Below are 72,089 nucleotides of genomic sequence, written 5' to 3' on the forward strand. Positions count from 1 at the left end.
AAAAGGTTGACCCTATATTATGAATACTGAACAGTTCTCTCATACATTGATAGCTTTGGAAGCCTGAAATAATCAAATTGTGAGATTGCAACTTAAAACTTGCAAGCACACAGTAGAAATGCTTTGCAACTTTAAAAATGGTGTTTTATTCTTGAATACACTTCTGGTATGTAGGAAAGGCAGTAGGACATGAGCCAACATATAAACTTTTTAGGTTAGATAAACTTTTTAGATTAGATTTGATAAACCATGAAACCATTTTATTTTGAAAGTTATTGCCCTCTGCCTCCTCAATAGGTATCGACTGTATTGAAGTTCAGGAGTAACAAGGCTTTGGCACAATGACCTCTCAGACTTTCCTAGTCCTGACTTCAAGTTGTAGCCCATAATTTTGGCCAGTCTTGGCTGGAATGGTTTCAAATACTTTTCTTTGATGTCATTTGCATTCACACGATCTTGTATACAGATCTCTGACTTTCTAGCCCTCCTCCTCCGTAGTTCCTCTACCTCTTGCTGCATCCTCTCTTGTCCAAACTTCTCCACCTTTTTCCAAAACGTTTTATTGAAGTAAACATACAGTTGCCAGTCCAGCTGGTTCCAAATTTTAATCCCTTCTTGAGTTTCCACAGAAAGTATTTCTTGGTTGTTTTCCTCCCTACTATTTAAGGGAAAAGACAGGACATCGTCATAACTCCAGCAAAGAGCCTCTTTCAGAAGCACTAAGGATTCATCAAAATATTCTGTGATTAGTACTAAGTCAAACATTGTCTTTAGAACTTTATGGATAACCTTGAAGTATTTAGTTGGCTCTGGGCCATTGTGGTCAAAACCCAAATCAAAGGTCATAAAATTTCTTCCTAAATGGCTGTATTTGCTTGTTTTGTTATATAATTTGTAGGGGTTTTTTATAAACTCTTCAAGACTCTCAGCTTTGATGAAGATGTGGGAACCCTTGAAGTACATGAATGAGGATTCCATAAGAGACACAGGATTCCGCAGTATGGTGAAATAAAAAGTGTCCTTAGGCATCACCTTTTCCACCTGTGAATAAAATCCCCGAAGGTTAATGTATTCCATTAATAGAAAAAATCCATTTCTACTGATTACCATTAACTGCTGTCATGTTACTGATATCTAATAGTCATATACCCAACAGTTTTAAATGCACTTGGTTATACAGAAAATTAATTGTAATACTGTTTGTGATGCACACTTATAGCACTTATATATTGGAACAGGGAGCGATCCCTCTTTATTCTTAAAACATGCAATAAATTGCACTTACAGACTTAGAAGAAATTTGCTTGTGTAGAAGCCGCCAGCGAGCCCTCTCAGTCACAGCCCCTGAGCTTGGCCAGAGCTAACAGGAGCGATGGTACTCTAGGAGAGACGATTGGCGGGCGGATCCTCGTCACGGCAAGCCATCTGATGTCACTACACGTTTCGCTGCATAACCACGCCCGAAGAAGGCATGGTTATGTGCAAAATGCTTAGTGACATAGGAAGTGTAAAAGAGATTGGCTCACCAAGAAATTGCACCAAGAGAGGGACAGGGAGACAGCCGGATGTGCTCGCAGTTCCGGGTGCATCTGAAGGAGGCTGATACACAACAGCAAAGTCTGCCTATGAAAAGCCCATCCCTGTCGCCTAATTCCTATGTCCAAATGGTATGTGCACAATATGCTTGGCGAATGTGTGCTCCAAATGGTACACATCGTTGGCATGTGACGTCAAGATGTGACGCGTCCACCATGACGAATGCCGGCGAGTACATGTACAGATGCTGCAGATCCCATCCTGCGCATGCACCGCCAGGCCTATGTTTCAGATGGTCGGCAGTGCACTGCATGCACAGGACAGGTGCTGTGATCTGCAGCATCTGTACGTGTCTACGGAGGTGATGCATCATGGTGGATGCATCACATTTTAATGTCACATGCCAATGACGTGCACCATTTAGAGCGCACATCCGCAGAACATATTGTGCGCGGCCGCGCACATACCATTTGGATATAGGAATTAGGTGACAGGGATGGGCTTTTTATAGGTGGACTTTGCTGTTGTGTATCAGCCTCCCTCAGAAGCAGATGGCCGGCAGTGCATGCACAGGATGGGTGCTGTGATCTGCAGCATCTGTACGCGTTCAGAAGCAGCCGGCCAATGTACCAGATGGCCGGCAGCGCATGCGCAGGACAAGTGCTGTGATCTGCAGCATCTGTACGTGTGTGCGCCAGCGATGCGTCATGGCTGACGCGTCACAACTTGACATCACATGCTGACAACGTGCACCATTTGGAGCGCATGTTTGCAGAGCATATTGTGCGTGGCCTGCACATACCATTTGAACATAGGAATTAGGCGACAGGGATGGGATTTTTATTGGTGGACTTTGCTTTAGTGTATCAGCCTCCTTTAGAAGCAGCTGGAGCTGCAAGCACGTCAGGCTGTCTCCCTGTCCCTCTCTTGGTGCAATTTCTTGGTGAGCCAATCTCTTTTACACTTCCTAAAAGAGATGCTGGGTTACTCAGTGTGTACATATTTTGCCTCCTAGATACTCTCTATTTGTCTGATGAAGCAAGCTACGTCCCGCGAAATGCGTTACATAGTTACATAGTTATTGGGGTTGAAAAAAGACATACGTCCATCGAGTTCAACCAGAGAACAAAGTACAACACCAGCCTGCTCTCTCACATATCCCTGTTGATCCAGAGGAAGGCGAAAAACCCTTACAAGGCATGGTCCAATTAGCCCCAAAAGGGAAAGAAATTCCTTCCCGACTCCAGATGGCAATCAGATAAAATCCCTGGATCAACATCACTGGGCATTACCTAGTAATTGTAGCCATGGATGTCTTTCAATGCAAGGAAAGCATCTAAGCTCCATTTAAATGCAGGTATAGAATTTGCCATAACTACTTCCTGTGGCAATGCATTCCACATCTTAATCACTCTTACTGTAAAGAACCATTTCCTAAATAAATGGCTAAAATGTTTTTCCTCCATGCGCAGATCATGTCCTCTGGTCCTTTGAGAAGGCCTAGGGACAAAAAGCTCATCCGCCAAGCTTTTATATTGCCCTCTGATGTATCTATAAATGTTAATTAGATCCCCTCTAAGGAGTATTTTCTCAAGACTAAATAAACCCAGTTTATCTAACCTTTCTTGGTAAGTGAGACTTTCCATATATCAATTTTGTTGCTCATCTCTGCACCTGCTCTAAAACTGCAATATATTTCCTGTAATGTGGTACCCAGAAATGAATTCCATATTCCAGATGTGGCCTTACTAGAGAGTTAAACAGGGGAAATATTATGCTAGCATCTCGAGTTTTTATTTCCCTTTTAATGCATCTCAAAATTGTATTAGCTTTAGCTGCAGCGGCTTGGCATTGAGTACGATTATTGGAGTGCTTTGCATCCTAGAGCTTTTTTAAATGTGATAAATGATTATGAAAAGTCTATTCTTGAAATTGACTGAGTGTCCAAATAGGAGGTAAGTTTACCACTACCTCTTTTTGATTTCCTTTTTGTATAAGGAATTTTCTACATTTGTTGGCGACTCTGTTACACCACTAGTTCTTTATAAATAGATTGTAGCCCCCGCTGTCTCTTTAAATTTCAAGCAGCACTCCACACTTCAAGGACACTCACTTGGCAATCCAGTGTTGGGAACGGGGGAAAAAATAAAACTACATTTAACATATGTCACTGCCTCTAGCAACTGTGAGTACCTAATGTACTCAGAAGTCACCCTCCGTCTCTGTATAAGCCCACTTCTGGCATAAGCCACGCCCCCTTTGAAGTGTGCCACAGAGATTAGTGCCTTGTGAGAGACATGATTTATGGCTTCCAGAGATCTTCTGGGCCAGTCTCCTCTCTCAACACAAAAGACGCCATAAATCATGTCTCTCACATGGGCTGATAACATACTGCTAGAGAATGCAATGTGATCAGGTGGTGTGATCAGGTGGTACAGTTCGTTCTAATCCATCAGGAAAGAACTGTACCACCTCAAACCAGCAGTGAAGGTCTGGCTGAAAGTCTTTGACAGTGTCATCACCCCAATCCTACTCTATGGAAGTGAAGTATGGGGCCCCATCACCTACCCAGATCAATCAAAATGGGAATCAAGCCCCCCAAAAATATTCCACCTGGAATTCTGCAAACACCTCCTCCAGGTCCATCGGAGTACCTCAAACAATGCCTGCCGAGCTGAGCTGGGTAGATACCCACTACTGCTTGAGATACAGAAGAGAGTGTTGTCCTACTGGGCCCACCTACAGAGCCGCAGGCCCAACTCACCCCACTACAAAGCCATGCTGCACAATGAAGCCCAAGAAAAGCCATGTGCCCTGAAAGAAGTTGTCAACTCTCTGGTCCCTCCAAACTCAGACCCACAAGTCCAATCAAGAGCCCAGATAAAGCACACCACAGCCAAGAGCAAAGAGGACTTTGTAGATAAATGGAGGAATGAAATAAAACAGTCACAAAAGCTAACCATATACCAGTCCCTACAGAGAGAATATAAAATAGCCCCATACCAGGAAAATCCTGAGCATCTACAGACTGAGTGCTCACAACCTCGAAATAGAGGCTGGAAGACACAGACAGACATACACACTACCCCCACCCCATCCCTTGTCCCTCATTCCCCCTGCTTTGGCAATGCCTGTATTGAAGCTTGCCAATAAAGCTATTTTTGATTTGATTTGATTTGATCAGCTGCGTGCAGAATACTGTAGTTCTTTCAGCTGGGACAGCTAAACACAGGCAGCACACATTATTATAGAAGGTGAATAGCAGAGCTCTCTCTGCACACCGCGGAACACTTCAAATAGAACGTGGCTTAAGCCACACGTGGGCTCGGACAGAGGCGTGGGGGACTTTTTAGTACATTAGGTACTCATAGTTGTTAGAAGGATGTATTTAGTTTTTAAGGAGGCAGTGACACATCTTGAGTTTAGGTCTGCTTTAATTACATCACTACAAAGGCAACCAGTTGGTGATATATGTCAGGGCTGCCTTCTGGATTGGGTAAAATGTGTTTTGGGGGTACTGGGCCCCTAGTCCTTTACATGATCAAAGTTGTTTCCCCCTTTCCCTGTTCTGAGTTTAAAATGTTAGTTGTAGTGGTAACCTCAGTGAAATATAACGCTTTCCATAGTTTAAACCAGTTACCAAGTTTACACAATTTTTACACTTACAGTAGTTGTTGTATTTATAAAGCGCCAACATATTACGCAGTCCTGGACAATAAATAGGGATGCATATAACATAAACAATGCGTGACAAAGACAGAGAACTAGCACACGGTTATACAACATAGCACAATATTATACATGAAAATGATATAGGATGCATGATCATGCGATTTAGGAGAGAACCAGAAATTCAAGTTTGAGTTAGTCCATGGGAAGGGTGTCATAGCTGGAGCTGCAAAATCAAGAAGGATACACTAAGAGGTGTGTGTGTGGGGGGGGGGGGGGGGGAGACCCTGCCAAAGGCTTACAATCTAAATGGTGGGGGAAGGAGACACAAGGTAGGGGTGCTCAGCTGGGAGAGAAAAAGTGTGGTAGATGGGGGTAGGCCAAAAAAGAAGTCTGTTTTGAGGGTTTTCTTGAAGGTGTTGAAAGAAGGGGGGGCGGGTCTCTGAAGGGGGGTGGGAGTGAGTTCCATAGGGTGGAGGCAGCTCTTGAGAAGTCCTGTAGGTGTGTATAGGAGTGAGAAATGCATAGGGGGTCAGGTGGAGATAATTGGACGACTAACGCATTGGTGATCCATTAGCAGTCAGATCGCAAAATGCAGGTAGTGGAAAAGGGTCCTTAAAACAAGGGCTTAGCAATAACCATAACAGCCATAGCATCTGCTATGGGGCCCTGGAGCAACGGGGGCCCAGGTGGAATTTCATGTATTCACCATGAACTTTCTTGTGTTCCTCCACCCTATGAATTTGTCTAAGTACCCATGGACTATATGTAATGTAGATTGCATGAGAATTTAAATTGCACATTTTACTGATATCCATAGGGTAGGGGCATGTAGCATTGCTCGAGAATGCCTACATCTGATAGCCCCATGAGAGTTTTGCTCTGGGGCCCCATAATCTCTAGCTATGCCACTGCCTTGAAACAAAGGTTTTGGTTGGAAATCCACTCTGAGGCCAGAAACCCACTAGGAGCGATTTCTAATCGCTAGTGATTTGAAAGAACTCTTGCTAATGCAATGCTATGGAGGATTTTTATAAAATCACATCACTCAAGTGTGATCACATCCATAGCATTACATTAGCAAGAGTTTTCAAATTGCAAAGTGCTCAGAAAAGCGCTCCTAGTTGGTTTATGGCCTAAAGCAGTTCTGCACTGTGCACAGCAGCTCGAGAAGGATCTCATTTGCATACTAAATTGGATAGAAAAAGCTATTTACATTCCAGGTTGCAAAGTCACATACTGTGGGATAATAATCATCTGTTCTTGCTTTGCCTACATGTATATCCCGCACAGAAAACTAAAGAGGTAGAATTCACAAATGAGCCATATAATTCAAATGAGAGTCAGTCCGCTGGTACTGGTTGGTCTCCTTTAGAACTCATATCATTTTGCATGCTATTCTTTTTCAACGTATGGGGAAAGGTTTGTGTTCTGCACCTGCTCAAGCACCTGTGGTGACGTTTAGCATTTTGAAATCTCCCCTTTTTGTGTGGACATCTGAGGACATTAAATGAGTTAAATGAGGACATGCAGTGTTAATTCTAGGCTGGGATTTATCTCACAGGAGCCTATAGGCACAGATGTCCTGGCACTCTAGACTTCACACTCCATGAACCTACAAACCCCCACCAAACTGAACCACAAGTGTGCTGGCTGTCCCATCTGTCACTTCTCCCTTACTTCCCTTGGCCGTCATAAGTAGCTACAGGTGCCCCTTAGTAATAGGTAGCCAGATGTACCACCAATATTAAAAAGCTATACCTTATTAGGTAGCTGGAGGAACCTCAGTATTAAGTAGCTAGTGGTGCCCCCAACTAAAGGGAGATCTCATCAGTGGAATGCAGAGAGTTGGGTGAGTAACCACTCATTTACACTCGCATCAGGACTCTGCATAGGGAAGGAGGGAGGCACTCGGGGAGGGGAGTGGGCCGCCTTTCCATCATCAGGCGCCTGTAGGCACATGCCTACAGTGCCTTATGGTAAATACGGCCCTGGCTGGGAGGAATAGGTTAAAGAGAGTCTGAAGCGAGAATGAATCTCGCTTTAGACCTCATAGATAGCAGGGGCATGTGTGCCCTTGCTAAAACGCCGCTATCCCGCGGCTTAATGAGGGTCCCTTCACCCCCAAATCCCCTCCGTACAGCCGGGGAGCGCTTCCGCATTGGGGCAGGGCTAACCGACACAGCCCTGCCTCCCGCGCGTCTATGAGACGCGTACCTCCGCCTCTCCCCCGCCCCTCTCAGTCTTCCTTCACTAAGAGAGGAGGGGGAGAGGCGGCGATGCGCGTCTGATAGACGCGCTGTGAGGCAGGGCTGCAGCCATTAGCCCTGCCTCCAGGAAGAGAAATTTTTACGACCAAGTTTACGACCAAGTTTTGCGGGGGTGGGTTTAGGGGTGAAGGGACCCCCGTTTAGCCGCGGGATAGCGGCGTTTTAGCAGGGGCACACATGCCCCTGCTAACTATGAGCTCTGAAGCGAGATTTATTCTCGCTTCAGAGTCTCTTTAAGTATATGAACATCTATAAAATTCCCCACTGCAGTGAGACTATTAAGTCCCCTTCAAGTATTAAGGGCACTGGTCCCACATACTTAGACCTAATGATGTCACTCAAATAAATGCAGAGTGTCATTTCTTGTCCTGTTTCAAGTGTTTCTGTGACTGATAAAGGGAAGCTGAAGAGAGAGGTATATGGAGGCTGCCATATTTATTTCCTTTTAAACAATACCAGTTGCCTGGCAGCCCTACTGATCTATTTGGCTGCAGTAGTGTCTGAATCACACAGGAAACAAGCACGCAGCTAATCTTGTCAGATTTGACAAACATGTCAGAAACACCTGATCTGCTGCATGCTTGTTCAGGGTCTATGGCTACAAGTATAAGAGGCAGAGGATCAGCACAGCAGGATAGCCAGGTAACTGGTATTGCTTAAAAGGAAATTAATGTGGCAGCCTCCATATCCCTCTGACTTCAGGTTCCCTTTAAGGTAAATGCAAGTGCCTTCTTTCATCCATCCTATTAGCTTTTCATTGGTGCTTTGATGATAATGAACACCTCTATATGTGCGTTAAAAAGTGATAATCCTTAACCACTTTACCCCCGCCCGTACAAATTTCTCCGTCCCTTTTTCCATCCTTTAACCCCCAGGGACGGAGAAAGAACGGAGGGAGACACCGCGGCACAGAAGGTGAGGTAAGCATCTGCGCAAGTCCCCACACACTCATTAGGTGTCCTTTTTGAAAAATATTTATTGCTAAGGTATTCTTTAACAAACTATTTCCTTAATCTGATTACACTTCTCTAAAACTGCTGCTGTCCTTGATAGGTTTTCAGGCTCCATATCAATAGAGTTCTTGGGGACCCATGTAAAACTCCCACTGGGCCCCAAGCACCTTAGTTACGTCACTGAGTGCCATGTAAACAAATGCATTGTTAAAACATTCCATTCATTCTGTAAATATTTTCTGCTGGCTGTTTATAACTTGATGCACGCAATAGATTCCTGTGAACTTGATTGATATTAGCGTGGCAATTGCTTTGTTAACTTTTTGCCGATGGGTGTGGCCGCGGCGCCGGCCCCAGGACCGCCTAACGCCGATTGGCGGAAAGTCCTGGGGCTCTGTTTTGAATGAGATCGCGCGCACGCTGCCCTCTTCAGTCTCCGAGCGGCTATTGCCACTCGGGAGACTGTTAGATGGCGTAATCGCCGTCTAATTACCCATACAGCGCTGCGATCAGCAGCACCGCTGTACTGGGGACAGCCGTGTGACACGGCTGTCCCCTCCTGAGCCACAGAGGTGATCGGCTGTCATAGGCTTAAGCCTATGACAGCTGATCACAGGGATTGGCCGGCGGGGGGAGGAAGGGAGGGGGGTATACAACAGAACCCCTCCCCACACACACACTTTTTATTAAAAAACAAAACAAAAAAAACAAACAAACACTGGGGGGGCGATCAGACCTCACCAACAGAGAGCTCTGTTGGTGGGGAGAAAAGGGGGGGAGGAATCACTTGTGTACTGTGTTTTGCGGTCCTGCAGCTTGGCCTTAAAGCTGCAGTGGCCAATTTAATGAAAATGTGCCTAGTCTTTAGGGGGGTTTAACACAGCAGTCCTCAAGAGGTTAAAATGCTGCAGCTACAACAGTTCTTGTCATGCAGACAACCTTATACAGATTGCCATTCATGGGGCTTATTTCGGCAGCTGAACTGCACACTTAGCACGCAGTTCAGTTTACGATTTACCAGCTACTGAGCGTCTTCCAGGTCAGGGGGTGTAACTAGGGGGATCAGCCCTTGAGAGTGAAGGGCCCCTAACTACTAACCTTCCCTGTCTCTGATACTCCAGATCAAGGGCTTGATTCACTAAGACAAATAGCATGCCTTATCTGAGTTAACACGCCTTATCAGAGATAACACTCCTTATCAAAGTCAACACGCCTTATCAGAGTAGCATAGCGAGCGCTACAAACTTATGCCTGCTAATTGGCAATGACGAGCACTCCACTCATCCTGCCCTGAGCCCCTGCGGGTTCTTAGTGCTTGCTATGCTACTCTGATAAGGCGTGTTAACTTTGATAAGGTGTGTTATCTCTGATAAGAAGTGTTAACTTTGATAAGGCATGTTATCTCTGATAAGAAGTGTTAACTCGGATAAGGCATGCTATTTGTCTTAGTGAATCAAGCCGCAAGTGTTTTTGTGGCTGCACATGGATGTGAAGAGCCTGATGTCCACTCTTGTTCTATGAGCCTTGTAAGATGGGCCCCCAAACTGTGAGGGTCACCAAGGGGAGACAAGGGAAGGGGTGGGAACATTGGGGGGGCATCACAGTTTTACTGGGGGGCCCCATGATTTGCAGTTACACACCTGTTCCAGCTGCAATGCATTTATGCATTCAAATGCAGATCTGAGATCTGTCTTCTCAGTCAATGAGATGCAAATATTTTGAGTTGGTGCAAATATTTATACACAGTAGTAAAATCTTGTAAAATCTATTGTGGTAGTTATAACAAAATAGAGTAGAGCATTGTTTTACCACATTACATGAAGTAGCACACTGTTAAACTGGCTGGACAATGTACTGGTTAAAGGCTCTACCTCTGGCACGGGAGACCAGGGTTTGAATCCTGGCTCTTCCTGTTTAGTATGCCAGCATCTCTTCAGCAAGGAAACCTTGGGCAAGAGTCCCTAACACAAAAGTAGGAAATTTGGGCGCCAGGGGCTAATGGACTATTTGGCCACCCCCGTAGGCGCTAATGCAAAATATCAGCTATTGGGCGCAAAATAAGAAATTTAGATGCCCAATAAATAGCGGGTGCGGGGCCCGTCCAACTGAAAATTATCATTTTGAAATGCATTATCTTAGAAATCTATCTCTTTTTGTATTAATGTTATTTGCAGCAGACAAGGAGTGTGTGTGTGTGTGTGTGTGTGTGTGTGGGGGGGGGGGGGTTAGGGTTAGGTGTGAGGAAGGGGGGTTTTAGGGTTAGGCCCCAACAGGGGGGGGGGGGGGCTTAAGGTTAGGCCTCACCAAGGAGATGCATTCGTATCAGGAGTCCTACTTTATACTTTATGCTCCTTCAAGCTCTTGGACATGATACATTATATCGTTACTGCTGTTGCTGTAATCTATAGACTCTTGAGCTTCATTCTGAATACTGACAAGCCACTTTAGCTGTTTGTTTTGTTGTAACGGTGTCATCAACAGGTTCTTTTTGACACTTGTTGTTATGCAAAAAATCAATGAAAATTATTCTTTCAAAAAAAAAAAAAAATCCTCAAACATTATGTGTGACTTTATATGCATGTAAAGTCTGTGCAAAGAAATACAATTGCCTGTGAATTTCAAAGCCAGCGTAACCGGTTGTGAAAAAAGCTGTCTCTGCCCAAATATTTATGGACCTAACTGAAAAATAATTAGGAAGGAACTGTACCCAAAAATAACAGGGGGAGGGGATGCAGGGGGATTAAATCAATACATTGCAAAGTTAAAAAATACAAGAAAGATCAAGAGATGATTAATTTTTACTGTGCAATTCATTCATGGTGTATGATTCCCCGTGAACCTGCAGGTAATCATCTTTACTACTTGCAAACATGAAAAAAAAGCAGACAGTACCAACTTCGATTAATGTTTTATATATATATGTATATATATATATATATATATATATATATATATATATATATATATATATATATATATATATATCTAATATACACGTCTATAAGCCTAATTTTTCAGCACAAGTGTGCTGAAAAGTTACCCCCCTCGGCTTATATGCGAGTTATTGGAGCAGAACGGATGGTGGAGCAGGTTTGTTACTGTCAGAGGAGAGTAAGGATCTTGCACTAGTGATCTCTTGCTAGCTGGCTCCCTACTGTGTCCATGCCCCTCATCCCCTGCAACACGGTGTGCAGAGTGCTTTGCTCAAGACTACCTTGCTTGTGGAGTGGAGCGTGCAAAGGGGTGTTCCAGCCACCAGGCAAGGACAAATGGTTGCCTGGAGCGCCGGGTGGGGGGAGGAGTGCTGCCACGGGGGGGATGTGCCAACCTTCCCCCAGCCGGACTGTGTGACCCCTGTGATGAACTGGCCGCAGCGTCTAATAGACGCCGCGCCAGTTCATCCCCGCAGCCCGCAGCTCACCGCTCTAGCCTGCATAATCTTCCCGGCAGGCAGAGCAGGGCTACGGCAAGATGGCGCCCTAAGCCCTGCACTAGAGACTATTTGTGTCTCAGTACAGGGCTTCGGGCACCATCTTCCTGTAGCCCTGCTCTGCCTGTCAACGCGGGACTTTTGCAGACTGGCTGCAGGAAGATGGTCGGGGGAGCTGCGCCCAAGGAGAGGTGCAGGTGAGGTGAGTAAATGCTGCAGGTGAGTAAATGCTTTTTTTTTTTTTACAGGTGAGCACACATTTCTGGTGAACGCTGGCCACATTAGGATAATTTTACATTAGGATAATTTTCTAGTGAAATGCTGGCCACATTACAAATATTTTATGGTGAATGCTGCCCACATTACGATTATTTTATGGTGAAGATTGCCACATTACGATTATTTTCGGGTGAAACGCTGCCGCATTATGATTATTTTATGGTGAATCATTGCTGCGATATGATTATTTTATGGTGAATCATTGCTGCGATATGATTATTTTATGGTGAATCATTGCTGCGTTATGGTTATTTTATTTTGAATTATTGCCACGGATTGATCAAAAGTATGATCGATGTGGGTGGTTGCTAATCACCAGACTTTATTATTATTTTTTTTAAGTATTTATATAGCGCCGACATATTACGCAGAGCTGTACAGAGTACATTGTCTTATCAAAAAAAAAGGCATGTGTAGTGGTTAAAAATAAAGATAAAGACTTACCAGCAATTCAGACCAATCTACTCCTTACAGCTGGCAGCAGCTGATTGGAGGACTCTCTGTCACCATGGCCACTGACTCCACCCACCCACACTGGAGCAGCTTCTGGATAGGCCAGAGCTGCCAGCATTAACACATTTAAAGCAGCAAGCGACCTCACAACAGTACAGAGGTGCTCTGCTTGCTATAACTGAATTGCTGGTAAGTCTTTATCTTTATTTTTAACCACTACACATGCCTTTTTTTCTCTCTTGCCAGCTACAACTTATTCCATTCCCTACCTTCTACTGAAATATACCTAAGGCGGTCAATTTGATACCAACTTAATCTGATTTACTAACTACCTTTTACCACTGTTATCTAGTCCATTCCCCTATACACATTATGTAGTTTACACTGACCCATTCCTTGCAATCACCCCCCTACTATAACATATCACTAAACACTATGTTTGAAATACTATTCTTATTACACTAAATAATAATCAATTTGTATCTTTTTATGGCAACATTTATAGCTATGCCTCTGTCTTTTGTTTACAGTTGTTTATCCCCTGCTTATTGCTTGAAGAAGGGGGCTGTGCCCGCGAAACGCGTTGCATCTTTGGGGTATTTTCAATAAATGTGTATATCTATATATTTACAGTCCTTGGTGTGTGCTTTAACGGAGGCGAGTCCACCACTTCCTCCCAGCAATTTTTAAAAAATTTATGTACTTTTATCCTTCTGGCGCCTCTGTTCACCTACCAATGGCTTATTGAGCAGGAAGAGCTGAGATTTGCTGAGGTATGAACCCAGGTCACCAGTGCCAGAGGCAGAGCCCTTAACTGTTATACTATCCAGAGAGAGAGAGGGGGGGGGGGGAGAAAAGCACTTTTATTTAGCTTTCCCGTAGGACAAGAAGACAGCCAGCACTAGGGGCAGGGGGGAAACAAAGGTTCATAAGGGAGAGAAGAGGAGTGGAGAGATACTGAGAATTGCCTGAGACGGAGCAGAGAGCTTAGATAGTATTGCAGTCCCACATCACACAGAGGCTACTCGCCTGTAATGTGACTCCTGCCCCTGCCAATCTCTCACACAAGAAGCAGCAGCCCTCCTGGAGTCTAGGGACGGTCGAAAACGTTTCAACCTGTGTAATATCTTATCTAGTTGTCTACATGCAGTCTTTACAATGGTGAGAAAGCAGACAGAGTTTTTTTCTATGGACTCTGCAGAAGACAAGCTTCCTCAGCCAGCCTAGTGCTTCACATTGCCTTATAGAAGAAAAACCTCAATGCACCAGGCACTGTACCATCAGCCTGGAGGAAAATCTCCCCCCTTTGCTCCCGGCCAGTCCGTTGTGGAATGCCTTGTACCTGCTTCCCAGAAAGACACCATCCTCCTCTTCTGATGTGTTTTCTTTTCATGGTCATAAGGAGGAACGGGACAGGAGTGAACACACACACTCTAGATCCCCGAGATAACAACTAATTAGGGAAGGTCATACAAAGTGTTGTAGACAAACGTTTTGTAGATTCCTTATGAGAAGCTGAGCAGCAGATGCTTTCATTAGAACTTTTTCTCTCCGCACCCTTAGTTTACAGTCTCTAAGGGCAGGAAAAATAAACTTTTTTTCCCCCTGGAAGACGCCCCTAGATAAATCTTCGGTCCAGGAAATTGCCTTATCAGCTGGTGCCTAGAGGCGCCTCTGAGTGTCAGTCAGGCTAATGCATTAGTGCAGGTGATGAAAATAGGTATCAAAGGTTCCTGCCCTGTGTAGCTGATTGCTCGTGCAGCAAGGTATGATGTTATCATTTAACATAATAATAATATTTTTTGTAATAATAATAATAATTGTTATGGCATTTGTATTTCAAACATAGTTCACAGATTCCAGGCACCCGGCACGTCATCACACCCCTCAATGTAAGGGTCCTGTGCATGCGCCATACTCAAAAGACTGAACCACGCATGCTCAGGACTCTTACAGCAATGTGTGCGATGACATGCCCGGTGCCCAGACGGGCTGCGCATGCACGACTTCAACCGAAGTCTGCAGGTTTACAGAGCCACCAGCGGGACCAGGGAGGGGACCCAGAGAACACTAAGGGACCCTGCTCAGGGTCCCTTACAGAGCGCTAAATCACAAAACATAGCACCTATCTATATTTATGACAAAGGTTCTAACAAAAATGGAAATTCCCTTCAATTTCAGGATACAGCTAAGAGTGGGTGACAACGGCTTTAAGCAACATACAAACTGCTCAGTGGAAATCTTACCATTTGAATTTCCAATGTAAAAATTAGCAAATTTGGTGCACTAATCTTTAATGATAAAAGAATACGTTTGCCAATAAGAGCAGAAATTTTCATGGGTTACCTCTATCCGGTGGAATCTCATGTGATGACACATTATGTCGAAGTTCCGGATGGATTTCTTTGCATAGCCTTCCACAAAAGATGCATTAAAGTATTGGGGATAGAAGAACTGCACATTATCATTACGATGTGGAAAGGCAAAGATGAGATTCCGTGATTCCCCGAAGCGGAACAGGATGTTCATGATGGTGCTGCCGGCCGTCTTGTGAGTTTTCAGGAAGAAGATATGTGTGTGAGGCCGACACGGCTTCTTCTCTGTAGTCTCATTATCAGAAAGCATCTTCTGGTGGTGGGATGTATTGCTGCCGGGCAAAAGAATACACGCAAATAAATTACTTAAAGAGGAACTTCAGCCTAAACAAACATACTGTCATTAAGTTACATTAGTTATGTTAATTAAAATAGATAGGTAATATAATCTCTTACCCACCCTATTTTAAAAGAACAGACAAATGTTTGTGATTTCATGAGGGCAGCCATCTTTTTGGTTGGAAGGAGGTGACAGGGAGCATGAGACACAGTTCCAACTGTCCTGTGTCCTGATCACCCCTCCCAGCTGCTAGGCAATGAGAACAACAACATAGGAAATCCCATCATGCTTTGCACAGCATCAGGGGAAAAATGCCCTGTCAGTTTTCTTTGATGGGGCGGAGCTAAGCTTTTGTGCAGCTAAAAATCAGGCTTATAAAAGGTAAGAAAAGAAAGCCCACATGTACAGCACCACTGGGAAAAATACAAAAAAGTTTATTCCAATATACTAACATGCAATAATTATTGACACAATGAGAATCAACAATGAATAAAACCAATTAAAAACTGCGACCAAATCAATATCCTGCTGAAAAGATTATATCATATAAATGTATGAGTTATAGCATCATGATGCATAAAGATCTGTGATGAACAAATGTTAATACCAGCAAAGGTGGGCTTCTGATAAAGCCCAACAGTGCTTGAACCCGGGTTCAGTAATATAAGTGCAAAAATACTGTGCAAATAGCAAAAATTATATATATACAATACATATATAGGTGAATACAAAAATGCTGTGCAAATGGCTGCAAAACAACAGCTATATAGGAGCAGCCTATGAGGTAAAGTGCATAAGAAGAAAGGTAAAGTGCAACAAGGAAGATACTTATGCCCAAGTGAAGCTGGTATGATGCAGACAGCAGGAGGAAAAGTCGGTACCCCTCAGGACAGTCCCGCTAGCTCCGCGGGCGTCACCCCGCTTTGAAGGTCACCCCGCTTTGAAGGACAAAAAATTGCATTTCCATAAAAATCAGGCTTAAGTAAGAAAAACAAAGTTCTGATGCTGTGAAACTGTTAAAGCAACACCAAGCTTTTTCAGTGCTGCTGAGTAGATTTTTAGTCTGGAGGTTCACTTTAACATCTTTGGTTGTTTGTGCGATTTCTTTTATGGGGTGGGGGAGGGGGGGGATGTTACCCATTTTGCTATCTTATTCTGTTTCAAAGCTTTTTCATATCCCCTAGAAGGGGTGTAACTACAGGGAAGCAACCCCGGTGACTGCAGGGGGCCACAGAGCTGTAAGGGGGCCTCAATTACTACTTGACACCCTCCGATACAGGGGTGTAGCCTTCAGATCAGGTGCTTTTGTGGCTGCACTTGTTATGGGTGTGAAGATTATAATTTATGACGTCCACACTTGTTTTATGACCCTTGCAAGATGGGCTCCCTGGCAGTGGGGTCACCAGTGGTAGACAAGGGAAACTGTAAACATTGGGGCTCCATGATTTTTAGTTACACCCCTGTTCCCTAGCGACTAACTATCCTATACAATAAAATGCAAGTGTCCCTGCGTTATCAACTGAATGGTTGTGTGTCCCTAGCTTTTTTGTACTGAGCATGTGCGCAGCCTGGGCAGTTAGGACACAGGGCCGGATCTGACAGTTTGCTGTGTGTGGTTCACAGAGGTTCTCATTGCATTGTGGGAAATAACAGCTTTTTCCAACTGCCAAGCAAGCAGCTCCCTGTGTACATATACTTCAGTCTGTGGTGGGGAACGAGCAAGTGGGACGCGTATGTGTGCGCATTGCGGGGGGTAGCGGCTGTGACCTAGCGCCCGTTATTACGGACGGGCCTTTTTACTAGTAAGACATAATTTTGCATAAAGGGGGAGTGTTGCTACCTAAACAAAATGTTCATTCTGCTGGCCTAGAAATTCCTCTAAGCCTTTAGATTCCTTGCACATGATGCATTGAGATAGGATCACAGCGCAATGCTGTCAAAAAGCTGCGTTGCACGTTTGAACTGCAATGCGACAAGTTACGATTCAAACAGTGAAGCATAAAGTACAATTAAAAGTATGCTTCACCGCACTGTAAACGTGAACGCTACCCTGTACACACACACATCCCAACGGAACCCACCACAATGCACTGCACCACAATTAGTGTGCTAGCCCCATAGGAATATCATTGCATCACGTTGGGAAGCAAAGATCTTGTGCATTGAATGGATCGCATCATGCATTTTGAGTCTTATTATCTAACTCAGATTCCTAATCCCATCTAATCATTTTAATCCTAAATATCCTAGGAGTACCCAGGTAAACTTTATTCGTAAAATTGCTATGTACAGTGGGATGGGAAAGTTTGGGCAACCTTGTTAATCGTCATGATTTTCCTGTATAAATCGTTGGTTGTTACGATAAAAAATGTCAGTTAAATATATCATATAGGAGACACACACAGTGATATTTTAGAAGTGAAATGAAGTTTATTGGATTTACAGAAAGTGTGCAATAATTGGTTAAATAAAATTAGGCAGGTGCATACATTTGGGCACCAGGGCCGGGCCGAGGCATAGGCTGGAGAGGCTCCAGCCTCAGGGCGCAGTGTAGGAGAGGGCGCACAATTCATTCAGCTGTCATTCCTACTTGTGTATGAAGCAGAAAGAAATAAGAAAAGGGGATACATAGCAGTGACTGCAAGCCAGATAACTAGATATTAGGGTGTTGGGGAGGTTGTGGGCCCTGTGGCCCTCTTAGTCTAATAGTAATCAGTGTGCGACAGCTGGGGTGGGAGGGATGGAGGGGCGCATTTTGGTGTCTCAGCCTTGGGTGCTGGAGGACCTTGTCCCGGCTCTGTTGGGCACTGTTGTCATTTTACTGATTCCAAAACCTTTAGCACTATATATTGTAACTCAAATTGGCTTGGTAAGCTCAGTAACCCCTGACCTATATACACAGGTGAATCCGATTATGAGAAAGAGTATTTAAGGGGGTCAATTGTAAGTTTCAATTGTAGGAATAGCAACATGGGGGTCTTAAAACAACTCTCAAATGACCTGAAGACAAAGATTGCTCACTATCATGGTTTAGGGGAAGGATACAGAAAGCTGTCTCAGAGATTTCAGCTCTCTGTTTCCACAGTTAGGAACATATTGAGAAAATGGAAGACCACAGGGTCAGTTCAAGTTAAGGCTCGAAGTGGCAGACCAAGAAAAATCTTGGATAAACAGAATCAACGAATGGTAAGAACAGTCAGAGTCAACCCACAGACCAGCACCAAAGACCTACAACATCATCTTGCTGCAGATGGAGTCACTGTGTATAGTTCAACCATTCGGCGCACTTTACACAAGGAGATGCTGTATGCAAGAGTGATGCAGATTAAGCCTTTTCTCCGTCCACAGCACAAACAGAGCCGCTTGAGGTATGCTAAAGCACATGTGAACAAGCCAGCTTCATTTTGGAATAAGGTGCTGTGGACTGATAAAACTAAAATTGAGTTATTTGGGCATACCAAGGGGCGTTATGCATGAAGGAAAAACAACACAGCATTCCAAGAAAAACACCTGCTACCTACAGTAAAATATGGTGGTGGTTCCATCATGCTGTGTGGCTGTGTGGCCAGTGCAGGGAATGGGAATATTGTCAAAGTTGAGGGATGCATGGATTCCATTCAGTATCAGCAGATTCTGGAGATCAATGTCGAGGAATCGAGGAATCAGTGACAAAGCTGAAGCTGTGCTGCGGCTGGATCTTACAAGAAGACAACAACCCTAAACACTGCTCAAAATCCACTAAGGCATTCAAGCAGAGGAACAAGTACAACGTTCTGGAATGGCCATCTCAGTCCCCAGACCTGAATATCATTGAAAATCTGTGGTGTGAGTTAAAGCGGTATCGTCACCATAAAAATCAAATTTCAACAGCAACTGGTCTAAGTGTATTAAGTGATAAAGAAGCTATTCCTGCATTCAAAACTTTCAAAACTTTTTCTGCTGTTATGATTTGGAGTTATCACATACTTAAGGAGCACTGGCTCTTTAGTTGTCGTGCCAAAGAATTGCATGCTGGGGGTTCTTTTTATCTATAATCTATTCCTCCTCTTCCCTTTATTTCCCTGCCAGCTGATTATCTGAAACCTAATCCCCTACTCTTTTGTGTTTACAAGCAAGGCTTAGGCGACTCAGCGATTGGAGGAGACAAGAAAAAAAATAAAGGGCAGAAATGACATCACGAGTTAGCCTTAACTGTGGGCAAAAGATATGGCCCCCAGCCCCCCACCAGGAACAGAATTCTCGTCATTTACTATATAACATTCACTGAAATCAAAACGTGGACAGTATAATACATGTGTTATGCAAGTAGCTCAAGTATTTATCTACTTATATATGTGTTTTTTTTCCCTGGCATAGTATGGCCGATCCTACTGCTTTAAAGAGAGCTGTCCATGCTCGGAAGCCATCAAACCTGAAAGAACTAAAGATGTTTTGTAAAGAGGAATGGTCCAAAATACCTTCATCCAGAATCCAGACTCTCATTGTAACCTACAGAAAGCATTTAGAGGCTGTCATTTCTGCAAAAGGAGCATCTACTAAATATTGATTTAATTTCATTTTTGTGGTGCCCAAATTTAAGCACCTGCCTAATTTTGCTTAAACAATTATTATTACACACTTTATGTAAATCCAATAAACTTAATTTCACTTCTCAAATATCACTGTGTGTGTCTCTTAATTCAGGGGTCCCCAACCACCGGGCCGCGACCCACTGCCGGTCCGTTGGCAGTCTCCTACCGGGCCGCGGCGTGTCTTGCCTCTCGCCCCTCCCCCCGCGGCCACCGCTCCTGTTACCTTATGAGCGACGGCCGCTTCCTTCCTTATAGTCCCCCAGGCGCCGCTCTCCTCTTATCAGCAGCATCTTACAGCAGCGTGTATTGCGACTGCTGTAAGGAAGGGAAGGAAGCGCATCAGCGGCTTCCTGTAGCGGCGATGCAGTTACCATGGGAACCGCTGACGCGCTTCCTTCCCTCCTTACAGCAGTCGCAATACGCGCTGCTGTAAGATGCTGCCGATAAGAGGAGAGCGGCGCCTGGGGGACTATAAGGAAGGAAGCGGCTGCCGCTCATAAGGTAACAGGCGCGCGGCCATTTGGGGAGAGGGGCACTACCTACACACCCACCCATACTAGGGCGCTACACTGGGCACTCACCTAGCTATACTGGGGTGCCATACTGGGGAACTATACTAGCCATACTGGGGCAAAATACTGGGGCAAAATACTAGCTATACTGGGGCACTATACTGGCTACACTGGGCACTATACTAGCTATACTGGGGCACTATACTGTCTGTACTGGGCACTGTACTAGCTATACTGGGGCACTATACTGGCTGTACTGGGCACTGTACTAGCTATACTAGGGCACTATACTGGCTGTACTGGGCACTGTACTGGGCACCATACTCGCTGTACTGGGCACTATACTAGCTATACTGGCTGTACTGGGCACTATACTAGCTATACTGGGGCACCATACTGGCTGTACTGGGCACTATACTAACTATACTGGGCACTATACTAGCTATACTAGGGCACTATACTAGCTATACTGGGGCACTATACTGGCTACACGGGGCACTATACTGGCTAGACTGGAGCACTATACTGGCTATACTGGGGCACTATACTAGCTATACTGGGGCACTATACTAGCTATACTGGGGCACTATACCATCTACACGGGGCACTATACTGGCTATACTGGAGCACTATACTGGCTATACTGGGGCACTATACTAGCTATACTGGGGCACTATACTGGCTACACGGGGCACTATACTGGCTATACTGGGGCACTATACTGGCTACACTGGGGCAACTATACTAGCCATACTGGGGCAACTAAACTCCCTATCTCCCTATACTGGGGCAACAACCCCCCCCCCCAACCCACTGCATATGACACTGTCCACTAGGTCGCGCATCGCCGACGACCCCTCCCCCCCGGTCCCCAGAGAAAAATTTGGTCAGAAAGCGGTCCCCGAGCCGGAAAAGGTTGGGGACCCCTGTCTTAATTGATATATTTACTGACATTTTTGTATCGTAACAACCAACGATTTATACAGGAAAATCATGACAATTAACAAGGTTGCCCAAACTTTCGCATCCCACTGTAGGCAGCGCACATTAAGTTAGTTTACTTGTTTGTTTTAAAACCAATACAATAATTTGTGTAAAAAAAAAAAAAAAGTTTACCTAGGCTGTGTGCAAGTTACGTAACACATTATGTTACGTAACCAGGGTGCTAAGTAGGTTAGCACCGGTTTTCTCAATCAGATCTCACATTTCAACTGAGTTTAGACGTGCTAAGAGCCAGTGCTAAAGTTAGCACCGTTTTGTAAATCGAGCCCTATATATGATTTGCACAACTCATAAAACATGCAACATTTATGTTGGTTATGTAACAGGCAACATAAAATTGCACATTCATCTATTGCCTTGCTTTTCATCTGCTGCTCTCTGTCAAGCTCTTCATCCAGTTTAAACTCTTAAAGAGTAAATCCAGTGAACATTTTACTGTTGGCAGGTGATGTAGCTGCTGCATGGTTTTTGGCAGTTGGAAACAGCTGTAAACAGCTATTTCCCACAATGCAACAAGGTTCACAGACAGGAAACTGCCAAAAGTTTGAACTTTTCTTGTGGGAGGGGTTACTTGTGGGAGGGGTTTCACCACAATATCAGTCATACAGCGCCCCCTGATGGTCTGTTTGTGAAAAGGAATAGACTTCTCATGTAAAAGGGGGTATCAGCTGCAGATTGGGATAAAGTTTAATTTTTGGTCGGAGTTTCTCTTTAAATCTAACTTACAATGCCCTCCACATTCTCTCTTCTTTGTACATCTCCTCACTAGTTTCCAGATACCAACCCAACCACAATTTCACATCTGCACATGACCTTTTGTCCTCCTCTAGAATTACCTCCTCACAATCACATATACTGTACAAGATTTCACATGTGCTTCACCCCTCCTCTATAATGCCCTTCCACAAAACACCCGTCACTCTCCAACCTTTGATTTCTATAAATGTTCCCTCAAAACTCACTTTTTCGGACAAGCATATAGTCCACCTTAGGCCAGTTCCCCTTTGACCACTGGCCAAATTGTACTCCTACTAGATAACCTAAAAGACACTTCCTCTAGGTATGAATATTGTATACTACCCTACCTCTTGTCCCCCCCATTCCTTTCGACTGTAATCTCGAAAGGGCAGGACTCTCTCACCCTTTTGTGTCTTGGATTTTGTTACACATTAATTAATATTTATTTTGTTGGGCAGCACGGTGGCATAGTGGTTAGCGCTCTCGCCTTGCAGTGCTGGGTCCCTGGTTTGAATCTCAGCCAGGTCAACATCTGCAAGGAGTTTGTATGTTCTCCCTGTGTCTGCGTGGGTTTCCTCCCACATCCCAAAAACATACGGATAGGTTAATTGGCTCCTCCCTAAAAATTGGCACTAGACTGCAACACATAAACTACACAATATAGACATAGGACTATGGTAGGGAATTAGATTGTGAGCTCCTCTGAGGGACAGTTAGTGACAAGACGATATACTCTGTACAGCGCTGCGGAAGATGTTGGCACTATATAAATACTAAATAATAATAATAAAAAAAAATAATAATTTTGTCAATTGTAATAACCAATTCTGTATTTTGTACCATTTTTGTATCTTGTATATTGATGTAAACCATTGTCTGTATTATTTTGTACCCCATGTTTGTTTCTTGCTTTGTACAGCGCCACAGAATATGTTGGCACTTTACAAATCAATAATGATAATATAATGTGATATATGTACTGTATATTGCAAGTTATGCAAATGATAAATTTGCCATTTTTACAGAATTAACATATTTGTTGTTGTATTGCTCCTCAGCCCTCTAAAGTTGGCCATACATCATTTATTTTTTTTCAACTAGAGAAATCTGACTGATTTCTCCGCTTGATGAAATAATTTGAAAAATCGAACCAATATACCATACAGGTATGATCAATTTTTCCAAAACTTAAAGAAAATTATTGGGCCAAAAAATTAAATATTCATATTTCTCTATGTGATTTTCACACCAGGGCCCATATGCAATTCACTTTTTCACCTGAGTTTTCTCCAAGGTGATAATTTTAAACTTGTCAATAAAATGCATTTTAAGCCACTAGAAAGCAAGACAATATACTCAATATAATTTTGATAGTACCTTTTCACCTACTTTTTAGTACTTTTTTAGTTGAAAAGAACTGCAAAGTTATTTTAAATCAAAGATGAAAAATTATCTCCTAGGAGAAAACTCCAGATATATATCAATTTATAAAAACCAAATTTTTCTTTTATATATATATATATATATATATATATATATATATATAAAAATATTGATGATTTGTATACAATCAATCAGGGGAGGGGGGGCTGGAGGAAGCCCTAGGTATGTATACATTTTTGATAATTAAGAGTAAATTCCTGCGCTGCTAAGGCACTCAATGGTGGTGGAGATGCTCCCAGGTGCTGCTCCAAGTGCTGGGTGGCTCCAGCAGTCTATGCAAATGAAGAGAAGAAACAGGAGCGCCTCTCTGGTTCATTAACGTTTTATTAGAAAGATAAGCGCATTAAAATTACACTTCCAGTGTGTAGAGATAGATAAGGTGTTTCTCAAAGCCTGCCGACAGCTCCTCTCCTAGCTCTCTCGCTTGGCCAGAGCGAGAAGCGCGATGGTGTGATGTGGAGCGGGGTCTGGTGGGCGGGGCTTCATCACGCCGATGCCGTCTGACGTCACGATGCTTTTCGGCGTATAACCACGCCTTCGTCAGGTGACGTGACGGCTTGGACGGCTGTTACTTATCACTCCCAATGTGGGCGGGGACGGGGTGTGAGGAGTGAATCCCTCCTCTTCATAATCATGTCTAGGACGGCTGTGCGTGAAATGTATACAAACACCCCAGCGTGAAGGGATGTTTATTCCCTTACATGTGCGCGCTGTATGCTAAATTATTTTTAAAACAGATACTGCAATATACTGTATGTTGTACCTATAGGTAAAAATATATGAGAATTAAATGAAAAATATTTTTAAAAAAATATAAAAACAATCTTTTGTGTAAAAAAGAGGGTATATAAAAAATATATAAAAATATATATATATATAATAAAAAATATATGCATAAAATGTGTATAAGATTATTAAAACGAGGACAACATTCCGTAGAGCCACTCGTACTGTCTGAATGGGGATACATTTCCCGACACTGTTTAATGCAGGGGGGGCAACTGGTGATGTGGCCGTCCCCTCCCACATTGGGAGTGATAAGTAACAGCCGTCCAAGCTGTCACGTCACCTGACGAAGGCGTGGTTATACGCCGAAATGTGTTGTGACGTCAGACGGCATCGGCGTGACGAAGCCCCGCCCACCAGACCCCGCTCCACATCGCACCATCGCGCTTCTCGCTCTGGCCAAGCGAGAGAGCTAGGAGAGGAGCTGTCGGCAGGCTTTGAGAAACTCCTTATCTATCTCTACACACTGTAAGTGTAATTTTAATGCGCTTATCTTTCTAATAAAACGTTAATGCACCAGAGAGGCGCTCCTGTTTCTTCTCTCCATACATTTTTGATAACCCTCGTCTCAGGTACACTTTAAATATGAATTGCTCTTGCACCAGCTTGCAAAAAAACAACAAATACGTAAAGAGTCAGTTAGGGTCAAAACCATCCAAAATAACCACTAAGTCAAAAGTGCTGCAGTGCTCAACATCTGGGGAAAAAAACAACTGCATGGATAGTTCATGTATCAGTACCTCATTGCATGAGGTACAGTATAAAATAGACAAATCCAATTAAAGGCTATGTTAGGGACACAAATATGGTGGGAATTAGGCTGTAAGCCTTTTGAGGGAGAGTTAGTGGCATATGAATTATTAGACATAGTTAAATCTGTGTAGATGTCAGTGCTAAATAAATCCAGAATATGGTAGGACGTTAGACTATGACTATGGTAGGGATTAGATCATGAGCTCCTCTGAGGACTGTCTGTGACATGACTATGTGATCTGTACAGTGTTGCAGAAAATGCCAGGGCTATACAAATACATAATAATGATACCGGTATGACATTAGACTATGACTATAACAGGATTATATTGTGAGTTCCTCTGAGGACAGTCAGTGACATGACTGTGTTTCTCTGTAAAGTGCTGCAGAAGATGCCAGTGCTATATAAATACGGTACATAATAATGATATGGCAGGACATTAGACATTGACTATGGTAGGCATTAGATTGTGAGCTCCTCCATGTTCTGCCTAATAAAAGTGCTGCCTAAGATGCCAATGCTATATTAATACATTATATGCCCAGATATTTGATTGTCAGCTTCCGTAAAAAAGAGACTCCCTCACTTGGTGTACCTGGGCAGCTTTGTCCTGGTGATGTGAAGAGCCTGTGGGTTGCGTTGGAAGTCCTGTGGCTGTTGACGGTAGTGCTGCAAAAAAAGCAATGTTAGAGATTAGATTGTACACTTCTCCTAAGAAAAGATTGTAACATGACTATGTACTCTAAAGTGCTGCCTAAGATCCCAGTGCTTTATAAATACATAATGATATGGTAGGACATTTGGGGCTTGATTCACAAAAGTGTGATAACTCAATTATCACGCCTAAAAACTCAGTTATCACGCCTAAAAGCTTTGCACATGCAAACTAGGGTGCTAAGTAGCTTGCGCCCTAGTTTGCATGTGCAAACTAGAGTGCAAACTACTTAGCACCCTAGTTTGCACGTGCAAAGCTTTTAGGCATGATAACTCAGTTATCACCCTTTTGTGAATCAAGCCCTAGACATTGACTGTGGTAGGGATTAGATTGTGAGCTCCTCCAAGGACAGTCCGTGACATGACTATATTCTCTGTAAAGTGCTGCCTAAGATGCCAGTGATAGCTGCCTAAGGCCCGGTTCACATTAGCGGTGGCCGTCCGGAATCGCCGTGCCGGAGCCGGACCGCTTGCAGAACGGACGGAACGGACGCACGGCAATAGCAATGAAAGCCTATGCGTCCGTTCACATGCGTCCGTTCTGCCGGACCGGAGCCGGACCGGATCCGGACCGGATCCGGACTCCGGCGTCCGTTCCAACATGCGCTATTTTTTGGTCCGGCTCCTCCGGCAGCCGTATCCGGAGCGGAGCCGGACTGCACCATCCGGCCAATACAAAGCAATGAGAGCCGGAGAGCGCACAACACACTGGCTACAAAAACCGGACGTTCTACCCCACTTCCTATGCATTTTGGATGGGGACCACATGGGCCCAGCGTTCAAAGAGTGGGGCAGCAGCGATTTCATGCTGGAGCTCGTTTTGGCAGCAACATGTCTGATGTCTGATAACGAGGAGGCGAACAACAGGAAGGAGAGAATTCCCAGTTTTACGAGTAAAAAATGCCTGGATCCATGGTCCCAACTGCAGTCTCTGTATCCACGGATGGTCTCCACACGTCCACCTGTCTCCAACAATGACCCCAGACCCTTCTGCTGACCTCCCAGACCCCAGGTATTTACAGGATGGTATCTCCTTAAGAAACCGAATCCGGACCGCAACCGTGTTCACACCGCACGGAAACCGGATGCAAACGGACCGGATCCGGACCGGATCCAGATAGGAACCGTGCGGATCAGGTCTGGTCCGGCTCCGGTGCGGTCCGGACATCCGGTGCGGTTTTGACAAAACCGCAAGTGTGAACGGGGCCTAAGATGCCAGTGATATAAATACATTATATGCCCAGAGATTTGAATGTCAGCTCCTGTAATAGATACTCACTCACCTGGTGTACCTGGGCAGCTTTGTCTTGGTGGTGTGAAGAGCCTGTGGGTTGCATGGAAATCCTGTGGCTGGTAGTGCTGCAGAGAAAACAGTGTTAGAGATTAGATTGTGAGCTCCTCTGAGGACAGTCAGTGACATGAGTATGTTCTCTGTAAAGTGCTGTCTAAGATCCCACTGCTATATAAATACATAAAATGATATGGCAGGACATTACATTATGACTATGGAAGGATTAGATTGTGAGCTCCACCAAGGACAGTCCATGACATGACTAGGTTCTCTGTAAAGTGCTGCCTTAGATGCCAGTGCTATGCAAATACATAATAATATGTTAGGACATTATCGTATGACTATGGTAGGATTGGCTTGAGAGCTCATCTGAGGACAGTCCGTGACATGACTATGGACTGCAGAAGATGTCAATGTTATATAAATATATAATAATACGGCAGGACATTAGACTATGACTATAGCAGGATTAGATTGTGAGTGTGACATGCCTATTAAAGTGCGGCAGGAGCATGGAAGGGGGGGCCCAGGTAAGGAGGGGGGAACCTCCCCCCCTCCCTGCCGTTCTGTGCCCACTGCCCCCCTTCCAGGCTGGGGGCACCATACTGGGACACCTGCCTACCTAAACTGGGGACACCCATATACCTGCCTACCTAAGCTGGGGACACCTATAGGCCTGGCTACCTATACTGGGGACATTTATATACCTGCCTACCTAAACTGGGGACACCTATAGACTTGGCTACCTATACTGGGGACACCTATAGACCTGCCCGCCAGGCCCTCTATTTTTTGGGGAACTGCTGCCAATCTGATTGCATTTTGTGGGGAAATCTGCTGACAATCAGATTGCATTTCGTAGTGAAATCTGCTGCCAATCTGATTGCATTTTGTGGGGATATCTGCTGCCAATCTGATTGCATTCTGTAGTAAAATCTGCTGCCAATCTGATTGCATTTTGTGGGGAAATCTGCTGTCAATCTGATTGCATTCTGTGGGGAAATTTGCTGACAATCTGATTGCATTCTGTGTGGAAATCTGCTGACAAGCTGATTGCATTTTGTGAGGAAATTTGCTGACACTCTGATTGCATTCTGTGGGGAAACCTGCTGACAATCTTATTGCATTTTGTGGGGAAATCTGCTGACAATCTGATTGCATTTTGTGGGGAAATCTGCTGCTAGATATTTTCTTCTTTGGGGGAAGGGGGGTTCAACCCTCCACTATGTGGTCTGGAAAAAATGGCCCTCCATGCCCGCGAAGTTGGACAGCACTGGACTACTTGATATTATTATTTTGCGGCATTTGATTTCTTGATGAATTATCATGAGGCATGTAACTACTTGATTACTTTATCTAAAATGTATCCGGTTGGACCCAATCTCAGCGAATAACACCACTACTTATTTTGTGTATTTTTTTGTTATTTTGTGTATTTTTAAGTATGCCCATGACCCATCATGACCACGCCCATGTTCCAGTGCGTGGTGACAACCATGTGGACATCTCCCTGTTAAGGAGTGTCCTCAGAAGTGCTCACAATCTATCCCCTACCATAATCTAATGTCCTACTAAATTATGTATATATATATATATATAGTGCAAAATTTCTAGAGTGCATGCGTATGTGAGCCCAAAATGGGAGTGGGGGGGGGGGGGAGGGGAACGGGGGGCCCCAGGCTAAAGCTTTCTTGGTGGGCCCTTAGTGTCCCAGTCCGACCCTCAAAATGTGTGTGGTATGTTGGTATATAGGAAGGTGATATCGCAAGTTAACCAAATGTAGTCATCTTGCCAGGGTATGGAATGTATGAAATTGATGAGGTGTTGGGAATCTTTAAGAAAAGAAGTGTAACATCTGCAACTATGGCGGCTGCGGACACACAGGGTATACCCGCAGCCGCCTTTGTTCCCTGTTCTCAGTCCTCATCCATTCCGTCGGCGTCTAGCACGTCGGGAACGGTACTGTCTCGTTCTCATAGGGTCGCTGTATCGCGCGGGCGCGCGCGGAGACAGGACCTTTATGCTGGAAGAAGGCGCGTCAGCTGACCTGCCGGTCGGCTGACGCCAGAAGTGACTCACGCCGCTCGGATTGGCTCATTGGTAAGGGGCGTGGCTGTGAGCTCTCCCCGGCTTCTTAAGCCTTCACTGGTCATTGGCAACTTGTCTGCTGTTACGAATACACTCGTGTTAGCGCTCAGACCTTAGACTAGTATCCGGTGGGCTTTGATCTGGGAGGAAACCAGGGATTTAACACAAGACTAGGACTATTGTTATATTGTATTACTGATTACCTGTGTATGACTCTGGCTATACTCTGACCTTGCTATTGTTCATCGATTCTGTACTTCTGCCTATCTGACCTTAGTTGCTGAACCTCTGCCTGATAACTCACTATTCTTCTGCCTCACATTTCTGTACTGTATTTGCCTCTCAGTTGCCAAACCTTGCTTGTCTTACCTCTCTACTCACCAGTGGGCCCTTGCCACTGGTGAGATGCTCTTTTGATTAAATACACACCAGCTCCTCTGGTGAGGTTTAGTTTAAGTTATACTACTGTTGTTGCAGCTAGTACCCACCAGCTCCCCTGGTGAGGTCTAGTACTGTTGTTTCAGATAGTACTCACCAGCTTCTCTGGTGAGATCTATTCATTTATCTACTGTTGCACCAAACACTTTACACCTCTGTTTCTCAGCCGTCTATACTTACATTATTGGTGATACTGCAGATCACCACATAATCGGGTATAGAATCTGTATTATTGGTGATTCTGCAGATCACACAATAATCAGACGTCTGTGTGCTACACCAATCATTACAAGAAGGTAGGGACTGTACGTGAGTTTGTAAGTGTGTAACTATAAACCGGGACAAATTACTGGTGACAGAGTTTATTCCAGAGATAATGGGTCTACCTGGTGGTTTGTGGATATTTTTGTGAATTTTGGGCAGATAATAGAAAAAATGAGTTTTGGGGTGGTGGTTAATAATGTAATTTATCTCATTTTTGGTGATAATATTGTTGAGTAGGGCATCGTTGATGACATTTTTGAGGGTTTTGTTCAGTTCTGGAGTAGGGTCAGCTTGTAGTAGTGTATAATGTTTGTGGTCACTGAGCAATCGTAGGGACTCTTCAAGGTAGTCGGCTTTGTCTAGGATGGCAATCCCTCCCTCCTTGTCGGCTGGTTTGATGACTATACTGGGATTATTTCGCAGAGTATTAAGGGCTGTTCTTTCTGATGGTGTGAGGTTGTTGGTGGAACTAGTATCGGGGATGGTGAGTTCCTGTAAATCTTTTAAAACCAGGGAATAGAAGGTGTCGATAAAGTTACCCTTAGAGGCTGTAGGGTAAAAACGTGAACAGCCTTTTAAATTAGTGTAGATATATTTTTCTGTACTAATTTCTGCTGCGGATATGGAGACAATGGGGAGTGTGTCATTATTAGTAATGATGAGATCGGTGGGTTCTGTATGTAATAAGACATTGTGTTTCTTTATAGCAAAATGTCTTTTAAGGGTAAGTTTGCGGATGTAGGTGTTGAGGTTACTAAACAGTTCAAACATGTCTGATTGATTGGTCGGGCAAAAGGATAGGCCCTCTTCTAGCAGATTGGATTCTTGTTTTGTTAGAATATGGCTGGAAAGATTGAAAATGCTTCTTTTGATTTCTGTTGGGGAAGTGGTATTGTTGGAGGGGTGGTTGTGAGTTATCGTTTGTTTCTTTTTTCTTTTGCCTCGACTTCCTCTCTTTCTGGGTCTGACAGTGGGCGTTTCAATTTGTTGGGTGGTTGCAGGAAGGAGCGGGCAGATATAGGGCTGGGTAATTGGGTGGACAGGACGTTTTTTGAAAGGGAGGCTGGTAGTTCTAAAAAAGAGGAAGACATGGCTTGGTTCTGTGTTTCTCTACTGCTGGTGTGTTGGGGAATTGTGGGTATGAAAAATTTACAGATAGTGGTTTGTTGGGGATTTTTGGTCATAGAGCTGGAAGGTGGTGTAGGTGGGTCTGGTGATACCGGGGAATAAGGGTCTGTTGTGTAGGTGCTTATTTGGGATAATCTTATGTCGTTGTCTGGTGTGTTATCGGTTATATCCAGACTTGGGGAGGGATTGTTATCCTCGGGGGGGGGGGGGGGGGGGGGGGAGGGGGTCTTACTGTATTGGGTTTCTGTACTGTAAGGGTGTCTGGAGGAATAGATTTATTGCAATTGAAAGTAGACGGAATGAGGTTGGTGTTAATATTTATCAGGCCAGCTTCAGCATGTGGGCCTCTGGTCGATGGATTACCGGGGACTGAGTTAGGTGGGATACTGGGACCCGGACGGGGTTTAGTGCGTGTGGTACATGGCTCCTTAGGTGTGTTTTTAGTTGGGTTGGGTTTTTTATAATTGAAGCTGTTTGGTGGTGGTACCAATTTGGAGAATTCGATAGTGTTAGTGTCCATGGGTGCATAGGTGATAGTGTTGTGTGGTGGTGGGCGTGGAGTCTGATAATTGGGATTGGCAAAGTGAAGGGGTGGAGGTGGGTAAGGTGGATTAATATGTGATGTGGGTCTGGGGAAGGTGATGCTCATGAGTGGTGGTGGGGGAATAGAAGGGAACGTGGCCGGTGCTGGTGGAGCTGGTGGGGTGGGTATTGGTCGTGGCTTCCGTTCCCTTTCCCTATGTTCAGCATAGGCTAGTCTATCCCGGTTACATTTATTAAATTTTGTTTTCGGTGGTGTCTTGTTCAAATATTTTGACTCTTGTGGTAAGGTTAGATAGTAGGGGATGATATTGGGGGTTTGTAGTATGTTGGGCTAAAAATTCTTTACATTCTATAATTATGGGCTGTAACTCGACAACCAAGGATTTTCCCTTTTTAATGATTCTTTCCATGATCCCTTTAGTACAGCCCTCCAGGTAATTATAAAATTCTGTAGTAAAGATGATATCTTTAGGAAAAGCAGATAGAGTTTTGATTCTAATGCCATCAGGAGATATTTTCTCATCACTGTATGTCTCCTGCATGGCGATATCAGCTACGTTGAAGAACTCGTCCTTAAAGGTTGTCTCGAGTTTCTGGAATGTAGGCTTGAGGTCAACGTTATGTACATTAATGGTAACTGGAAAATTGGTTATGGGTTCTGCTGCGGCTTGTTGGTTTTTCTTAAATTGTGCCAGGAGGTTATTCCTGTGTGCAGTATGTTCTTCAAATAGATCCATGTTGTATGTGGTAAAGGGCTGCAATCAGGTCAGGGTTGCCGCGTCGTCAAGCGAAGTGTCCAAGCAAGCTTGTAAGGAATATAAAGAAAATAGATGTGCCCCCAACCTCCGCAGCTTATTAGCCCCTAGCAAACTACGTCACTTACCCACAGACAACAGACACAATCCAACCACCCCGATTCCTGGTTGCACCCCTTGCAACCATAAGAGATGCCTAGCCTGCCAATTCATCCTTCACACCTCATCATTCTTCTCCCAGGTCACTAATGTAGAATATCATATTAAGGACAGCATCACCTGCGATTCAAAATATATCATTTATGTCATCTCATGCCCGTGTCAGCTGCAGTATGTGGGCAGAACCACCCAACCAGCCAGAAGTAGAATAGGACAGCACAAAAGAAACATACTTAACAAATACCCCCTCCACAGCGTGTCACACCACCTCACTACCCATCACGATAGCAATCCTGAACTTTTCCGTATCACACTCATCGAATCTGTCCCACACAATCGTTCAGATTCTTTTGACGTTTTAAAAAAATGAGAAATGTATTGGATACAGATACTTAAAACCTTAACTCCCGATGGTCTGAATGAACTACTGGAAAAAAATCTATTAACCTATCACACCCTACAGTCAATGTTTTTCTCTTTTTAACCTGTCCTCTCTTTTTACTGCATTTAATTATCACCATATATTTTTATGTGGATTTATTATTATTATTTTTATTTTATATTCTTATGTCTTTTTGATGATGTCAGTTCTTATGGTGTTTTAATTGTGCTTTCTTTGTTTGTCTTTTTATGGGCTTCATGTCAGATCATGAAAACTACATCTTACCTGTGAACTGTCTTTAGATAATATAACTCCTGTCCCCTTATTGATCCCTTATACTGTACCCGCATCATTTTTATTACCCACAGGGGTTATTTCATTTAAACTCCTATATACCCAACGGACTTATTGCGTTTTATGGTACCCTAAAAAATATTCTTATGGACATGCACAATGAGCACTGTAATACACCTTATAACATTAACTGCATAATCTAATTGTATTTTATTTTTACACCACTAGGGAGTAGTATTGTACTGTTATTATGCCTTTTAGTCTAAATTAAGTTGACTTATTTATATACCATATGTTTGTTATGTTTTATTTATTTATGTATTTTTCATATGCCATTCTATCCAGGATTCAAACCCTGGTCTCCCACAGCAAAGGTGGTGCCCTTAACCAGTGCATTATCCAGCCACAACCATAGGCACACTGCCCATAGGTTACTTTAGTGATGACACATCTTATACACCCTGCCCAACAGAGCCGGGACAAGGTCCTCCAGCACCCAAGGCTGAGACACCAAAGTGCGCCCCTCCATCCCTCCAACCCCAGCTGTCACACACTGATTGCTGTTAGACTAAGAGGGCCACAGGGCCCAAAATCTCCACAACACCTTAATATCTAGTTATATGGCTTGCAGTCACTGCCATGTATCCCCTTTTCTTATTTCTCTCTGCTTCATACACAATTAGGAATGACAGCTGAATGAATTGTGTGCCCCCTCCTACACTGCGCCCTGAGGCTGGAGCCTCTCCAGCCTATGCCTCGGCCCGGCCCTGCTGCCCAACACTCCTTACATAACTCTAACTATCAGTCCCCATTGTGTAACAGCCACGCCCAGCATACCGCCCACCACTCCTTACATAACTATTTTCCCATTTCCCCATTGGACAACTGACACGCCCCTTAAAAACCCACCCCTCCACTCATACAGACAAGGGTACAACAGTTACGCCCAGCACACCACCCACAATACTTTCCCTTATCCCCATTGGACAACTGACACACCCCTACGTATATCTACCCCTCCACTCATACAGTGAAGGTGATCGGCCAATCCACCACCCATATAGGTATATAAGGAGCTGTTTTGCTTCAGACCAGTACAGAGGCGCTTATCGTGACCTTGAGACTGTACTGGTGAGTCTAAAATTCTGAATTTTTTAAACAACCCACACCTCACCACCCCCTGCCCATACATTTCAATAGACGATATGATGAGTCAATTGTGATACATGTCAGACGGGGCCTAGATGTGGAAGACACTACGCAACAGTTACACGCGGTGGGAGGCGTGATCCCGGGTGAGGAGGACACGGAGACTGAGCGCGTGGCGGTCAGGACTGCTTTAGCTGCAAGGGACGTGCATGCCAGCAGGGCCAACAAGACGTGGGAGAGCTCATGTGGAATACTCTATGCTATTGATTTACCAAGAAGATTGTAAGTGCAATTGCTTTTTATAAATTTTTATTAAAGATACAGTATTACGCTATGTTGAGGCGTTTTTATTGAGGTACATATGCGGAAGAGGTGGATCTGCTGGAAGTGAAGGGGAACTTGCCGTGAGTGGTGGGGGACGACCTTTAACGGTCCCAAAGGTGGCATCTGACCTCTCAGTAGGTCTCAACACACGGTGAGTGCAGCTCACTGGGGTGTGGTGATGGCTTTTTTCTATCCATATGCCCATTATTTGATGTGATAATCGCCGGAGTAGGAAGAAGTTGGAATTGGATGTGGAGAGAGATATTTATCTGCTGGAATTTTATGTGGACTTTGGGGGATTATATGTGTAATTTACCATTTATGGTGTGAAGATATGTGTTAATCTATATGCTAATATATGTGTTGTGCTTAAACCATCAATTGGGTGACTGTGAAGGACTGTGAGCGCCAGCCTCTAACATAATACTTTGATATTAATTACTGTAAAAATACCACTCAACAATATGTACATTACTCTGAGGTCACTTTATTTGTCTCTGTCTTTTCAGTGTGTACTCCTATTTGTTATTGCCTGAAGAAGCGGGAATATACCCAGGAAATGCGTTGCCAGTTGTTTCTAGGAGTATGTGAATAAATTGTGACTACCTCAATCGACAGTATCGTGTCTGTTTTGGAGTGGCTGGTCCACCACCGCCTCCTGAACGTTTTATACAATTTTAGCATATTTTATCCTTGTGGCGCCTCTGTACATCTTTGTAAGTTTTAAAATTCGCCTGCCCATTAAAGTCTATGGCGGTTCGCTAGATTCGCCTGTTCGCAATCATTTGTGGAAGTTTGAAATTCTATGTTCGTGACATCTGTAGTCAGGGTATATAAAGTCTATTGAATCATTATCAGAAAGTGGCACTCAGTCCTCATTAGGATCAATGCTGTGTACTTGGACTTCCTCCCTGTATGTAAAGTTAACCTGACCACACAGATCCGCTGTGCGAATGCGCCTGGGGTTGGGGATATTTAATACAGATAATTGTAAAGTACAGTGCTTAAAAAGGAACTCTAGTGAAAATAATGTAATAAAAAAAAGTGCTTCATTTTTACAATAATTATGTATAAATGATTTAGTCAGTGTTTGCCCATTGTACAAGCTTTCCTCTCCCTGATTTACATGCTGACATTTATCACATGGTGACATTTTTACTGCTGGCAGGTGATGTCAGTGGAAGGAGATGCTCCTTGCTTTTTTGGCAGTTGTAAACAGCTATTTCCCACAATGCAACAAGGTTCACAGACAGGAAACTGCCAGGACCATGGTCCTCACAGTTTCCTGTGGGAGGCGTTTCACCACAATATTAGCCATACAGAGACCCCTGATGGTCCGTTTGTGAAAAATAATAGATTTCTCATGTAAAAGGGGGTATTAACTACTGATTGGGATGAAGTTCAATTCTTGGTTATGGTTTCTCTTTAAGATGTGGCAGCAACCACCGCACTTACGGTTCTTGATGCTCTCACTCTCCTTTAAGAATTCTGCTGAGTTGCAGAGTTCTGGCTGGCAGCTCTGATTTCCCCTGGTTAGTCGTTCTGTTCACCGCTGTTTGGGATAAACAGTCCTGTGGCTACTTTGAGTTTCGGGTCACGACGGTGCACTTTCCGTGACATCATCTGAGGGGTGCAGCGTCATAGTTGCTTGTTCTATTCTTCTTCACTAGATTCTTCACAAAGCACGTTGGGCTGATGTGTTTCAGCAACCATGGCTACCTTTTTCAAAGCCAATACTTTTAATTAAATTTACTTTGAAAATGGCATCCTTGACTGCTGAAACATATCAGCCCAACTTGCCCTGTGCAGAATCTTGTGGAGAAGCATAGAACAAGCAACGTTTGTATCCACGTTCGGCAGGGACGGATCTAGACCAAGTGGCCCCAAGTTGCGCCTGGGGCAAGGTCAGGTTTTGGCGCCTAAACTGCCATTCCCCATCCACATTTTGCCGCCTTTTTAAGAATTCAACAAACTGCGCCTGTGGCAAGAGACCCGCTTGCCCCCCCCTAGATCCGTCCCTGACGTTCGGGCGCTACAACCCTAAAGTGACGCCACTGAAAGTGCACCGCTAAGACCCTGATATAGCCACGGGACTGTGCATCTCAAACAGCAGTAAAAGGAACAAATGTGCGGGGGAGGGACAGATCTTCCAGACAGAGTTCTGCACCACAGCAAAATACCTGAAGGGGAGTGAGAGTGGCAAGAACCGTAAGTGTGGCACTTAAGTACTGTACCCTACAAATATGTACTTATTGAATATCGCCAACCCCAGCCCAGGTGCATTCACACAAGGAATCTATGTAGTCTGATGGACTTTGCAAACCAAGGGGAAGTCGAAGTACACAGCTTTGAGCCTAATGATGAGCAGCATTTTCTGATACTCATGCAGTAGACTTTATAAATCACATAAGGATTCAAACAAGTGATTTGTCTGTTGTCCTTCGAAGTCTCTGAAGTGTACTTTTTCTTTTTTGATCTGGTTGCATACTTTAAATAGTCCAGTGTACAGTAAATTTGCGCGCATTTTATACCCATTTGTGCAGATTTTTCCTACATTTTTTACAGCCCTTTTCTTTTTCTTTATTTTCCTGTGACGCTACTAGGTGGCTCACTTAGCAAGAGTGTGGTGGGGAGTGACTTAGTTCAATACCAGCATTTTCACTTATGTATATATTTCAGTGAAGCATTTATAGGATGTTCAATATACATTTGCTTGTTTGTTTTTAATTTATATTTGAATAAACACATTTTGACTACAGTTTACCCAGCGCTTCTTTTTAACTACATATCTGACAGGGCAGGTTGTAGACTTTTTGCTGCCTGAGGAAAACTTGTGAGAGATTTGGAATGATCACACAGCAACGCGACAATTTACTCTGCTTCATTTCATGTTCTCAAATGACATGCTGCAGCTCAACACAATAGCACACTGGCTGGCTGTGAGCCTGTGGCAAGCAGACTGCTCAGCCATTCCATTCCTCCTCAGTCAGGACAGCCTTCTGCTGTGCAAGTCAAATGAAACACTGCTGCTCTCCTGACTCCCCCTCCTCACTCACTGTCAGACTTCTCACACAGCACAACAAGCTGCTTTTCTCCTATGATGACTTCAATACCTCGCTCTCCTCCGCTTTTCCTCCTACTCTGACTGCATGCTGTTAGTGTAAACACAGTACAAACATGCTGCCCCTGTAATCTCTGCGCCTGATGCAAATGTTTCACCTTGCTTCATGAGAGAACCGGCCCTGATATCTGATCATTGACGGTGTAGGAGGGGGAAACCTCCTACATTTAAAGCGAACCTGAGGTAAAAATAAACTGATGAGATAAACAATTGTATTTATGCTCCTACTCCTAAAAATGACTTTCTTTTCGATATTCCATAGTTTTATTTTATATTTAAAAAAATAACAAACTAGATTGAATGTTTTGTTGCTCAGTGCTGACCTACTAAGTGTCCCAGAGTTACAAAAAGGTCAACAGTTTGTGTATTTTATCTATCCCCTGCCCTCAGAAGTTGTATTCTGACAGCATAGCCGGCCATTGACCTGAGTGACCGGAGCGGTTGCTCAGGGCGCCGGCTTTCAAGGTGGGCACCTATAGCTGGCTACCTATACCAAGGGCACCTACACCTGACTTCCTATACTGGGGGAACCTGTAGCTGGCTACCTATACTGAGGGATGGCACCTACTCCTGGCTGCCTATACCGAGGGCACCAACACCTGGCTACCTATATTGGAGGCACTTACGCCTGGCTACCTATGGGGAGAGACCGACAACTGACTTTCTATACTGGGGGCACCTATGCGTGGGTACCTATATTGAGGGCACCTACACATGAGATCCTATACTGGGGGTAGATATACCTTTCTACCTACCTATACTGAGTCTCAGGGTGGTTTTTTGGGGGGGGTAGGGGGGAACACACTGCAGCTATAACCCGTGGTGCAAATTGTCAGTGCTGTGCTATCCTTCCAAATTGGGGCAGCTAACTGTCCCACTGACTGTTTCTAATAATATTCCTGAAAGGTTCTAGCCTTTATTCCTTCATTTTTAAGTTTATTCAGGATAATGCACTCTTTCCATCTATTTCATGGTTATTAATAGTATTTTTGCTAGTATACATATGAGATGTATTACGGAGATCTGAGCATTTGGGAACCACTGTCCTACGAAGTAACTCAGGAGAAAAGGTGAACTGCATATGGGCGTGTGTGTGTTTGTGTGCGTGTGTGTGTGTGTTTGTGTGCATGTGCGTGCGTGTGTGTGTGTGTGTATGTGTGTGTGTGTGCGCGCGTACGAAGAGGATGGGGGGGGGCACAAAAATCAGGTTTCGCTCAGGGCGCTGTGAAATCTAAGGCCGGCCCTGTCTGCCAGGAAAACAATTAAAGTGTAATTTGCTTATCAGACAAGGTGCTGACAAGACAAGAGCTGCCACTTCCATGCCTAGAAATTAACTCTTTCAGGCGGCAAAATAAAACAAAGTAAAACTGCCTGGTTATTAATGTGTTTTGCACTGTACATACAGGTTTATCTCTTCACGTCACATGTCACCTCAGGTACATTTTAAGTTGACAGCAGGCCCGAGCAGAGGTGAGAAAACAATTGTGTAAGTGTGCACATTACCCTAGAGCGCCACCTACGTAAACATTTCAACCTGTCTCGTTTGTCATTTCATTGCTTTCATTGGTAGGATATCATGAAGTGAAGCCCTTGTAACATGATCTTTACTCACCGCAATGAGCTGCTCTGGAGTTGTAGTAATGGCAGGAGAAATATGATTCCAGAGAAGACAAGAATAATGCACAGCGCCCTCAGGTATCGGATTCTACAGAAGCAAGCAAGGTTACATATGATGGTTAGCAATGTTAGCATCCTGTAGCATGTCTATTTTGATGTAGCCAAGAATCAGGGGTGAACAGACATTACACATCGTTCATTGGACTTCCAAAAAAGTTGATTTGTTGCACTGGGCTACTATTTTACACCAAGCTAGAACCAAAGAAATGATCTTCTGAAAAATTGGAAAAACATTTGTTTAAACTCTACCTGAAGTGAGAGGGATATGGAGGTTGACACTTTTAGAATTTTAACCAGTTCACCCCCAAGGGGTTTTATCCTAACGGACCAGAGTAATTTTCAGTTGTCAGTGCTCCTCCCTTTTATTCCTTAATAACTTTATTACTACTTATCACAAGAAAATTATCTATACCTTGTTTTTTTCGCCACCAATTAGGCTTTCTGTGGATATTACATTTTGCTAAGAATTTTTTTATTCTAAATGCGTTTTAATGAGAAAAACAGAAAAAAAAGAAAAAAAAATCATTATTTCTCAGTTTTCAACCATTATAGTTTTAAAATTAAACATTCACCTGTGGATAAAACAAACACGTTTTATTTGCCCAGTTGTCCCGATTATTAAACAGTTTAAATGATGTCCCTATCACAATGTATGCCGACAGTATATTATTTTGAAATATAAGTGTTATTTTTCTGTTGTGTTTTTTTTTTATTCTGGCCATAATTACAAGCCCCTATGTAATACATTAAAATTAATTTCCCCCCATAGAATATAAATCAACAAAGCTGAGTCCCTAAGGAAACTATTTATTTATTTTTTTTAGCTGATTTTTTTTTTACAAGTGCTTTTTTTTGGGGGGGTGGGGGGGGGTGGGGTGGGGGGGGGGGGGGTTTGGTTGGAAGTGTAATTTTATTAAGATCTGTATGTACCTGAAAATGAATGTATTTTGTAGGTGTAATATACTTTTTGGCCACAAGATGGCGCTAGTGAATACTCATAGGAAATGTTCAATTTTTTTTTTCCTTCACTTCATTTAATTGTTACATTTCCTGTTATTGTGAATGGACGTAGCCGCTGTTCGCGGTCACGTCCATTCACTCCAGGCACTGCGATTGGGTAGAGGACCGTTCGGTCTTCTTCCCCAATCACCCAGCACGGAAGCCCGACGGAAACAGCGGCGGTAGCGGCGCACACACGGCGGTAGCAGCAGCGGGAACGCGGGACGTATTAAAACGTTATGTTGCTGTTAATAGCGGTAAGCATGACGTTTTAATACGTTAGGATGTCAGTAAATGGTTAAACAATACCAGTTGCCTGACAGTCCTGCTGATCCTCTGCCTCTACTACGTTTAGCCATAAACCCTGACCAAGCATGCAGATCAATTGTTTCTGACAAAAAAATCTGACTGGATTAGCCACATGCTGGTTTAAGGTGTGTGATTCAGACACTACTGCAGCCAAAGAGATCAGAAGGACTGCCAGGCAACTGGTATTGTTTAAAAGGAAAATTAATATGGCAGCCTCCATATACCTCTTGCTTCAAGTTCCCTTTGAGTGAATTTGCCTCATAGCTTATGAAGAAGTTGGGCAGCACGGTGGCGTAGTGGTTAGCTCTCTCGCCTTGCAGCGCTGGGTCCCTGGTTCGAATCCCAGCCAGGGCACTATCTGCAAAGAGTTTGTATGTTCTCTCCGTGTCTGTGTGGGTTTCCTCCGGACACTCCGGTTTCCTCCCACATTCCAAAAACATATGGATAAGTTAATTGGCTGCCCCTAAAAATTGGCCCTAGACTACAGTACTTACACTACATAATATAGACATATGGCAAGGTAGGTGGTAGGGATTAGATTGTGAGCTCCTTTGAGGGACAGTTAGTGACAAGATATATTTATATATACACTGTACAGCGCTGCGTAATATGTTGGCGCTATATAAATACTAAAATAATAATAATAATAATAATAATTGTAGGGTGAGAAAGTCTGAGGTAGTGATCAATGATGTTTACAAATGTATCAGATTTCTCTCCTATGCACTGCCATTTTATTAATAATCTGAACATTTATAGCACTGGGATGGAAGGTCTCGCTTACCAAGAAAGGTTAGATAAACTGGGTTTATTTAGTCTAGAGAAAAGACGCCTTAGAGGGGATCTAATTAACATGTATAAATACATCAGAGGGCAATATAATAGCTTGGCGGATGAGCTTTTTGTCCCTAGGCCTTCTCAAAGGACCAGAGGACATGATCTGCGCATGGAGGAAAAAAGTTTTAGCCATTTATTTAGGAAAGGGTTCTTTACAGTAAGAGTGATTAAGATGTGGAATGCATTGCCACAGGAAGTAGTTATGGCAAACTCTATACCTGCATTTAAAGGGGGCTTAGATGCTTTCCTTGCGTTGAAAGACATCCATGGCTACAATTACTAGGTAATGCCTAATGATGTTGATCCAGGGATTTTATCTGATTGCCATCTGGAGTCGGGAAGGAATTTTTTTCCCTTTTGGGGCTAATTGGACCATGCCTTGTAAGGGTTTTTCGCCTTCCTCTGGATAAGCAGGGATATGTGAGGGAGCAGGCTGGTGTTGTACTTTGTTCTCTGGTTGAACACGGTGGACGTTTGTCTTTTTTCAACCAAAATAACTGTATGTAACTACAGTGCTGTGAAAAACTATTTGCCCCCTTCCTGATTTCTTATTTTTTTGCATGTTTGTCACACTTAAATGTTTCTGCTCATCAAAAACCGTTAACTATTAGTCCAAGATAACATAATTGAACACAAAATGCAGTTTTAAATGATGGTTTTTATTATTTAGTGAGAAAAAAAACTCAAAACCTACATGGCCCTGTGTGAAAAAGAAATTGCCCCCTGAACCTAATAACTGGTTGGGCCACCCTTAGCAGCAATAACTGCAATCAAGCATTTGCAATAACTTGCAGAGAGTCTTTTACAGAGCTCTGGAGGAATTTTGGCCCTCTCATCTTTGCAGAATTGTTGTAATTCAGCTTTATTTGAGGGTTTTCTAGCATGAACCGCCTTTTTAAGGTCATGCCACAACATCTCAATAGGATTCAGGTCAGGACTTTGACTAGGCCACTCCAAAGTCTTCATTTTGTTTTTCTTCAGCCATTCAGAGGTGGATTTGCTGGTGTGTTTTGGGTCATTGTCCTGCTGCAGCACCCAAGATCGCTTCAGCTTGAGTTGACGAACAGATGGCCGGACATTCTCCTTCAGGATTTTTTGGTAGATAGTAGAATTCATGGTTCCATCTATCACAGCAAGCCTTCCAGGTCCTGAAGCAGCAAAACAACCCCAGACCATCACACTACCACCACCATATTTTACTGTTGGTATGATGTTCTTTTTCTGAAATGTTGTGTTACTTCTACGCCAGATGTAACGGGACACGCACCTTCCAAAAAGTTCAACTTTTGTCTCGTCGGTCCACAAGGTATTTTCCCAAAAGTCTTGGCAATCATTGAGATGTTTTTTTAGCAAAATTGAGATGAGCCTTAATGTTCTTTTTGCTTAAAAGTGGTTTGCGCCTTGGATATCTGCCGTGCAGACCATTTTTGCCCAGTCTCTTTCTTATGGTGGAGTCGTGAACACTGACCTTAATTGAGGCAAGTGAGGCCTGCAGTTCTTTAGATGTTGTCCTGGGGTCTTTTGTGACCTCTCGGATGAGTTTTCTCTGCGCTCTTGGGGTAATTTTGGTCGGCCGGCCACTCCTGGGAAGGTTCATCACTGTTCCATGTTTTTGCCATTTGTGGATAATTGCTCTCATTGTGGTTCGCTGAAGTCCCAAAGCTTTAGAAATGGCTTTATAACCTTTACCAGACTAATCGATCTCAATTACTTTTGTTCTCATTTGTTCCTGAATCTCTTTCGATCTTGGCATGATGTCTAGCTTTTGAGGTGCTTTTGGTCTACTTCTCTGTGTCAGATAGCTCCTATTTAAGTGATTTCTTGATTGAAACAGGTGTGGCAGTAATCAGGCCTGGGGGTGACTACAGAAATTGAACTCAGGTGTGATAAACCACAGTTAAGTTATTTTTTAACAAGGGGGGCAATAACTTTTTCACACAGGGCCATGTAGATTTGGAGTTTTTTTTCTCACTAAATAATAAAAACCATCATTTAAAACTGCATTTTGTGTTCAATTATGTTATCTTTGACTAATAGTTAACAGTTTTTGATGAGCAGAAATATTTAGGTGTGACAAACATGTAAAAGAATAAGAAATCAGGAAGGGGGCAAATAGTTTTTCACAGCACTGTATGTAACTTTTCTCCTGTAAGACTCAAAGCGCTCAAGAACTGCAGCCACTCGGAAAGCGCTCAAGAGGCCACCCAGCAGTGTTAGGGAGTCTTGCCTTGAACTCCTCACTGAATAGGTACTGACTCTAGCCAGGATTCAAACCCTGGTCTCCCATGTCAAAGGCAGAGCCCTTAAAGAGACTCTGTAACACAATTTTCAGCCTTATTTCTTCTATCCTATAAGTTCTTATACCTGTTCTAATGTGCTCTGGATTACTGCAGCCTTTTCTAGTTGCACTGTCTCTGTAATATATCTAATCTTTTTTCCTTTGTCAAGCTTTGTCGACCCAGGGAGGAATGCACTACCTCTGCTGTGATATGGAGAAGTTACGCACGCCCCCTCCACGCCCCCTGCAGGCTCTGTGTGTGTGCTGTGTGTATGAGTCACAGGCAAGGTTTCTGCTCACAGCCAGCGTGTCTGCAGCTCATGGAGCTGTGACCTTGTGAACAGCTGTGAGTGCAGAAAGATCAGTTCAAAGCCCAGACAAGCAGCTAAGGCAACAAGTGGCAGTACCATTCCAGCAGTCAAGTCAAGATTGAGAGGAGCCACTGCCAACGGGCACCTGCTTTGATGATTATATTGATATTTCCTGTTTGACGGCCATCTTCATTGTTTACAAAAACAAAGAATAAAACAGTGATTTTATCACCAAGTAAGCAGTGGGGAGCGCCGAAAATGTCACAGAGGGGGCTAGGAGAAGACAACAAACAGGCTGGTACGTTTATTTATGCAAGATTTTCACAGAACAGATTCTCTTTAACCTTTATCCATTCACATAAAGAGAAAATATAAAGAAAAAAAAACACCTGGCACCTTAAAAATTTAAAGTTTTTATTAATGCCTTCCACTGTAATCCAAATCTTACAAGTTGTTTCATTCACATTCAGCAGGAATATTGGTATGGCACTTATCATTACGCTATATGCAATGCCGGATCATCCACAAGGCAAACCTAGGCAGCTGCCTAGGGCCTGGAGAGAGTCTAGGGGCCTGCTGGATGCTAGCCCCACCAAACTAAGGTGAAAATAACATTTTTAATTTTTGTATCAAAAGTGCTGTTATGGTGCAAAACAAGTAAGAACAGATAATTTATGACATAAGTTTTGTGAATCAAACCCAAAATCACATTCAGGGTGGCTTCACATATGGTACCGGGCGATTTTTGTGCGGCTTAAAGAGACACTGAAGCGGAAAAAAAATTATGATATAATGATTTATATGTGTAGTACAGCTAAGAAATAAAATATTAGGAGCAGAGACAAAAGTCTAATATTGTTTCCAGTACAGGAAGAGTTCAAAAAAACTCCAGTTGTTATCTATGCAAAAAAGCCATTGAGCGCCACTGATTTCAAAGAGAGCTCTGTCTTCCGAAGCTTATTATCTCAACTGTCAGTCATTGTATTGTTTTTTCTTCTGCACAGGACAGGTCAATAGTTCACTGGGCTGCTCTGTAAAATCATTTAGAATACTGAGTAGTGTGTACACTGGAAATATTACAGAATGATGCAATGTTATAAAAAAAACACTATATAATGGAAAATAAAAATATGAGAATATTTTACTTGCTACCAGTGTTCTAGTAATTATCCATACTACACAACCAATTCATTATATCATAATTTTTTTTTCGCTTCAGTGTCTCTTTAAGACTCCACCGCAATGAATCACATGGCACCATTACTTGTATTTTGTTCCCTGCGGCAGACTGCACTGACAGGGAAATCCCTGTGACCCCGCCCCCCAAAACATCTACGCTAGTGATGTCAGATGTCAGAAATATCTGAACCCCTCAGTCACCTGCACACTTCCGGAAAGGAAGTGCGTCACTTTTTTATATATATACACATGCGCGCCGCTCTGCTACCCTGGCAATAAAGATAGTTTGCGGTGCTATTGACTCACAAGGAGTCATGCACTGGCTCGGTACTGCGCACACTGCTCGTCAAGATGCTGTAGCTTCGGCTGGACCACTTCTGTCTTATTGCGTTGCACTGCGGTAACTGTGGCCTGTCGCTTCTCGGCCTTTTGGCTAAGATCAAGTGTAGTATCTGTTCTTGAGGTTTTTGGGGGGACCTGGAGGGATGGCACTGTGGCAGGGTGTCCCTTCTTGTCGTAACTCCCCAGAGGCTGATTGAATGGATCTATACCATGGTCGAAGCTGAATGGCTGAGGGCTTTGCTTAGGCGTACTGCCCCTGGAAGTGGCGCTCCAGGTGCACCTGAAAAAACCTGGGATGTGGCGGATCCCAGGCGGAAGTAGGGTGCTTTGGTCTGTACTGCCCATATGCATAGCCGACTAACGCAGCTCCCCGGCCTTTTGGCTAGGGAGAGTGCGGAATTTTTATCACTCCGGCCGCAAGGTCGGGGCCAGCTTGCTGGCACCGGGGACTTCGGTTCCCACCCGGCTCCCTCTCGGGGGAGCCACCCGGACCATGTGGACACGGTTGCCACATAGTCAGGCCCTTTGGGTAACCACTGGGCACAGTCGGGGTCCTCCTCGGAGGACTCCAGGATCCTCCAACCCCTCGGGTGTTGGAGGATGCCACCCCCTGAGCAGAAGGCAAAGGGGGAAGGTTCCCTTCGGGGAACAACCGGAAGGGCCCTGCTGTATTGTGGGGCCCGTGGCTACTCATGCACGTTTTGTGGGTGTGCTTTAGGGCACTCACGCTTTTTCCGTGCATGGGGCTAATAGCTTTGCTTACACGGGACTCCTGTTGCATGCAACAGGAGCCAAGAAAGCTTAAAAAAAAAAAAAAAAAAACCGTGGCCTGTCTCATAGCCAGTAATAGCCACTGTGACAAGCTAAGTGTGCAAGGTCCCTCAATGCTGCATTACTGAAACAGCCACTCACACTTAAAGTGAGGGGCTACACTGTTCTAAGCTAATCAATTTACAAAGCACATAAAACATATGTACACAGCATTACTCACCCATTTTGTGCTCACCTGCATTGTACCTTTTGCTTGGATTTCATGCTTGAAAATTGGTCTCCACAGCAGTAATCGGTAAAAAAGAAAATGAGATTACTCTCGTGTCTGTCAAGAGTTGTACATTGTTTCCCCTGGGTTTTTAGCTCACCAGTCAATAACCTAGCTGATCTAGTTCCTATCTTTTCCTCACATCTATACCATCAGGTAAGAGCACACACCCCTTCCTCTTCTACCATCTAGTATATCTAGATCACTCCCCTCCCACAAGTCATTCGCTGTTGTTATCTGATCCAGGTTTCAAAGGGGGGGGGGGGTCCATAGACAGGGAATTTGCTGCCACTAGGGTCTGAGTGATAAATGACAGTTGTGCTTCCATTCTCTTATCCGTGAGTGCTGTGTAATATGTCAGCAGTATATACATACATTTAAATATATTTGAATAATTTATTACTGTACCATGTTTTGAATGTTCTCAAACGAGATAAACATCTTCGCCAATGGATTCATTTAAATTGGATCTCCAGCAAAAAAAAAAAAAAAACCAAACCCTTTACTTTTATATTTTTCAGGTTTCACAGATGGGATACAAGTGCTTGTGCTGGAATGCAATGTATTTATGTCTTCAAATATAATGCTCCACATTTAAAGGAAATCTTAAGTGACATGTGACATGATGAGACAGACATGTGAATGTACAGTGCCTAGGACACAAATAAATATGCTGTGATGCTTTTCTTCTTTCTCTGCCTGAAATAGTTAATATTCAGTTATGCAACCAAAAGTTTTTCTCCAGTGGGGACTCAGTCAGACTACTGATAAGGAATTACAGCCATAAAGTACTTTGCTGTAGGAAGCCCAATTCTCTGTCAAGAGAGGATAGATAAAAAAGGTCAATAGTTCATATATCTGAGATACAGAGACAGACTGTTAAGTTAAAGGGAACCAGAGAGGACCATCCTCAGCTTCCTGGATCCGCCGGTACCGGGCCCGTCACTTCCGGCGGACGCGGCCAATTGTCCGCATCACAGGGGCTCCCTACATACATGTACGCATGCGGCTGCGCAGTAAGCAGCCACATGCGTATCTGTATGGGGAGAGCACCGTGTGATGCAGAGAATTGGCCGCGTCCGCCGGCCGACTTGCCGACTCGCGGCAATGACGGGACCCGGTGGCGGCGGATCCAGGCAGCGGAGGACGGCGGCGTGGGAGCGATCCGTGTGTATGGGGCTGGAGGAAGCCCCAGGTATGTATATTGCATCCTCTCTGGTTCCCTTTAAGGGGCCCATACACTAAGTAGGATTTGGAGGCTATGATGTCTATGATTTGGACCTTTTTTTTTTTTTTTATTTCAAACGTTCAATGGCTTTTAGCATTTCTCTATGAATTTTTGGATACAATCTATACATTCTTGCTCAATTGTTTACTACAATCTATTTGATATAAACAGCTTGAAATTTAGACTGGGAGCAACTGCGGTTCTTTACCTTCAAATAAAGGGAACACATGCATGAATTGCCTGCTTGTCTTGCTGACTTGTATGTAGACAAGTCCTAAGGAGGTACCTTGACAATTCTGAAGGTTCACTTGATTCAAGAATGCTGCAGTATTTTTGGAGAACTAAAACCCTTAGGCCCCATTCACACTTAAAAGCGCAAAACGCTGGCGATTTTTTTATTTTAACAAATCAATTTTTATTGGTTTTTAAGAACACGTACAAACAAGTACACGCAGGTACTCAAGTAACATTAGATTGGAGAGAGTAACAGTGGTACACATACCGAGTATACAAAAGGTATATCACACAGAATGTATAGTATTGAATATCTTATGCAATATGAGGATACATTGGTACAATAATACGTACAAACAGTTGAGCATTGAATTGTCAATGATATCATAAGCATATTAAACTGGTTAAAAAAAAGATTCCTCAGTTTGGTCTATGTAATTGTGGTTGTACCATCCGTTAGAAGGAAGAGTAAAGAAGAGAAGGAGAGGAAAAAAAAAAAAAACGAGTATAAGAGATGAGTATAGCGTGAGAATCCAGCGCTTACCTCCTTAGACCAGAGCCAATGAAGATATTATAAATTATCTCTCTGAGAGCATTTAGGTTGACACTATAATTTAGTCCTCTGGGCCTGCAGGAAGAGCTTCTACATTGTTATACCATGGGGCCCATATTTTATCAAATCTACGAGGGCAATTACGGCTTTTATACGTCAACCGGTATAGCGGTAAGTTTTTCATAATAGTGTATTTCCAGTGGTTGAAGGAGGGGGGGCTTATCTGATTTCCATGTGTGAAGTATTTCTTTACGGCCATAGAAGCATAATATTCTTGTTAGGTACTGAGGGTGTTTGCCCGATGGGATATCATCTAGCAGCCCCAGTAAAAATACCCTGGGGGAGAGTATTAGTCGTATTTGCAGAATTTCATTAATTAAGTCACTAACCTTAGACCAAAAGGAATACACATGAGGGCAGTCCCAGAACATGTGTAAGAAAGTTCCCGGGTCAGCATTACATCTGGGACAATTAGGGGTATTGGAAGTGGAGATTTTATGCATACGTACAGGTGTAAGATAGGTACGATGAAGAAATTTAAATTGTACTAAGCGATCTCTTCCCAGTCTTTATCATCCAACCCAGGAACTTACTCATTCCACCTAGCTTGACATCTAGCGAGACTATGGGTAGTACTATTCATAAGAGCAAAGTATATTACCGAAAGAGGCTTTTCTAGGCCAAGTACCATTAGTGTTTGTTCTAAATCGCAGGAAATCAGTGTTGGACCGCCATCTTTAAATTGGGCATTGTAAGCATGCCTGATTTGTATGTATCTGAAGAACATTTTATTAGGCAGACCAAAAGTATTTTTGAGGGTATTAAAGGATAGTAATTCTGCATTCCCCACTATATGCTGTATGGCTTTTATGCCCTGGCGGGCCCACAGACCGGGGTCTGGTATTTGTGAGAAGTGAGGTAGATAAGTATTATCCCAAAGTGGTGTATGAGGAGAAAGTTTGTCAGCATTCCCGGTATAAGCGAGCATATCTTTCCATACTTTGGTGGTAGTGAACATGGGGCTTGTGCATCTAAAATCCCCCCTGGTGCCTCTGAAAGCCAACAAGGTGAGCCTCTCGTAAGAACCCAGTATGGCCACCTCCACCGCAACTGCAGCATTATATTTATCTTGCGAAAACCACCACCTTACAGTGACCAAAACAGCAGCACAGTAATAGAGATACATATTGGGAAGAGCTAGGCCACCCTGATCCGCTGGAAGCTGTAGAGTGGCTAGGGATACCCTCGGCATGCCACCTCCCCATATGAAACTAGAGATTAAGGAGTGTAATTTATTAAAGAAGGTTTTGGGGATGAGTATAGGTGTCTGGCGAAAAATATAAAGACATTTGGGTAAGAATATCATCTTAAATATATTTATCCTGCCGATTAAGGAAAGAGGGAGGGATTTCCATATTTTGGCTTTCTGCTGAAATCTATCCACTACTGGTTGTATATTAAGTTTATGGAAATCCGTTAATTGTGCAGTGATTTGAATCCCCAAGTATTTAAATTGTTTAAAGAGACTCCGTAACAAAAATTGCATCCTGTTTTTTATCATCCTACATGTTCCAAAAGCTATTCTAATGTGTTCTGGCTAACTGCAGCACTTTCTACTATGACAGTCTCTGTAATAAATCAATGTATCTTTCCCCTGTCAGACTTGTCGGCCTGTGTCTGGAAGGCTGCCAAGTTCTTCAGTGTTGTGGTTCTGCTATGAACTCACCCTTTCTGGCCCCTCTATGCACACTGCCTGTGTGTTATTTAGATAAGAGAGAAGAGAGAAGCTGCTCTAATCAGCTGAATAAATCGTCCTCTGAGCTGGCTGGGCTTTCACATACTGAGGATCTACAAACAAGGGCAAAGCTGTTTGCAAGAAGAAAAGAGCAGCCTGAAACTTCAGTGCATGGGGGAAAGAAACACACAAATGATCTCTTGAGATTCAAAAGGAATGCTGTATACAGCCTGCTTATGTATGGATGTATTTTCTATGTGTGGACATACTGTAGATCAACCTACTTCCTGTTTTGGTGGCCATTTTGTTTGTTTACAAACAAACTTTTTAAAACAGTTTTTAACCACTTTTAATGCGGCGAGGAGCGGCGAAATTGTGACAGAGGGTAATAGGAGATGTCCCCTAACGCACTGGTATGTTTACTTTTGAGCGATTTTAACAATACAGATTCTCTTTAACCCATTGCAATGGGCTAGGATATAATCTAACATCAAAATTATCCAGTGGCATCAAGACAGATTTCCCCCAATTTACTTTGAGGCCTGAGTACCTTCCAAATTTATTTATTATGCTGAGGGCTGACTGCAAGGAGTCCTCCGGGTCTCCCAAGTATAGCAAGGTGTCGTCCGCATACATTGAAACCTTTTCTGTAAGAGATCCAACATGGATGCCCACGACATCTGCTGACTCTCTCACCATAATTGCTAGTGGTTCGATAGCTAATGCGAAAAGGTAAGGCGATAGTGGACAACCCTGGCGCGTACCTCTGGTCGTTGAAAAAGGATGAGAGATATTATTACCAGTTTTAATTCTAGCCGTTGGGGAGCTGTATAGAGCTTTGACCCATGAGATGAAATTTATCCCAAACCCATAAATATGCAGTACTTGCCAGAGATATGCCCATTCCACAGAGTCGAATGCTTTTTCTGTATCCAAGGAGGCAACAGTGCGCCTACCCCCATCGTGTAATTGTAGGGAGATATTGGTGAGGAGTCTACGTATGTTAATATCGGTACTACGCCCCGCCATGAATCCAGTTTGATCGCAATGTATTACATCAGTAATGACCGGTTTTAACCTTTTAGCTAATATTTTTGCGAGGATTTTTGCATCGGAGTTAAGTAGCGATATTGGTCGGTAGGAGCCACACTGATTAGGATCCTTATTGGGTTTTAAAAGCACTATAAAATCGCTTCATTAAACGAATTAGGCAGGGTACTTCCCTTGAGGATATCATTAAAAAGTGCGCACAGTTTATCTGCCAGTAGACTAGAATAGGTATGGTAAAATTCAGCAGGAAGTCCGTCAGGACCAGGAGGTTTGTTTGGTTTCAATTCAGAAATAGCCTGCTGAACCTCCTCTAAAGTAATACTCTTATCTAGTGCGGAAGTAGTTTATTCTGAGAAATTGGGGATGTTAATATTATGTAGGTAGTCAAGTAGATCATAATCAGAAAATGTGGCTTTAGAGGCATATAACTGTTTATAGAAGGAAGCGAAGGTTTGATTAATTACCTCAGGATCAACCAGTAATTCACCAGAGTCATTCATAATAGTTGATATGGCTGGGGAACTATTGCTCTCCTTGGATAGCCACGCCAACAGCTTACTATTTTTGTCTCCGAATTCGAAAATTCGTTGCGATTGGTGAAGAAGTGTATTTTTGGTGGCATCGACTAATGCTAATTTCCATTGTCTTAGGACCACTTGCCATGATCGCCAAGTTTCTATTGTGCGAGTTTGATTATAATTGCGTTCTGCAATTATAGTTTTTTGTTCTAAGTCAGCAATATGTTTATGAAGATTAGTATTATGATCTTTAACCGCGGACATATAACACCCTCTAACGACTGCCTTACCCGCATCCCACACTGTATTTGGAGAGGAGGAGCCCTGGTTTATTTCCCAATAATCAGTAATATGTTTCTTTAATTTAGTATGTATTTGTGAATCCTGTATATAGAACCTGGAGATGCGCCATAGACGATCCTTTGGAGCTTTGTGAGACAGCAGTGTTAATAATATAGGTGCGTGGTCAGAGATACCTAAAGGAAGGGTCTCTACTGATTGTATCATTGGAAGCCATGCGTGAGACCTGAAGGCCATGTCAATTCTAGACATTGACTTGTGGGCTGCTGAGTAGCATGTAAGACTGGTAGTTGTCTGATATTTCCAGCGCCACAAGTCATGTAAATGATAGCAGTCAGCCCATGCAGCAAGATCCCTACCCTCTTTAGCAGATGCATTGGAGCGGTCTATTACTGGATTCATTGTCATATTAAAATCTCCCATTAGAATTACTCTATCGCATTGCCACTGGGCTAATTTATTAAAAATTTGATAAAGCAACTGTTTGTCAGCAGGTGGGGGAAGGTATAGGCCCGCCAGAGCATATTCAATGCCCTACAGCTGAAAATGAAGTAGTATATACCGGCCTTTATCGTCACAGAGATTATGCAGAATCTGAATTGGAAGGGACTTATGCACGAGTATCGAAACACCCCTAGAGTACGTTGAATATGTGGCATGGAAGTGATGAGCCACCCATGGGCGCCTCAATGCCATAACTTTATTGCCAGTTAAGTGTGTTTCTAATAGCACGCAGATATGCGGGCAATGTTTTTTAAGGTAGTTAAATACCACAGTTCTTTTAATTTTTGACCCTAAGCCCCTTATGTTCCAAGAAATACATTTAAGTGTCGTCATGAGTACAATATCTGAAATATTTACCAGAGAGGATCCCCATATTCTTTGGTCGGAGGCAAGCACTGGAAGAGAAGCTTACAAGGCGAGCAGAGAAGAGAAGAAGAGATAAGAGACAAAGAAGAAGGATATGATGGTCCATCAGCAGAGAAGCCTGCAGGAGCTGCAGAGTACCTGTGGGCTGTGGAAAAAAAATTAAACAGCAAGAAAACATTTCCCAACACCCCAACCCCCCACCCTACACCATACATCCAAAAGATGCTTAAAGAGAACCCGAGGTGTGTTTAAAGAATGTTATCTGCATACAGAGGCTGGATCTGCCTATACAGCCCAGCCTCTGTTGCTATCCCAAACCCCACTAAGGTCCCCCTGCACTCTGCAATCCCTCATAAATCACAGCCGTGCTGGGAGGCTGTGTTTACATTTGTAGTGTCAGTCTCAGCTGCTCCACCGCCTCCTGCATAGCTCTGGTCCCTGCCCCTGTCCCTTCCCCCCAATCAGCAGGGAAGGAAGGGATGCAGGAGGGGACCGGAGTTCTGCAGGAGGCGGGGAGAGCAGCAGACTGACACTATAGAGATAAACACAGCCAGCTCTGACAAGCTGTTTGTCAGCAGCGTGGCTGTGATTTATGAGGGATTGTAGAGTGCAGGGGGACCTTAGGGGGGTTTGGGATAGCAACAGAGGCTGGGCAGTATAGGCAGATCCATCTTCTGTATGCAGATAATATTCTTCAAACCCACCTCGGGTTCTCTTTAAAGAGTAACTGTTAGCCCCCAAATTGAAATTTAAAACACTATTGCAATGTTTTATTTATTATATAAGTGAGCCAAAAAGCCAATGTACAAGTTAAAAATCAATCTAATTTTGTTACTATCTAACCTTTTCCCCCAGCTCCGGACGCAAGCCGCATATCTGATACTGTAGCATGCAGAGCATGCCTATGTCTGGCCGACCCCAACCCCCCCCCCCCCCCCCCCCCAGGACCAGGTGCCAATATATTCTCCCCACCGCAGCTGACCGCTCTGACACGGAGAGAGAGCGGGAGCACTTCCAGAGCAGCACCGCAGAGCAGCCAGCGCCGAGTCACATGTGAGAGAATCACATGTGAGAGAGATGCACGGCGCTGGCTGCTCTGCGGTGCTGCTCTGGAAGTGCTGCCGCTCTCTCTCCGTGTCAGAGCGGTCAGCTGCGGTGGGGAGAATATATTGGCACCTGGTCCTGGGGGGGAGAGGGGGGTCGGCCAGACATAGGCATGCTCTGCATGCTACAGTATCTGATATGCGGCTTGCGTCCGGAGCTGGGGGAAAAGGTTAGATAGTAACAAAATTAGATTGATTTTTAACTTGTACATTGGCTTTTTGGCTCACTTATATAATAAATAAAACATTGCAATAGTGTTTTAAATTTCAATTTGGGGGCTAACAGTTACTCTTTAAGGTGTCTGCACCCAAACTGTTACTTAGAGAAACAGAGACCCAAAAAAAACAACAACCTAATTTAAAGTGCTGTCTCTGTAAGGGACGTATGCCAGGAGCTTAATCCGCCACCCAGCTGCACCCATCAAGGATGGGGGTATAAGAACCATCTTAATTAACGTTGCTAAACATCTGAGAAATTATTTAACTGAGCCCTGAGCCAACTTTTGGTGTACGGAGCCAAAACCAGCCTACCACTGAGTGGTCTAAGGAAGGCGTCCTGCTCCTCCTCCCCCTCCAGACTAGCGATAATGACCACAGAAATGTAGATTAAGTTGTGAGGAGGATAGGATGGCTAGAAAAGTTATTGGGAAGGAGGGGAAAGAAGGGGGGGGGGGGGGGGGGAGGGAGGAGAAGTAAGTGAAAGGGTGGGGGAAGAAGGTTTTTTTTTTTTTAGGGGGGAGGGGGAATATGAGGTTATGTGAATCACCTCCATCTCCTCCAGTAAAGCGGATAAGATGCATGCCTCAATTGAGAGCTCAGTCTGTAGCATCAGCTTGGGTTAAAGTATTATAGGATACGTATATAGTCACCCAATATGGGGAGAGTAAGAAATGTATATACACAGTATACTATAGTGCGGGGTTAATAACGTAAACATGCCTGAGTGGGAGCCAGGCCTAATGTCAGGGCCGTTTACTGTGCTGCACAGACCAAGGGCTGCATTCGTATAGACCATTCCTGCTTAAATCTATAGCAAAGGAAAGGCATTGCATTTCAGTATAGAATTATAAGTATAGTCATGTGACGTGCATTGCGCAGAACAGCAGCAGCATATGTTCAGTAGTGGTAAGCTAGTAGTTCCAGTTAAGTTGTACCCCGGGGTGAGAGGAGCTAATTTACTAAAATGTAATGTCCCATATAGCTGTGATAATCTCTAATTGTTTAGGGCTTAAAATATCATAGCAGTCAACATAGCATAGTTATCAATGCCCTTCTCATGGAGACAATATACTAGAATGCTTGTAATTATAAACCACCAAGTCACATTGGGATGTAGCATTGCCCATCAAAGCTTCCCTGTATAACTCCATACATAGTATACATAGTGCTATATGTTTTAATGTAAAACAGAACAGAATAAGCCCGAGGGCATGTATAGCCCCCACCCTACATCCCAAACCGCACATCCCCTTGGTATAAAGTGCAGCACACAGACAGCCGTATGTTTAGCATCACCCGCATAGTAATCGTATGTGCCATTGATACATTCAAAAATAAAGCAGGCAAAGCCTGCCCGTTGTGCCTAGGATAGTATACTGCGTGAGGGAGGGGGAATACCGCCCAGCCTGCAAGGCGTAACACTAATTGCAGGAGTACATTGCCCGAGCCAGCCGACATGCGGTCCCCTTTATTAAAATCAGTTCCTTTCATCTCACAGAGAATAATGCTAGTGATCAAAATATATTGCAGAGTCTTATACATTGTATAAATAATATTGCTCATTTCAATCTGAAATATATATACTATAGAGTCATGCTGATAGCTATTATACGCATCGCGCCCCAGACAGCACTGCCCCAAGACAAGTAGTCATAGAATACGAGCATCCATAGAGCTAACAGCCCCACAAAGCTACCCATATATGTTAGGGTTATCTATGGAGCCGATGCTCCCGAGGACTGTATAACTGTAATTGTTGGGTCACAGCGCCACCTGGTGAGCAATGCGCACACACACTCTGCTACATTACATAGATACATCAGAAGAATGCAGTTATAGCGTAGCATATTGCAGTTGTTATACATTCTGAGCTTACATGCCGTAGAGTGACATCCATATAAAATTTTTTAGCCACAAACTACATCTTGAGATATAAAGTAGGTACTAGGAGGCTAACACATAAGGGGTAGGGAGGAGGAGGGGGGCAGCACTGATAGGTACACCAGACAGCAGCACAGGAGAGGGGTAATAACGCAGGACATAGGGTGTACTGCTGACGTAGGTTTATGGAACTCCAAAGACCAATCAAAGTTAATGCCGGCTCCAAACATTATCTTAAAAAACTGAAGTAGAATTAGAACTTGTAAACTTGTCTTGTATGTATTGCCAGTTTGTTGGAATAATGCCGCTTGCAGGTGTTATGTCCGCTGAATACTGTGAGGGGGAGTGTTGCGATGCAACACATGCAAACAGAGTATCTACTGCAGTGTGGAGAAAAGCGCGGGTGATTTCCTGCCAAGTGCTTGTAAAAGATTAACGGTCCGCCATTGTCGGTAGCATGGTAGTCAGAGGCCTGTTGTAGTTTGCTGGGAGTATGAAAACATCATTGTAGAGTGTATCGGGCGCTGTAATATCTGCCAGCGTTAAAGTTCCCCCCCCCCCCCCCAGAGAGTAAAATCATACATTCAGTATATATAAATGAAGAGGGAGAGCATAGCTAAGCCGTCCGGACCCTGGAAGAAGGGAGGTCATTACAGTTACCAGCTGGCAGTAGGGGGTTAATAAGTTCCCACACAGCATCCACGGCACACTGGCAGTAGCATTGCATAAGGACAAGTTTAATAAAGCAGATACTTATCCTATCCTCACGCAGGGAGAGAATCCAGCCATGCAAAGACCTCTTCTGGCGTATAAAAAAAAGTGTTGTTTCTCCGTCCTGCACTCGCAGCCGTGCAGGAAAGATCATGGCGTACTTGAACTTTTTTTCTCGCAGCTTTGCTTTAGCATTCAGGAAGGTGCGTCTGAGCTTCTGCGTCTCAGTGGTGTAGTCAGGGAAGAGCATTAATCTGGTATTCTCGTAATGTATATGTTCCATCTTCCGGGCAGCTGCAAGAATAGCATCCCTGTCCCTATAGTTAAGTACGCGGAATATAATGGGACGAGGAAGGGAGCCAGGGGGTCCTTTACGAGCCGCAATGCGATGAGCTCTTTCAATTACGAAAAAGTCGGAAAAAGTATCCGCAGAAAGCAGTCTCTTCAAGAGATCTTCCATAAATGCAGGAATATTGTCGGGTTCTGTGCCCTCAGGGAGACCCAGTAGACGCAGATTATTTCTTCTGTTTCGGTTTTCGGCGTCTACTGCCCGCGTTTCTAGTTGGGTAACCCTCTTTTTCATATCTGCTATGGCAGCGGTCTGTGCCTGGGCATGGTCCTCTATGTCAGATGTGCGGCGCTCCAATTCAGTGGTCCTCTGTCTGAGGGTTCCAATGTCTTGACGCAGCAGACCAAACTTTGTCTCTATGGCCCATATGCAATTCACTTTTTCACCTGAGTTTTCTCCTAGGAGATAATTTTTCATCTTCGATTTAAAATAACTTTCCAGCACTTTTCAATTTAAAAAGTACCAAAAAGTAGGTCAAAAAGTACTATCAAATTTATTTTCAGTATGTTCTTGCTTTCTGGTGGCTTAAAAGGCATTTTATTGCCAAGTTTAAAATTATCACATAGTAGAAAACTCGGGTGAAAAAGTGAATTGCATATGGGCCTATGTGTTCTATTTTTAGGGTGAGAGTGGTTTGGCACTGCTGAATTGCCTCTAACAGCTCAGCGGTAGTTGGCATGGCGGGGGGAGCCGCCTCGTGGTCCATCTCCTCTTCTCCTGGATGCGGAGGTGGAGAAGCAGCAGCCGCGTTGGAAGTCGGCGGAGCAGGCTGTGAGCTGCTGGTGGAGAGATGATTTTCTCCTTTATCTTTGTCTTTCTCCCTCTGGTTCTTCTTCGTGCCACCCATCACTTCGTAGGGCTGGAAGCTGTGCAGGGAGCATTGGGGCCGGGAGGGGCCGCTGAACTCCTGGGTCTCTGAAGGAGGATCGAGCCCTTCGCTGGAGATACTGTCCGGTGGATCAAACCAAGAGGCCAGGGTGATGCAGACAGGTAAGCCGAAGCAAAGGATCAGGTTTTAGCACTGATTAAGGTCAGGTAAAAGGGCGATGGCAGCAGATTACAACAGCCGGGCAGCGGAGCTCCGAGAAGCTAGTCTGTTCAGTAAGCCATATTGGCCACGCCCCTAACGCTAGCGATTTTTGCCGGCGTTTTGCAGGAGTGATTTTTCTGCGACTATCACATGGAAAAATCACTGAACACTGTGGCGATTTTTCAGTGATCGCGTTTGACGCTTCTATAGCACTGAAACGCGATCGCCTGGAAATCGCCTGAAAATGGTGCAGGCGACGCGTTTGCTTTTTGCGATTTGCGGCGTTTAGCACAAATCGCCAAAGTAAGAAATTCTTATTTGCTGTGTATTTATGAGTTGCTGCAAGTGCACCTTCCCTTTGCAGTTCTCTTTCCCCTATTTATGGTATTTGTAGGATGAGCATAGCTACTTTGTAAGAATATCAGTGAGGTTAAACATTCAACAAATTAGAAAGTTTCCTTCAAGTGTTTCTGGCAATGCAGAGTCTGCAGTACGCTGCCGAGTGATACTGCTCAGTGTACTATTGCACTCAATCTGTACTATTGAGTCAATCAGATTGTTGCGGTAGTGGTTGGGCATACATGGCAAAGATGTGTGATGCACTTCCTGTCTGGCAGTGTGTACGTCACAGAGGAGACAGATGCAAGTGACGTCTGACATCACTTGCATAAACATTCGGGGGACCATGCAGCTTTCCCTGTTGACCGTCCGTCAGAGCCAATCTCATGCCCTGAGACGCCGGTGATCATAGTGTCATCTGATAGTTTAGATCAGCTGATGCATAGGCAGGGATTCAGTTTATTGATTGGTTGTTGTGTGTGGGGCCGGCCTCTGATTGGGTGACTGAGTGTATTTTAGCAGTGCTGTTTCAGTTCGTCACTGCCTGTGATAGCAATCAGTACGCTGATACTGGGCACTCTGTCACTCTGTGATATTATTATTATTGTATATTTTATTGTATATTTATGCGACTGACTTTAGTTTTTGACCATAGCCTTACTGACCATTCTATCGTCTAGTCCTATTGTACCTCAGCCATCTGACCACCTGTGTATGACCCTAGCCTGTTAAATGACCTAGTCTCTGTCTCAGCCTATCGTACCGCAGCCATCTGAAATTTCGTGTATGATGCCTACCTGAGGAAAATTTATGCCTGCTCTAACACCAAGTTTTAATCCTTGCAAGTCTGGCTCTGCAAATCTGGCTCAATTGGCTATTCATGAGGCAATGCTCATGCAAATATGCATTTGCTTTTGCACGCCAAACTATGCAGGGTCAAAAAACGAATACCACAAAGCGGTCACCCTGCGGGAATTAGTTCATGCCACATAAGCACTATCCAGGAGCGCCACGGGGAGGCTTCCCAATGCCCCCATACAACCGGGGGACCGCTGGGTCCCAGGCACTCTCACCGCCTGGGAACCACAGCAGCACCCCGGAGGGGGAAGCTGGGTGGCGCAGGCGACCCACCCAAGCGTGGCCAGCGCCGGGGGGAGCCGTCCGCTCCAACCTCCCAAAATTAAAAACAGGCACTTACCTTAACGTCCATTGCGTTCTGCTACATGCGCATTAACTTGGGGGCACCACATGAGAAAGGAGTGAAGCATGGGTCACCCCAAGCTTTAGAGCTCAGGGCTGGCTCACACAACACTCCAGAGGGGGGGGGGAGGACAGGTGCAAACAACTCACTCCAGGGTTCACACCACCAGAGCAAGCCTTCTTCCACCTGCCTCCAAAGGATGCAACCACAAAAAATGCTTACCTGAGGAAAATTTATGCCTGCTCTAACACCAAGTTTTAACCCTTGCAAGTCTGGCTCTGCAAATCTGGCTCAATTGGCAATTCATGAGGCAATGCTCATGCAAATATGCATTTGCTTTCGCACGCCAAACTATGCAGGGTCAAAAAACGAATACCGCAAAGCGGTCGCCCTGCGGGAATTAGTTCATGCCACATAAGCACTATCCAGGAGCGCCACGGGGAGGCTTCCCAATGCCCCCATACAACCGGGGGACCGCGGGGTCCCAGGCACTCTCACCGCCTGGGAACCACAGCAGCACCCCTCAGAGCCAATCTTATGCCCTGAGACGCCGGTGATCATAGTGTCATCTGATAGTTTAGATCAGCTGATGCATAGGCAGGGATTCTGTTTATTGATTGGTTGTTGTGTGTGGGGCCGGCCTCTGATTGGGTGACTGAGTGTATTTTAGCAGTGCTGTTTCAGTTCGTCAGTACGCTGATGCTGGGCACTCTGTCACTCTGTGATATTATTATTATTGTTATTGTATATTTATGCGACTGCCTGATTGACTTTAGTTTTTGACCATAGCCTTACTGACCATTCTATCGTCTAGTCCTATTGTACCTCAGCCATCTGACCACCTGTGTATGACCCTAGCCTGTTAAATGACCTAGTCTCTGTCTCAGCCTATTGTACCGCAGCCATCTGAAATTTCGTGTATGACCCTAGCCTGTTTAACTACCTAGACTCTGTCTCAGCCTAATGTACCGCAGCTATCTAATCTCACGTGTATGACCCTAGTTTACGTTTTGACTACGATTAATCATATGTTCTGTGTATACGTCTTATACCAAGCGTGATACTAGCCAGCGGAAGAATTTTCTTATTTTCTTCCAAAATGATTTGCGAACAGAGCACAATCACTAAATGTGTGTGTAAGTATACAAACCTGAGCCACATCATCAGCAGGCTTGACCAGGAATTATCATATACCAGCGGTTAACTATTTTTGGCTGCATAAGTTAAAATTTTGTGGTTTTGGGCCACCAAATACAGTAATTTTGTATATTACGGGCCACTATTCTTCCCTATTGTCTTTTGGAGATCATATTCCCACTTTTTTTTTGTTTAAGCATAAATTCTTTTGTTGGTTCTCAAGCTCTTATAAAGGTCTTTATTGATAAACCATTTTTCTTAATCAGAAAGTTCTTTCCTAATAGGCCAGATAGTTGTATTATGTTTTTTAGATAACTGTTTTATCTGAAGATGTATGAGAGCATGTAAGGTGATTTCTTTTTTGGTGTTATCTCCAAAAATCTAATGCCTGTGTCTAATTTTTTTTTTTTTTTTAAAACAGTTAATGCGGGGGTACCTTTTGGGTTGTGTGCAATTGTGGATAGAGGCACTGGGCCCTGGTATGCAGACAATTTCTCTTATCATCCTGGCAAGCATTAGTAAACTAGATTCAATCCACGGATGTGGGCATTTCTCAGCCAAGGCTTTATTGGACTTGTAGTGCCAGAAGAGGGCACCCATTACCTCTGTGCGAGATACTGTAACTCTATCTTTAACCAAAAGTTATTGGGGTTAGGGTTCCCCAATGTAGAGTTCTCTATAAATGGACACTTTGATAATATTTTCCTAGATCTTTTCTGGGGTTTCTAGTCCGTCTTGTTCTTTATCTAATTTAATTTTTTGAAATGAGGCTCTTGCTCTTTTTCCTTGATGTTTTGGAAGGTTCTGGACCACATAAACCACTCTTGGGGTAAATACAGTAGATTGATAAGGTTTGCATTAAGAAGAGGAGCTTAGGTAGGATTAATCGTTCCTGTTCTGCCGGTCATAATAAAATATGGTTAATTCCATGCTCTCAGTAGCTTTTTAAAGTATACTTTTTTTTGTTTTGTGGAAGTTATTTCCATTCAATTTATCAGGATTGTTGCGCAGATTAACACCTAATATCTAATTAGATTTTTCTTCAAAGTGTGTTTTCCCTGCCATGCACTGATGAGGATCAAGCAATCTGAAACAGTCTGTATGCTTGTTGGATTATTATGGCTCTGTACAAATCAACAAGCTGACACATCATTGCATTCCAGCGGTTCTGGAGGTGTGTTTAGCTTCTAAGGGCAACAATGGTTAATTTGCATATATTCAGCAGTGATGCACTGGGAGACATCTCAAGCTCACTCCAACCTGAATTATCGCAAATTCTTTCTGTTCTAAGAAAGCAAACTTTTGTTTTCTATTTTGTATAAATAGATTTCTGGTTTACTGACTATATCCATGTCCACTATAAAAGTCTTTAGGTAATTGATTCTAGAATTCGAGTCTGCACTCTTAACACCAGCAGTGTTGTAGAGGGCCCTTTGTTTGTGTCAAGGTAGACATACGACTCTTGCTATAAGCCCTTCAAGTACCCCCCACTTCATGGGGTGGAAAACTTTTCAAAGTTTCAGCTCTGGGGACCAAAGGCTTGATACACCAAACTTATCTGCTTTCCTCATGAATTATCTCCAGTGTTGCTTGCAAATTTTAGCCAAGTAATTTTCACATCAGAAAGGCAATTTTCGAATTCGAGAAAATTCGCAATATGGTCAAATGAAACAAATCTTTCTTTTCGATGATTTGAAAATTTGCAAAAAGTGCAATTGGTAGTTTTATCGTGAAAATCTGTGAAAAATTTAGAAAAATCACGAACAAATAAAAAATGATTTTTGATGGCATTTTCACTGAAAGTCGAATCTTACATTACTTTCACGAAAATGAATGTGAAAAGAAAATCTCACCTTATTTGTCCCTTCAGCTATATATAATTTATGATATAAACAGAAACAGAGGAGTGAATAACTCATGAGATAGATAAGAAAAGATTAATTAAGCACGTAAAAGAGAGATAAATCGTAAATCATGAGTCAAGACCGATAAGGGGTTGTATTCACAAAATACTGTTAAACTTCATGTGTGCAAGCAGCACATGTAAAGTTTAACACCATTTATGCAAACTACATAACTCTACATAACACACATTACGCAAATAGTGTAACTTTTGTTATACAGAAACGCAATGTCTATGTTGCTTATATTGACTTGGAAAATTGAACTTTCAGTTTTGTACACTTTAGAAAGAAAAGGCAGCGCATCTAAAACAAAGCTTCACCCAGGGGCGTATCTGGATAATATACAGTAGCGCCTATGGCAAACACTGAAATTGCGCCCCATATCCATACTAGAGGTTTCCCTTCAGTATGGATATCCAGAGGTGTGTCCACCCCAGTATAGGTAGCCAGAGGTGCCCTTCTCCTAGCATAGGTATTTAGAGGAGTCCCCCCCTCCATATAAGTAGCTTCCCCAGTATAGGTTGCTAGAGTTAGTCCCCCAAGTATAAGTAACAAGCTACATCCCTCAGTACGGTAGTGGAGCATGAGAGAGGAGGGGGTAGAGGGAGGAGGAGACGGCCATGATGCCCATGGTGCTGTGGCGCCCATGGCATGAGCCATGCCTGCACCCCTCTAGATACGCCCCTGGCTTCACCTGTCCGTTGCAGCTTGGTTTTAGAAGCGCTGCCATTTCTATGTTGCTTATATGGCTTACGCTACTTGCTGGGTTAAATAATTGATTAGATAAGTTTTGTAAATCAAACCTCCAAGTGAGCTACCTGACCATGAGACTGCTTGGATTTTGGATAATCAGTGATGCTTCTGGATTCTGTGATTCTAGCTTTTGTACCATCACAAAATTTTCTGGTCACTTTCTCCAACTATTATTATTATTATTTATTGTATTTACAAAGCGCCAACATATTATGCAGCGCTGCACAATAGATAAAAGGGTTAACATACAAGGTAGAACATACGGAAACTCACAACAAAACAAGATCATGCAAATGATTTGATAACAATACAGTGTCATAGGTCAAAATAGAGACTGTTCTAGTCCACAAGAGGGGTGATTGTCAGTAAGATTGCATAATCAAGCTGGGAACACTAGGGAGGAGGGCCCTGCCAGAGGCTTACAATCTAAAGGGTGGGGGTGGAGACAATAGGTGCATCTTTTGAGAGGGTGTCTAACAGAACATATTATGGTGCTGGTGTAGGGGGGTATGCGAGCATGAAGAGGTGAGTGTTGAGAGCTTGTTTGAAGGTATTAAAGGTGGACACCTCAGCCAGCTGCCGCGGAAAACTGGGCAACTTCCCTGGACCTCAAAGTCTGTAGGGACCTCCAAGTTCTCCCTCTATAAAAAGCGCATTACTATGGGGGGGTGAGGTGGTGTAGCACACACCGGCTGTCACCATCAGAGGGTTGACACACAAGAATTATTAGAGTGTACAGCACAGCATCATGTCTCACCTGTCTGGCTGGCACAATCCTCCTTCCTTCCTTGAGGAGTCCTCGTGTCTCCATGGCTCCTCGCAGCTGAATCTGTCTCAGTGGGCATGGCCTTGTGCGTGCATCCTGCGGTGGCTGCAGCAACACCTCATGGACCCGGCATCCTGGCATCCCATACCTAGTGCGGCCAGCATCAACCCAACTGTGAAACATCCTTTGGCTTAGTCATGGGTAGCCCGTAGTGGTAAGAACTGCTGTGCAGTAATGCTGAACCGCTTGCTGGACTTTGTGCAACAGCTATATGGGATCAGCAAGGCTCTGCAGATAGTACGCCGAAGGGCTAGTGTCTTGGAAATTGGCTGATGCTTCTGGTAGACTAGCCTGGGATTTGAGATTGAAAACAATTGCGCTGCTCTAAGTAGATGCATAGCAGCTCCTTAAAGTGGTATAAAACTCTGACATAACATTAAATGAAAATGTGTTTTCCTACTTTTTATTACCCATTCAGTTACCATAATTGATTCTGTGCACAAGTAATATTGTCTGTTTACAAATTACAAATTCCCAAAGTACTGTTTATCTGCTCTTAAAGCTTGCATTGCATTTGATTCATAGATTTTAATATACTGTATAAATACAGCAGCTATCTAGTGATAGTTTCTCAGCTTTCTCTGCTTGTCAGCTCAGTACAGTTCCTTTTCAGCATGTGACTGGCTGTAACTAATTGTAGCAACAGATGAATGCAAACAAAAGATAATGTTATCACCTCTTTGGATGTGGATCACAAGCTGAATGAGAATTCCACTGCAAAACAAAGTGCTGTGTTTTACTGTTTGAATGCTGTTCTACTACATTTTTTGTGGTAGTAGGTTTAAGGCTGTAAATAATCTTTTAGAACAAAAGAAAAGATGAGTTTCAGACCACTGTAATAAGGGGATCCCCAACAGTTGCACTTGTGGTTTGAGGTGAAGAGCAGTGCAGATACGCCTCTAGCACCAGACACTACAGGCGATCGCCTGGAGCACTGTGCGGGGGAAAGGCGTGGTCCCCCACAGATTTGTCTCACAATCTAATCCTACCATAGTCACAATATCTGGGCAACAACTAAGCCAACACTTTCACTGTAAACAAACGCTGCACACAAGCAGGACGGACCAGGTGGGAGTCTTGTCTGTGTGCGGCGTTTGTTTACAGAAAAAGTGGTGATTCCTGGCTTCGTTGTTGTCCAGGTGTTATTCCGTCTGTTGTTTTCTATACAGTTCAGATGTACACAAATGTTTGTGAAGGCCAAAAGAAGGTTCTACCTGAAACAATGTTCACTGGATTATGAAAGGCACACCATCAGTTCAATCGGTCTAGTGCTTGACACTGAGATATAGGCATTAGTATCTCCGGATAAGACATTGAACAAATGTATCAGCACACCTGTGTTTCAATAGGTCACGCTCTTTTATTAAGCCATGCGTTCCCACGAAAGGAAAAAGCCGACAATTGTTTCGGGGCCACACAGGGTCCCCCTTCTTCAAGGCGCGTGGTTACAAAATGCATGCAAGTTCAACAAACATTATGTAATAACATAATCCCTAATCACCCCACCCACAGTGAAATCAATCAGTGATGTCATCTCCATTTGTTTACCTATCAAACATGCCCCAATGTTCATCCTCATTTACAATCTAGGTGTTTATCCAAATGATAATGCTATTCAGTGCGCACAGCGCTACTGTACCTATTGTTTAATACCTGTTAGAAGATCCACCAGTGTTAGTCAGATATATCCTCTATTGCACATTGATGATTGATGACATCACTGATTGATTTCACTGTGGGTGGGGTGATTAGGGATTATGTTATTACATAATGTTTGTTGAACTTGCATGCATTTTGTAACCACGCGCCTTGAAGAAGGGGGACCCTGTGTGGCCCCGAAACAATTGTCGGCTTTTTCCTTTCGTGGGACTGCATGGCTCAATAAAAGAGCGTGACCTATTGAAACACCGGTGTGCTGATACATTTGTTCAATGTCTACCTGAAACAAGTCGCCTCATTATTATGTTTTTGGCATATGGGAGGAAACCGGAGTGCCTTGAGGAAACCCATGCAGACACGGGGAGAACATACAAATTCTGTGCAGATAGTGCGCCAGCTGGGATTTAAACTGGGGACCCAGTGCTGCAAGGTGAGAGCGCTAACCACAAGGATGACACCCATCATATGTATAAGGAACCAGCCTGTCAGCAATGTTTCCGCCGAGACCTGGGCGGAATCCGTGCCTTCTGGGTCTCGGCGCTTGTTCCCTGCTGGTGATGCTGCGGCGCAAACACAGGCCACACATTCTGATAGGCGGAGGGCGCGTTCCTAGTATACCCTCCACAAATGTAAACAATAGTCAGTTGACTCCGGTCAGTGCAGTGTCAGCTGACATTACAACTGACACCTAGGTAGGTGTGATTGGGTGTGCGGAGTGTGGCCGGCCACTGATTGGATGAAAGCTGTAATTAAACTTGCAGAGTGCTCCCAGTCATCGCCCAGGATAAGCATAGCTGTGGCTAGTTGCTGGGTGCGCACTCACTTGTTAGATTACTGGATCTTGACACTTGGCTTGTATTTGACTATTCTTGTCTGCTGATATTAACCTTTGCTTTGATTCTTGGAAACCCTTGCCTGCTGCCTGGACCGACCTCTGTTACTGGATACCCTTGTCTGCCGCCTGGACTGACAATCTTCGCTGAGAGCCTGCTCCTTCTGAATCAAGGTAATAACTCTGTGTGATACTAATGAACTATTGAACTGTGTTACTAGCCTCATTAAGGTTATAGCAGGTTATTGTCCTCTCTACTACAGTCTGTTTGCCTTGCACGTTAAAACCTGGGGGTAACCATAGTCAGGAGACAAATAACATGTCCTGTTCACATGGGGGCTTGTCTATAGGTGAAGATGTGGGCCGGCTCAGAGCCACGGTAATAGATCGGAGTATAGAGACTGATTGGGGACATAACCTGTCAAGCCTTACAATATGTCACTATTTTCCATGACCATGCAGTGTGCATGTTATGAATCACTAATGAGGTTTCTGCACTTCAACAACAACACCCTTTGCACTAATCGAAACCACTCAAGTTTTGACCGCCTTTTTAAAATATGGCCCCTTCTAACCTTCCAAACACTTGCAGAAGTCTGCACACCCAATAAACATGTTGTGTTGTATAAGCAGTTCATTCGCAGCAAGCGTGCCAGGTACGGTAACAGTACACAACTGTGTGAGAGCGGCACAGGGTACATAGTTGTGTAAGAGGCAGCATGTGTGTATGACGGAAAGGACCAAGAGTTTGATCCACCAGGGTGCCTATCATATGCGGGCATTAATGGTAAAACTACATTAGACTTCTTGGGCCCCCTCCTAAATCAAGGATATCATGTTTATCTTGACCACTACTACACCAGAATCCCTTTTTTTGTGTTTGTGTGAAAACCAAACTATGGCATGTGGTACCATTAGGACCAACAGACAGGGATTCCCAAAGGTACCGGTGCAGCATCGGCTCAAATAAGTGGGAAACTAGAAGTCCTTGCAGTAATGAGCTGCTGGCACTGACATTTTGTGAGAGGTGTTCATGCTCACTCAGCACCATTCACAGAGTTCAGGTAAAAGCAGCACCACAGAAACCTTTCAAAACCCTCCATATGCCAGAGACTACAACAAATTAATGAGGGCTGTTGACTATTCTGACCAGATGATTCAACCATACCTGGACATAAAAAAATCCAAAGCCTGCCACAAAAAGGTGGCCATTTACCTAATTTAGATGTTCACCTTTAATTCTTTTGTGATTTACAAACAGGCAAGAAACTGAGGCAGCTATTTAAAATACTTGGAAGTTGTGGTAAACGCCCTTGTCTTTTGAGGGGGGAGAAAGTGAGGCTGCAATGCCAGCCCCTGTGGGTCAATTACAAGCAAAATCCTGGCATTACCCTTCGCTTGTACCAGCCAGTGCAACCTCACAGAGTCCCCAAAAAAGAAACAGAATCTGTTCAAAGAAGGGAAAGAGATGAGACTCAAGGTACCACTGCCTTAAAGTGAATGTTTACCGGTAAAAAAAAGAAAAAGTCAGATACTCACCTAAGGAGAGGGAAGGCTCGGTCCTAATGAGCCTTCCCTCTCCTCTCCCGGTGCCCGGTCCCGCGCAGGATCCCCCGTGGCAGTATTCGACCAGTTCGGTCAAATACTGCCACTTCCGCATGCCGAAGGGAGCTTTCGGAAGCCTTCGGGAGCACTCGGGCTCCCGATTACGCGGCCGCTCCATACTACGCATGCGCGAGCGCCCTCTATGACGCGCTCGCGCGTACGTAGTATGGAGCGGCCCGTCTTCGGAAGCCCGAGTGCTCCCGAAGACCTCCGAAGTCCCTGCGGTGGCGGACGCGAACGGGGGAGCCAGCGCAGCACCGAGGGCACCGGGAGAGGAGAGGGAAGGCTCATTAGGACCGAGCCTTCCCTCTCCTTAGGTGAGTATCTGACTTTTTCTTTTTTTTACCGGTACCCATTGGCTTTAAATGCCCATCCAATCCTGGCCTCAGTATAACCAGTTGCTTTCAGGAGTTCCATACTAACCCTTCATTTAGGCCTCTTTCACAGTGGGACATTGCGTTTGATGCGACATTAAAGTCGCACAACGTGCCTCTAACGCAGCGCATGTAGGTTATAAAATTGGACGTTATTTTGCACTGCGTTATGCGTCTCTTGGTGCGCTGTTTTCGTCGCATACTGATGGAATGAAAACGGCGCAGGCTCTACATTAAAAAAGAAAATACATTACAGAGCATGTGCAATACACATAACGCAGCAAATGTATTGCTAAACGCACAGCATGCAGCACCTTCTAAATATTGCTACACATTACATACAATGCAACGTGTGCACTGTGAATGTCACACAGACTTTGTATTGCTGTGCGTTAGTCTGCATTATAATTTTTTATAACGTGCGACTTTAACGTCCCACTGTCAATGAGGCCTTAATGTTTTACATTATCTCCAGTTTATAAAATACAGCCCCTATTAAAATGAAAGTAGCGATGATCGTAATGGTAAATTTTGCATCTGCGAAATTTCCCATCATTTTTGTAATCATGATTATGATCTTAATAGCAAAGATGTAATTGCAAAATATTACCCAAAATTTTGTGGAATTACGAGTATATGTATACTTTTCATAATTATGATTATTTTCATAATAGTTAATTCATAATTATGTTTAATATTTACATAATTACGATTGATCATGATGAATTTTTGGGTAATTACAATACATTATGCTAAATTAAGAGTTAGCAAGAAATTATACTCTAAATTACAAGTTAATGCTATATTTTGATGCGACATCACGAATGTCGACAAAATAATTATGAGTTTGATGAAAATTTCTAATTAAATTTTTGCATCGTAATTGCAAATTAGGATGCAAACTTACGTATTTGTGAAATTAACTGTGCTATAAATGACACGCCCAACGTATTATTTATTATTCACTCCTTCGACTTTCTCAGAATGATGCCAATGTAGCATATTTTCTGATAATGCTCACGTCCGCAGTGGCAGATGCTACAGCCGCAGGGACATGATAGTCACGTCCCTGCAGTTAGGGGGCTGTGCGCGCGATCGTACAGGCAGAAGCCCGTGATCACGATGTTATAGGCAACAGGGGGGATTGGCGGCAATGGATACAATCCATTCTTGTCCACCGAGAATGATCACTGTTTTTGAACAAAAACAGTGATCATTCTTAAATAGTACTTTCGCGCTACCTCCCGCTCATTTGTTTACGCCGTTCCACCCTTCGATCATTAGATTAATAAATAGGAACAATATTCCCATTCATCTCCCCTCTAGGCCACCGTGATCACAGGCATGAATGGATGCCTGTGTCACTTCCCTAGTTACAGTGTAACACATTACTTCCTATTAAGCTTACTTATTGTACGCTTATAGGAAGTAATGCGCAAGGACATCTTGTAGCCAAATAGTAAATTACACCTACATACAATAGGGACAATTTTTTTTTAATATGTATGTCAAGAGGGTATATTATTTTTAAATTATGGGCATGGGATGTAAAGCTAAAAAAAATGCCCCTATATCTCATCATACTATATTGTCACCATACATTGTATTAGGGAAATAATTTAAATGTTGCAAATAATAACTGAGAAACATGGGCAAATAAAATGTATAGCTTTTATCCGCAGAAGAACGTTTTATTTTAAAACTATAATGGCCGGTATGTGTAAAAATACACCCCAAAACACATTATACTACTTCTCCTGAGTACGGCAATACCACATGTGTGGCACTTTTTTGCAGCCTAACTGCGCTAAGGGGCCAAAAGTCCAATGAGCATCTTTAGGCTTTACAGGGGTGCTTACAATTAGGCACCCCCCAAAATGCCAGGACAGTGAACACACCCCACAAATGACCCCATTTTGGAAAGTAGACACTTCAAGGTATTCAGAGAGGAGCATAGTGAGTCCGTGGCAGATTTCATTTTTTTTTTTGTCGCAAGTTAGAAGAAATGGAAACTTTTGTTTTTCTTTTTTTTGTCAGAAAGTGTCATTTTCCGCTAACTTGTGACAAAAAATAAAATCTTCTATGAACTCACCATGCCTCTCACTGAATACTTTGGGATGTCTTCTTTCCAAAATGGGGTCATTTGGGGGGTATTTGTACTATCCTGGAATTTTAGCCCCTCATGAAACCTGACAGGTGCGCAGAAAAGTCAGAGATGCTTGAAAATGGGAAAATTCACTTTTGGCACCATAGTTTGTAAACGCTATAACTTTTACCCAATCCAATAAATATACACTGAATGGTTTTTTTTTATCAAAGACATGTAGCAGAATAACTTTCGCGCTCAAATGTATAGGAAATTTTACTTTATTTGAAAAATGTCAGCACAGCAAGTTAAAAAAGTCATTTTTCATCATTTTTGATGAATATAATAAAAACTAAAACTCGCAGCAGCAATCAAATAGCAGCAAAAGAAAGCTGTATTAGTGACAAGAAAAGGAGGTAAAATTCCTTTAGGTGGTAGGTTGTATGACCGAGCAATAAACTGTGAAAGCTGCAGTGGTCTGAATGGAGAAAAAGGCTCTGGTCCTTAAAGAGGAACTGTAACGACAAAACGGCCCCTGGGGGGTACTCACCTCGGGTGGGGGAAGCCTCCGGATCCTAATGAGGCTTCCCACGCCGTCCTCCATCCGTCAGGGGTCTCGCTGCAGCCCTCTGTGCAGCGGTGATGTAATATTTACCTTCCTGGCTCCTGCGCAGGCGCTCTGACGGCTGACGGCTCCGAAGTAGGCGGAAATACCCGATCGCCGTCGGGTCTGCTCTACTGCGCAGGCGCAAGTTTCCGGCGCCTGCGCAGTAGAGCGGACCCGACGGAGATCGGGTATTTCCGTCTATTTCCGTGCCGAAAGTCGCCACAGCGCCTCCGCTGGAGCCAGCAAAGGTAAATATTGAACTGACAGTCGGCACAGTCGCCGGCTGTTCGGAGGGCTGCAGCGAGACCCCCGT

General features: G+C 43.7%; 1 protein-coding gene, 1 long non-coding RNA gene and 1 pseudogene across 3 annotated transcripts; 2 read left to right on the plus strand and 1 right to left on the minus strand.

Moving 5' to 3' along the window:
• Window positions 1–228: 228 nt before the first annotated feature.
• On the minus strand, window positions 229–15,185 carry LOC137504697 (galactose-3-O-sulfotransferase 2-like). Its single transcript, XM_068233283.1, has 2 exons — window positions 14,937–15,185; window positions 229–1,041 (listed from the first exon to the last, which is right to left on the minus strand). The coding sequence occupies exons 1-2, from the start codon at window positions 15,117–15,119 to the stop codon at window positions 229–231; spliced, it is 996 nt and encodes a 331-aa protein (XP_068089384.1). The 5' UTR covers window positions 15,120–15,185.
• Window positions 15,186–16,919: 1,734 nt separating this feature from the next.
• On the plus strand, window positions 16,920–44,264 carry LOC137570490 (uncharacterized). Of its 2 annotated transcripts, none has more exons than XR_011031065.1 (4): window positions 16,920–17,505; window positions 39,107–39,171; window positions 39,272–39,396; window positions 43,972–44,264. It is a non-coding gene; the product is annotated as an uncharacterized lncRNA (long non-coding RNA). The 2 variants fall into 2 exon arrangements; XR_011031066.1 differs by having other exon boundaries at window positions 16,920–17,047.
• A 1,440-nt stretch (window positions 44,265–45,704) lies between these two features.
• LOC137505824 (U2 spliceosomal RNA) lies at window positions 45,705–45,817 on the plus strand (annotated as a pseudogene).
• Window positions 45,818–72,089: the final 26,272 nt, after the last annotated feature.

This window comes from Hyperolius riggenbachi, chromosome 4 (genome assembly GCF_040937935.1).
Source record: "Hyperolius riggenbachi isolate aHypRig1 chromosome 4, aHypRig1.pri, whole genome shotgun sequence".
NCBI classification, from domain to species: Eukaryota; Metazoa; Chordata; class Amphibia; order Anura; family Hyperoliidae; genus Hyperolius; species Hyperolius riggenbachi.

Bases quoted from the DNA above. Each gene is read 5' to 3' on its own strand.
- LOC137504697 (XM_068233283.1), bottom strand. From the start codon at position 15,119: ATGAACATCCTGTTCCGCTTCGGGGAATCACGGAATCTCATCTTTGCC. The intron at 1,042-14,936 runs GTAACCCATGAA...TTTTATTCACAG, and splicing joins TGAGATTCCACCGGATAGAG to GTGGAAAAGGTGATGCCTAA.